At 38.0% G+C, this 72,089-nt stretch overlaps 1 long non-coding RNA gene across 1 annotated transcript; it reads left to right on the forward strand.

The window, feature by feature from the left end:
• Window positions 1-19,580: 19,580 nt before the first annotated feature.
• On the forward strand, window positions 19,581-41,550 carry LOC105739807. The gene is made up of 3 exons (XR_001115789.1): window positions 19,581-19,641; window positions 40,818-40,924; window positions 41,158-41,550. It is a non-coding gene; the product is annotated as an uncharacterized LOC105739807 (long non-coding RNA).
• Window positions 41,551-72,089: the final 30,539 nt, after the last annotated feature.

Consider the following 72,089-nt stretch of genomic DNA (forward strand, 5'->3'; position numbering starts at 1 on the left):
CCTCTTTATCATCAGTGGGGAAAGGTAAGCTGAATGAGTCACTTATCTCAGGTGAAAAATTTAAGGGGGCAATAAAAAATGTCAATAATCAAGACAAATAATATTTTAACGAAACTTTTTTAGAGTTAAGATTAATGCAAGAAAATCTGCGATGAGCAAAACTAAATTTTTTTCTTTTTAAATAGAACTAGTAACCTTGCTATGCTAAGTCATATTGGAGCTTGAGGCAAAAGGAAAAAAATCAGTAGTATTGATCCTGTCTTTATTTAAAATTTTGGTATTTTTTATCATGAATGTTTTTGCATATATTTTATCTTAAAAAGTATTGCATTAAAATATTATCTATCCTGATTATTGTATTATTTGGTGCTGATTTAATGTTGTGCCCAAGACAAGTCCTCACCAAATCACTGAAAGTTAGAGCATCAGTTTTTCCTGTGCCTTGCATACAAACACAGCTCCTTCAGGAAGGTGCCCCTTACTCTTCTCCGTACAAGAAATCTCTGCTGATTACAGATGGAGCCAGCAGGCAGGAAAGAAAGTTGATTGCATTCAATGATTTGAGAGACACTCAAAGATCACCTGACCCATTAAACTAATTTCCCTTTCCATTAGGTTATAATGGCAAAGTTGATAGTTTGGTTCAAGAAGAAACAAAACAACATACTGGTTGCAAAGGGAATACAAGGGAAAATCTTGGGTGTCATAGGTCTCTCTTACATTGGTTCATAAAGCGATTGAGCTCCTGGAGAATAAGTTCCCAAGGAAGAGAAATGTTGAAATATTAATAGAAGGTAGGAGTTCAGGAGAAGACAGGGACCACCACTTGCCCAGAGCTGATACTTATCTGCACATCATCTGTTTAGCAACTGCACACTTAGTGTATACTAAACAATCTTAGACTTGCTCACAGGCTGCTTTGTAATTAGTCTCTGGATGAATCACATGTGTACATTTATCTTCTCCAATTAGACGATGATTTTAATTTAAGAAATCATGTGTCCTCTCTTTTTTTGGATCCTATTCTTTGAAGAGGATTTTATTAAGAAGCCATTCCAGAAACTTTGTCTAGGTTACATCTGACTTCATTCATTCAGTCTTTTGTTTATTCTGTTCACACACAATACACTTGAGACCAAATAGAATGGAGTAGATATTGAATTAAGTAACTAAGCATTAAAAAGAATTAAAAGCCCAGTTGCCTTCAGTGTTTATTAATTGCTGAGAGCTACATGGAGATAATTTCTACCCTTCAGGAGTTTCTAAGGCAGAGAGTGGATGCCTCCAATACAGACATACATGAATAGCACATATAAAATAACTCAAAACTTTAAACCCATGTATCAAAGCAAATTGACAGTTAAATCACATTCTTAAGGCATAGCAATATTTACTTCATATATTTCCAAACCTAATGTTGCATGCCCCTACAGCCAAACTCATGGGTCTTTGAAGATGCAAACAGTCTGAGTACAAATTCACTTTTCATGCAAAAATTCCAAAACACAGCTCGCAAATGTGCCCTTCATAAATCATCAAATAGTTTCTTCAGTTGTAACACTATATGAATTAAAATTGTCAAGACTGTTTTCCTTTTATAGCAGTTGATTCAGTATCTTTTAAAGTTCTCAAAGCTGTCAGATTTCTACAGCTTGAACTTTAATAAATAAACTTAGGCTTTTCTTTGTATTTAGAGGTTTACAAGAGACTTTCAAGCTCTGACATGTTTAGAAAGTTACCTTAGTAGGTTGAGATTTTATTACTATGGTAACTTAACAAGACAGAGGTCTTAAGACTAATTTCCTCTGTGACTTTCAGAAGAATTTACCATTTATGACTTGGGAGCACTGTCTTACATAAAAACTTATATTTTGGGAGATTATCTTTCAACAGAACATTTATCTCTCTCTATTTTTTATATTCTAGAATGCACTTACAAGTGTATTGGACAGAGAGAGTATCTTTTGGCACATTTTTGCACTGGTGAAAAGTTGTTCGGCTTTTGTAGGGCTTTGTGCCATGAAGTCAGTGAATATGCCAGTCCACGCTGCCTGGTTCAGCAACAGGTGAGGAGGAAACTCCCACTCCGTGAAGACTTGTTTGTATGGAGCTGATGAATGGCCGTTTGAGGCGCCAACAATTGAGGGAAGAAAGTAACTCCCATGTCAACAGGAATCCCAGGGATTTACCAAAAAAGTCACCTCTATAAACATCTTCCAGAGGATAATGCCCATTTCCTAAGTTCACTGGGACTTGGGGACTCACCACTCTGTGGTATAGAGACGTCATTGCAGTTGACCTCCAAACCTGTGAGGCACAGAAGAAGAGACAGGTCTAGGAAGAACAGGATATCTGTTTTTATGTCTCTCCTGGCTACAGAAGACTCAGCAAAAGTGTACCTGGATGTCCAACACGAGGAAGGACTCATAATGGTATTATGCCTCCACCTTTCATTACTGTGAAGGCCATGACCAGATGGGACGAAGGTACCTTCTGATGACATTACTGTCCTAGAGAACATTTGAGTAGATAAGAGGAAGATGCCATGGTCTTCAGAATCGTTTTGTACCATAGTATATATAACAAATCATGAAGCAAGTTAGAGTGGTATGAAGCTAACAGGAACTTTTTATTTTGAAAGTTTTAAAATGATCACCAAGAATTATCACAGTAGCAATGGCTGATAAAAATTAATATATGTATATTAATTTTATAATCTACTATGTAATGTAATAATCTATATGTGTGTGCATGTTCGTGGGTGTTTTGCTTTGTTCTCAGCTATTTCTCTGACTGTTGTCCTTTTGGGGTTTATCTGCTCCCACAATACCTGCTGAGGATGAGTCAATCCTCTTTCAGTTGGATATAATTTGTAGCCACATTATTCTGTCTAATAGGAGCAAAAAGCAACTAGAAAGATTTCCTGAGGAATTGCTGGCACATGCAAATGGGAAACTGCTCATTTTAATTTTGGTTGTCATGACGTTTCTTCAGTTACCTCATTGACCTGAATCATCACAGTTCTTTACACTGTTTTCAGCCTTACTGTCTGGAAAATACAGACTTGTTTTCTTACTTGGATAGCCTAAGGAAAAACCATGAGCAAGTCTGGATGTTACGGTTCTCCCAAGTGTTGCATATATGCAGAAAATGTCATTCGAAGTTTTAAACTAAGAGTATAACTGAATGCTAGTCAAACATTCACTGGGTTTATTTCTTTGCCAAAGAGTCAATCCTGGCTGATATCTTCATTTTGTAAATTGAGAAAGATATACCTATAAATGACAAATGTGGAGGGTACCAAGCACATAAGGCTAAGAGAAATAAAATATAAATATATTCATGTGAAACCTTCTGGAAGGCATGGAGACAAACAAATGTATGTTCTATAAAGTAATCTGTCCTCATTTCTCCAGGTAGAGGCTTAAAAATGCTATTCATCATCTTCACTATAGCTGAGATAATTTGATTAATAATAGCTATAATTATGTATTAAAACATAAAGAAGAAAATGAATAGTCAAATATCTGCCATCACTATAGAGTCATTTGTCCTTAGGAAGGCATTCAGTATATATTCTAGCTCTTTTTTATGATAAATAGAAAATATTTTGGTAGACATTAGACTAACACATGAACCAATTACTGACACATAAATATATGAGAAACAAATTAAAAATATAAAACTTGTTCTTACAGGAAGAGACATGGTTTTTAGTAATAAAGAAAGAAAGAATTAGTCCTGATTGATAATCTACAATCTCAAATCATTTCATAAAAATTAGCCTGTGGGGTGGTACTAATAGGAAAATAAATGAAATCAATAATTACAGTAATAATTATCTGCTTACATTAAAATGCATATGAAAAAATCTTTAAATTTCTTTTCTCATCAGCTGGTCCCCATTATGCATGGGTAATGAATGGAGTTTACCAAACTCATTGCTGGTGAAAACGTGGACAAATACAAGCAGAACCTTGATTCCTTTTCACTATGTCCAACCTATAAAAAAATTCAAGGCTGGTCTTTCCCAGAAGTGATGAGGGTACATTGTGTGTTTGAGATCAGATGGTCAGTTGTGCAGCCTTTGTGAATAGGCCTGTTCTGCTACTATTTACCAAGGATCACAAGTTCCTGTAGCTAGCTAGAAGATCTAGGAGCTAGTCTATTGTTTGAACAAACTGAAGCTTTCTTTGGAAAATCTTGGCAATGGGAAGTGCATTTGCGTATTTATGCATGACAACCGTCACACATTTTTCTCTCTGAAGAAAATAAGTCTTTAATTTCCTATTGAACTTGTTCAATTGATAGAATTTTTTTTTTAATGCAACAGCTTCATGTATAAAACATGAGGCAGAAACAGACCACCAGTACTATATGGAAATCTTCTGAAAGGAAGATCTTTTTGGTTAGAGTCATTTACACTGGAAACAAAAAAATGATCTTACTGAAAGCAGTGCTATATGAAGTGGATGGCTAAAATAATTTTCAAGTTTCCTCTCTTTATAGAGTCCAGATAATGTGGTAGTAAGCTGAAACTGGCACGTGCTGATAATTTTAGAAATAGGTTTGCAACCCAATTTTGACAACAGTTTTTTCATAGCATTTCCTTGTGTGATGTTTTCCAAATATTGGAGGATACTAGATAACTCGTCATAGAGATATACAACCTACATTATCTTATTTGCATGACTTTTAGTAGCTTATACGTAGCTCCCAGGATATATAATTCCCTACTCTGTGTTGTTACTTCAACAATACCTTAGAGCATATCCTTGTTCATATGGCGATGCCATCTGAGGAAGGCACCTAGCCTATCAGAGCATTCTATCCTCAGCCTGGAATCTGGAGAGCTATGAAACCCCTTTATTTTTACAAATTTCTCTCCATTTGAGTTTACTGGCCACAGCCTGGTTTCTAGATTCCAAAATTACTCTCTCAAAGCTTTGAGACCGAGTCAAATCAGAAAGCCCACAGTAACACAGCAGGTCCTCTTAGCCTAATACATTTGTCAGAAATTCTGAATGCCACTTACTTCCCTTGCTCCTCATTCCCATAGTTGTTTTAAGCCTAGCCTGAAATCACATTCTGAGAGTGATCTGGAGATCTTCAAATAAACCTGTATCTTCCAAACGGACCTAAGTTTTCTGAGCAGGTCTTGGCTAGCAACAGTACAAGAACTCTCTGGAAGCAAAACAAAATAAACAAAATTAACCCAATACTTTGCCAGCCAATTAGCTTTCTGGTTGCCGATAGGGAATTATTCATTTCCATGCATTTGTTTTCTCTAACACACTACGCTAGTCTAGTGTTAGTTCAGTCATAGTATAGCAAAAGATATATGTGTGTTCTTAGCTTATCTGTGTATATATTTTCTTTCTGCCTGAGTCAATCAAGCATTTATTTTTAGTACCTTCTATTGCTAAGAACTCTGTAAGGTGCTATGGGTTACATAAAGAGGCAGAAGAGTCCATCCTTAGTTTCAGGTTTACAGTTCAGTTGAAAAGAACAAATTAATGGAAGCCAAAAAAGCAATGTGTTGTTAAATTATCAAGTATGGAGTTTAGCATGATAGAAGTTCACAGAATAATGAAAAGATAAGATGGAGTTGAGTAAATGAATAAAGTAATGCCAGAGCTGTTTATTGAAGGATGGATTTTTTATTTTTATTTTTATTTATTTATTTATTTTTTAGATGGAGTCTTGCTCTGTTGCTCAGGCTGGAGTGTAGCAGCATAGTCTCGGCTCACTGCAACTCTGCCTCCCGGGTTCAAGTGATTCTTCTGCCTCAGCCTCCTGAGTAGCGGGGACTACAGGTGCATGCCACCATGCCCAGCTAATTTTTGTATTTTTAGTAGAGACGGGGTTTCACCATATTGGCCAGGCTGGTCTCAATCTCCTGACCTCATGATCAGCCTGCCTCGGCCTCCCAAAGTGCTGGGAGTGCTGGGATTACAGGCATGAGCCACCATGCCCAGCCAAGAATGGTCTTGATGGACAGGCATATTTATAAATATGAAAGACAAGTCATATTTTCCCCCAGACATAATTGTCTGTCTTAACCATGTAATTTCCTTCCAATGCAACACATTATTCCAGATATAAAGTGGTCACTTGAAAGAGAATCAGTCTTTTCCTCAGTTTTTCTGGAATGTAAGTGCATTTCTTTTTCTTTAAGGCTAGAGACTTGGTATATTAAATGTACTGAACTTTCTTTTTAATGTTAAGTAGAGTGAGATTTTGAGGATGTAATCTTAACTAAACAGTATCCGATACCAAGTAACTTATTGCACCAAGCTTTAAATACCATGATGAAAAAATATATTTCTTATTAGTTATGCCAAAATAAACTGCCTTTAAAAGTATATTAAGCTTCCTGGAAATCTAAAGATGCAGGAGGATAGTTACAATATAGTTCAAATTTAGCTTGCCCCACAGGGTCCATCATGTAGGCACACTATGCCTACTTGTTAATGCATTCTAAATTTGGTAAAGCCATGGCCACCTTCCTATGGCCAGAAACCAATCTTTTGCAGAGGAATGGTCCCCAGACAAGCCCAAATGCCTGGCTTCCCAAAGCTTTTTCATGACTATACAGTCCCATAAAATGTTGCTAAGGATATTATAGTGTCACAGAGTTTTAGAGTTTGGAGGAGCCATAGAGATGATCACTCAACTCTCAAAATTACTGTGAAGAAAGCACAGCTGTGTAGAAGTGCCATCTGTTTTCTGCTTTGCTGTAGACTAATTAAACTGGACTGTCTTCTGGACCTCCTTCTCAACTGTAGACATCCTAACACGTGGACTGCTTCTGAATCCTTCCACGGTATGGCAGGACTCCTGGAATTTTGAGAGCCTTTTCTGTACCATGAAGACACTGAATAGAATGTACACCACAGGATTTCCAGATGGTCAACCAGCAAGGGAGCTGTTTAAACAAATGCATGAATGAAGGTGGCCATGGTTGGTGTGAGGCCAGGGGAAGACCCTGCTTTAGTCTCATTCTATGTGAAATTCAGTCCTTTGATGAAAATTTTAAAATCTTACTGAAGATAGATGTGGGGAAAACTATTATTTAAGAGTTGCAAGCCGTGTTCTACCTCTAGCTCAAATTTATGTAGCAAATTGGGAGAAATCCTGTAATATGCATTTTTTTGTTATGTAAAAGGTAAGGCAGAAGTTCAACCATAGTTCTTAAGGGGAAACTTAAGTATAGTGAGATAAATTAGATTCAAATGTTTTAAACTAAGAAGTAAAATTCTCTGTTTGTTCATGTAAATGTAGGTGTGTTTAGCAGTTTCTACCTAGGGGCCAGTGTTTCCTTTCTCTGCATGGAATTAGACTCTTCTGGCATGTTTATTATTCAGTGGCCTTGAAGAGTGATTTTTTGTTTGAGCTTCTCTTCCCCATCCCCGGGAAAGTTGGAGCCATTTCAGTGAGAACTTGGTGTTTACCTTACCCTGGAAGAGAAAAAAAAAATATTGTGGTATGCAACCTATACTGAAAGATTGCTGTCTATTTAAGGCTAAATAAGGCAGATTTGGGTAAATATATTAAAGTTGTAGTGCCATATATGGGTGAGGCCATAGGACCAGACCACATCTCTGAAAATGGAAGTTGTGGTTTCCCCTGAAAGTAGAGTGATCCACTGCCCATCACCCTGGGAAGAGGCGAATCTTGGGACTGCAAGTAAAAACTTGGGATTGGGGGGTTTTGATCATTAGGTTTGGGAGAGAGTGTGGGGAGTCATTTCTCCTCTCTCTGAAGCCTCATGGAAACCAAATAAAGCAGATGTGCTAGAGGGCACACCTGTTGAAGAGCGGTTGCCATCCTCTTCCAGACACCAGGCTGGGAGAAAGACAGAGAAGTATCATTTAGAGACTCTGAAGAATGTTGTCCTGAAATTGGGGCTGGGAGGACTCTCCAGAGTAACTTGAGAGGACATCCACTGTAGCTTCTAATGTATTCTGCATGTGGATAGTCCCTTCTGTTTTCTATTAACTTTCAACAAATCCTGTTTAGAAGTTACCACCTGGACTCTTCTTTGCTTGAGGGAAAGAGCAGTGTCCTCTCAGAGGCCACGGGGCTGGTGGCATTGGTAGTCATCAGGAGAGGATAGCTGTGTCTGGTCCAGAAGACACGTGACAGGGGTTCTCAGTACAAAGGCAGCAAAGTGCAGTGTGATGAGCAAATGCATGAACAAGACTGAACAAATGTGTGAGCACCATTATTTCCTCCCAGAAAATAGCTCAAAGATGCTTGGAAGTTCCCTAATTCATGGAAAACCAGTAGATGGGACTCGAGCTATTATTGTGGGAGCTTTACAAGGAAATATAACCTTATTTTATATTCATATATAGCTGATGCTTGAACATTTAATTATACATATTTGTGTAATAGGTACCAGAGGCTGTTCCCTTCTGTTTTACTGAACATAGTAAATCATCATGTCACAGATCATTTTCCAGAATCTCTTGAAGTTTTTTTTACATTACATAAGGATAGGGTGACTACTGGGCAGTCTTTACCAAGGGCAAGAGTATAATGGGAATCTTTTGTGACCTGACCAAAGCTAGCTCCTCACCATACCTCTTAATCAGCACAGCTGGTCACCAGAGAGGAGTCTGATAAACTCTGGACTTTCTGACTAAAGTCTGAAATGATGGACTTTTGTTCACCTCTTGAAATGGCCTGGTACTGGTAGACCAAAGTGGGCAAAAAGTATATCAATAGCTTCAAAAAGAAACAGAAAAAACAATGGGCTATGTGGGGGTGGTGGACCTTGGTCTATGACAGAGGAAGGCTGTTTTGGAAAACAAAAATGTGGCTGAGATTGAAAGTTGCCTTAGGATCCAGCTATTCTGGCATATTGTTGTGGTTCGAGAACAAAGCTGAGCATTTGAACATGGGACACTCGATTTGGTTTAGATATGAGGGTGTCCTTGCAGGATGGACATGTTTTCGTGGCATGGTGCAAAGCTAGTTTTAACAATGATTTCCAGTGAGTGCAAAAAACAGAGCTATAGTAAAGGATTAAACTCATTTCTCTAGGGGATTGAGTAAGCCTTGAGATTCTTAAACTGAAATTAAACTAACAAGGGTCTGTATGTGTGTGGGAGAGGAATGCTTTCCAGGGGAGGTTTCAAAAGTGAGATACTAGACTTCCCACTAATATGTCATGTGGGTGCTCACTGGAAATATAAAAGAATATGACTGCTTTGTACCCTTGCATTAATGAATCAGTATGTGCCTATCGCGTTTGTAAAATTATAGAGAAATGACAATGTTACATTGTTTAGGGTAATCCCAAATCATAATACATACTGTGTTTTTTTTCTTTATGTTTATTAATTTAAATGAGAGGTCCAAGGAACATATCCTAAAAACCACAAAGAAGATTTGGTCTCTTCTGGGAGGTCTATGACAGTGAGTCACAGCACAGAAATTCTCTTGCATAGCTGACTACAGGCTAATTCTGAAATATCCCTTTTTAGTGATGTCAGTGGAAGTCTGAATGCATATAATATAAATGCTGGGTAGTCTATCAACCTGTGGCTTCTCATTATATATGTGATTCAATATGTTAACTTGGTGCATTATATAACTTCGCAATTTACAAAGCACTTTCACATATGTTATTTGTGCCTCACAGTAACACCGATCAGTATGTAGAGCTGTGATTATTAACCACATTTAATACTTGAGGACATTGGGCCCAAAGATAATAAATTACATAACTATAAATAAGTACAAGAGCGTTTAAATTTAAAGAATAGATACTTACTAGTTGCAAAAAGAAAAGGAGTAACTTTGCAGTGATCAAAGTTAACATCACCAATAAGGACACATATCAACATCATGTACCTCCTGATCTTATGCCCTAAAAAGACTTCAAAATCACTTCTATAGGATTCTTGCCAGAAATACATAACCTGAATCATAAGAAAACATTAGACAAACCCAAACTGAGAGGCATTCTATCAAATAATTGGCCAGTACTGTCTAGGTCCATTTTGTGCTGTTATAACAGAATACTTGAGATTGGGTAATTTATAATGAACAGAAATTTATTTCTCATGGTTCTGGAGGCTGGGAAGTCCAAGATTGAAGGGACAGCATCTGGTGAGGGCCTTCTTGCTACATTACCCGGTGGCAGAAGGCAGACGGGAAAGAGAGCTTCTCAGTGAGAGAGGAAGAGGGGGCCAAATTTGCTTTTATAGTTGATCCACTCCCAGAATAAAAACACTAATCCATTCATGAGGGCAGAGTCCTTGTAATCTAATTATCTCTTATTAGTCTTCCACCTCCCAACACTGTTGCATTAGGGATTAAGTTTCCACACAGGAACTTTGGAGGACACATTCAAATCATAGCAAGTACTATGAAGAAATGTCAAAGCCGTAAGAGACAAAGAAAGAATGAAGAACAGTTGCTGATTGTAGGAGACTAAGGAACCATGATCCCTAAATGCAATTTGGGAATTTGGATCCTGGACCTGAAAAAGAACATTAGTGGCACAACTGGTAAAATTTGAATAAGAACAACAAATTAGTTGCTAATATTATTATCAAGGTTAATTTCATGATTTTCTAATTGTGCTATGGCTATGTAAGATGTTAAAACTTGAGAAAGTTAAGAGAAGGGTATACAGGAATTCTCTGTACTGTTTATGCGACTTTTTTGTAAGTCTGAAATTATTTCAAAACAAAAGTTAAAATAAATAATAAATAAACAGGCTTTCTAGTACAGCCAGGTCAATTTTTATCTCCAATGGCAATGTACATAAGCTTCAAAACTCAATGTTAATCAAAATAAATAGTCCATTAATCTAAATACTGGCCTCATGAATGTCCCTATGGGGCTCCTCTATGTTTTATCATGGAATACTATGGAATTCTGGGGAGGAATAGAACACAGTGGTAAAAACTTTAGGCCTCGGATTTGGATAGACCGGTTTTAAATACCAGTCCTGCCATTTTGTACCTATGTGAACCTCAATTTCTCTATGTGAAAAATTGGAATGCATAGCAATATCATAAGATTGTTGAGGGATTAAAGGTGTCAATGTATGCTAAGGCCTGAACACAATGCTAGGTACAGGTCCCAGCCTTTGAACTATAATTGAATTTAAATAAAAGGGTGAGAAGAGAGCGCCATGGGCCAGTTACCACTTTTTGTCAGAATGGCTACTTGGTTTGATATTTCACCAGCTTAAATGGGCATGTTTACTAAAAAGCTGCTTATGCATGCTTACTACTGATAATACAGAAGGGAAACAATGTCATTTAGACACATTTTCCAGGGATATTTTGAAAATAACTGAATTGCAGGTAAAAGCTTGCCATGGAAAAGATCTCAGCTGTCACCACTGCTGCATCTGGAGTCACTTGGGTACTGTTACCAGGAGAAAGTGGAAAAAAGGATCTCTGCTCAAAGCTTCAGTGCCCATGACAGAGAGCTAGGAAGAAACCATGATTGCTCCCAGAGTACAGCAAAGCCTGCTCTGAGTGGGTGGACAAGGCTTTATAAAACTTGGAAAGGCTCTTCAAAGAACAATTAAAAACAATCTCCTGTAGTGGGAGGTGAATCTGGCTGGGAAGCTCCTGCTTTCTTTCCCCAGGGTAGAATTCCCAGGCTTCTGGATCCTGGTGGAGTGCCCTTGGCAGTGGACAGCAAAGCATGTTCTCTTTTCACTTTCCTGGGGTTCAGAGTGGTGGTTTTGAGTACTCGGAGTGAAGAACATCTGGCTCTCCTGAAGCTGAAAGAGCTCTGAAGTCAGCAGGTGGGGGTTGGAGGTTTATGAAAATAGTAGGGTGAAGTTCATTTTGTGGACAACTCTTGGCCCCGGGTGTTATTTATTTCAAATTTTATACTGCTGAGCTCCTGTGGGCTTATTACAGATCAATTCATAAACAAACACACACTAAGTTGTGTCCTGGGGATAAATGATGAGTTTATGTGACTTTGGGGTTGCGTGTTAGAGGTAAGAGGGGAGCCACAGCTGAGGACTCAGTGTAATAAACTGGAATTCCAGGCTACACCCCTATGTGGGCAAAAGACTTGAAGAAGAAATGTCCACGAACTATGCACAAGTTTTAAGGCACTGAACTCCTATCTTTCACATTTCCAAAAGGAATTACTGTGAATTAAAGGCAAAAACGCATCCCACGGAGCAGCCAGCTCTCTTTAATGGTGCATGAATAGGTGTGATAAATATTTTTGGAGAACTGATCTGATCTATAAAATCACTTTAATATTATTTAATATTTCTAGTAATAACAATCCAAAATCATTTATGCAATCATCTCACAAATACCTATGTGTCAGAATGACATATAAGCCAAGATTTTAAATAATTTATGCTAAATATATTTTGATGATTTTATAGTTTTTCCTTCATAAGAAAGATTCTTATGATGTAATGAGCATCAAGAGACCCCTTTCCCAACTCAAAACAGATCCCTTTATGGCAGTTCTCTGTGCACATAGACTGTTAATCTTTGTGCATTTGAAGTGGTGGAAACTCAGTAAATGAAAGGATGAGTAATCACGACGGTTATGTGTGGCAGCCCTGTCTGAGCAGAGCAGTAACAAGGAAGGCTTCACAGTTCCAAATTACACATGAAACAAAAGGATGTTCATTTCTCACGATGAAGTCAATTTCTATGAGATCCTGGGAAGAAAAGTCCTCATCCAAGAGAAAGAATCTTAGCAATTCCAAGAGATCATTTAGCCTAGAAGTCCAGAGTCTTTTTGGAACACAAAATGTCACAGGTAGGCAAAGAGATAATTGAAAGAGAAGAATGAGGGAAAAATGAAGGAACAATTTTATCGGATAGGGAGAGACTCATACAGAAGAAAACAGAGATTAAAATTGAGAGAATTGCCATGGAAGGACACAGACCTCCCCCCGCCTCAGCCTTTCTCTGAATGTAACTCAGTAGTGCTCACAGCATAAGCCGTTCTCCTTGCTTCATGCCACCCTCATCCTCAACACAGGTTCCCGCACAGGCAGAATGGCTGGAAGCTCTGGAGAGAGCACAATTCCAAGTTTTCCCTATCCTAAAGTCAGGGAAAGACCACTCTGTGAAACAGACTCTAGAAGAACAGCAACTGGATGCCTTTGTTGTCTGTAAAGTAACCCATGGGCAACGGATTGTAACTGAGTTGCTGATGGGATCATCCTGTTTCTCAGTCCAGTCAATAGAACTCTTCATTGTATTGTGATCTAGTCACTATAGGATAGTTGTGATTTTGGTAACTAATAAAAATAGTAATTGGATAGTTGAGAATGTGTTTGTGTAATTTGCTAGCATTTATTCAGCCTAGTCCATGTGAAAAGAGGCACTCTATCTGAAAAAAACACAGTTATTTCAATCATTACAAGGGCGAATTTGGTACTTAGGACAAAGACTCTCTCACTCTCTCTCTCTCTATCCATCCACCCATCCATCCATCCATCCATCCATCCATCCATCCATCCATGCATCCATCATCTTCACATCCTATATATTAATTGTATTCAATTTCCTCTTGCCACTACAAATTTTGGGCTCCAACATAAACTCAGTGAAGCCTAGTAATCTTTTCCTTCCCTTTTCTTGTTCATCACAAATTATTACTCTCACCACCTGTGCTCTTATGCCAGTCATTCTTTCTGTTTAAGAACACTTCTGGGTAGACATAGTGGCTCATGCCTGTAATCCCAGCACTTTGGGATGCTGAAGCGGGAGGGTAGCTTGAGACCAGGAATTTGAGACCAGCCCATGCAACATAGTGAGACCTCATCTCTCAAAAAAAAAAAAAAAAAAAAAAAATAATCAGCAGAACATGGTTGGTTGCATGCACCTCTGGTCCCAGCTACTTGGGAGGCTGAGGGAGGAAGGACCTTAAGCCCAGGAGCCCAGGAGTTCAAGGCAGCAGTGAGCCGTGATAGTGCCACTGCACTCCAGCCTGGACAACAGAGCAAGACCCTGTCTCAGAAAAAAAAAAAACAACACAGAACAAAAAACAATAACACTCCCTCTAATTCCTTAGCTCAGAATATGAGGCCTCAGTCTTTAGTATCCATTTTGCTTGACTTCACTGGGGTGTTTAATACTACTGTTTCTGAAACTCTCTCATTATTTGGTTTCTAGAACACCACTCTCTTTTGTTCCCTTTACCTCTCTGATTTTCCAGCTTCCTGTAGTGGACTTCATCTCCCTACCTTCCTCTTCGGTGCTATTGTGCTAGAGTTCTGTCCTGGTCCTCTTTCCTCAGCACACACTCACCAAGAAATCTCATTCCTTCCCCCATTTCACCCACTTGCGTGCTCAGCCCTCTCAAATGCATACCACCAGATCAGTTTCTTTTCCGTCACTGCAGACCAAAGTAAGTGAAATTCAACATGCCTGAAAACAAACCCTTAGTTTTCCTCCCAGACACGCTTCTACCACCTTTCTTAGCTTGGTTAATAAAATGTCAATCCACCAAGTAACCCAGTGCCAAATTCGTCTTTCTTACTCATCCCTCTCTTTCATCTTCCATGTTCAAAGCTTTACCTCCTTAACATTTCCCAAACCTATCTTCTCAATTCTGTCCTCATTTCTGTGTCTCAGTTCAGACCTTATTCATCTTTTTATTTTGGAGAATTTTAATAGTTTCCTCAATGGTTTTCCTGCCTCTATTCTTGCATACCACTAACTGATTATCCACACTTCAGCCAGAGTGATTGTTTAAAAATTCAAATCTAACTAAACTACTTCTCTACTTAAAACTCATTAGTGACTTCTCATTGCTTAATGGCCCTTGGATTGCTCTTAGGTGTCTAAGGCCTGATGGAACCAGCCTCTGCCTGGCATGTTCTTCTGCCTACCACCGTAGTCTATGGTCAGCCATAGCTCAGCATAAAAGTAGTGAATGAATAGCTTGAATAAAAGATCCCCACAGGCTTTTCTCATGTCTAAAAAGATAGTCTCAAATGGCTTTAGCCTTGATATTTCCCTTGCCTTCATCAGCATACACTCTGATTGTGTTGAGTTTTGTGTTTATTGGATGTTCCCTTGATAGCCTTCTATCTTATCTCTACTGGCTGTGGAGGGCTCATGTGTTGATCTCACATCATATCTGATGTTTGCTCCCATTGAGTAAAGAAGCCTGCTTAATGTTCTAACAAAAAATGGAAAGATTTAACATCATATTGCCAGAATCTGAGGATCTCTAGCAATAGCATATGTCATTAATTTTAGCATTTGATATTTTAAAAAATATGGAAAATTCCCACTCCCTACTTTTTTGCAGGATTCACAACTCTGCCAAGTTTGTAGCTCATCAGGATATTGACAAGCTAAATTTTGAGCTGTGAGGGAAAAAAAAATCTTCACATCTTTAGTTAGACATTTTATAAAAAGCAGAGCATTCAAATAAGCTAGTGTGGCTAGGCAGGCAAAACACCAGATTCCATTTCCAGCTTTTCCAGGAACAAGCAGTATGATCAGGAGCAAATCCCTCAACCTTTCTGGGACTCAGTTTCCTCATTTGTTAATCAAAAGCCTTGGCTGATGACTAAAATTACTCACAGCACTAAAACAAAACATAACAACAAACAAAAAGCTTGACAATTTTATTTCAAATTCCTACCCAAATTGGTGACTATAGAATATTTCCTTAATGGGGAGGGGAAATAAAAATAGGCATTTATATTTTTCAAAACTAAGTGATTCTTCTTTAGAGCCATTGGCCCTTCATTTCCTACAAATCAAGTTATGACCATTTTAAAGTAGTTACTGAAAAATTACAGGAACTTTTTTTCTTCTTACCAACTGATGCTACATGTAACACTGTTTCGCTAATGCTGACCGTATAAAGTACAGCCTGGGAGAAAGTCTTCAGCTTGCTTAAAAAGGAAAAACATCTTTCCATTGGAGTAAGAAATATTCTAGAGCATTTATGACTCTGAAGTTAGTGTACAAAGATGAATGTTTTAAAAAGTGTAACCAGCTAGTGGCTGACCCTGATGAACAAGGAGTCAGGACCAGCATGAGAGAGGAAGGAGAGAGAGTTTGTGTCGAAGGTGATCTAAAGCAGTGATTTCTCTATGGAGGGCTTTATCATATCACTTCCACATTCTAGATCCTCAACACTTCCCCAGAAAAATGCAGGATTCTTCTCTTTCCTTTCAGATATATAACAGATGTATAATGTTTAAACTATAACCAAACAGAAACCATAGTCAGCATGTCAGCCTCAACCAAATGGGAAATTATGACATGATCTGGGTGACTGTATTTTCTGATTAAAACACAAATAACAAGTTGATAATGGAAATATATCTGGGAAAAAACCCATATTTGGAAATTGACACATAAAACATATATATATATATGTATATATATTTACACACACATACACACACATGTGTGTGTGTCTATTATACATACATATAATTATAAATTAGAAAATACTCAGAACTGAAAATTTGAAAATATGATATCAAGTATATGATATAAAAAATATATCAAAATATAATACCACATATGAACATTTGTGGGTAGTAAAGCAGTAATGTAAGTTTTCACTTTAAATGTTATTTTAGAATAGAAATTAATGAATTACATGGGCAACACAAGAAATCAGAAAAAATACAGCTGAAAAAAAAAGAAAAAAAGAGAAGAGACAAAAGACCTAAAATTACAGAAAAAATATTTAATGCCTTAGAGAGAAACACTCAATAGCTTATTCTTTGAAAAGCTAATAAAATCGACAAATCTTTGGTAAGATTTCTCAAGGGAAAGAAACAACAATATTAGAAATAAAATGGGAGGGCATATCTGCAGATGTGGCCTAAATAGAAAGTAATAAGAAAATACTATCAATAATTTTGTGCTACTAAATCTGCATACTTGAGGGAATGTATAATTTTCTAGAAAAAAATAACTTATCAAAACTGACTCTGGAATATAATACACCTGAATAGTAACCTCTTAACACACATTTATATACCTATAAATCCCAAGCACTGCTCAGACTATTTCACAAATTCTACCAAACATTCATGAATCAGATCATTCCAACTGCTCTGGGAACACTAAAAGAGAGAAAGCTCCCTAATCCTTTGTTATATATTCATGTAAAGCTTGATTCCTAAATCAGAAAAGTATAATATGAGACAGGAAAATTATACATCCATCTCCTTTGTCCTCATAAATGTAAACTTTCTTTTAGACAGAGTAAGCAAAACCTAACAATACATTTATTTAAATACATTTACCACATTACAGATTAAAAGAAGAAAAATCATATGATTACTCGAATGGTTTCAGAAAAAAACAGGTAAAATTCAGCAACTTCTGATTTGATAAATACTCTTAGCAAACTAGGAATAAGAGTGATTTCCTTACCTTCATAATGAATGTCTTTCAAAAAACCTATAACAAACTACATATTACAAGAGAAATTTAAAGCAATCCCTTAAAATATGAAAATACAAGAGAAGAAGAAGACGCCCACTATCCTGACTTAAACTGGAGTCTCACTCAGTACAAGACAAAAATAAAATAAAATAGAAAAATAAAAAGAGAAAAATCTGTCATTATTATTGATGATGATTATAAACAGAGAGAGTGCAAGAGAATCTGCAGAAAACTAGAACAAATAAGGGACCTCAGAGAGGTTGTGTGATAAATGATAATTATTCAAAAAGCAATAATTTGCCTCTACACTATCCAGAAAGAGAAAATGTAATTTTAAAAATGTAATATTAACTACAGCAAAAAATATAACATACTTGAGAATAAATCTAACAACAGTGCACAAGACCTTTTTAGAAAGAAATATTAAAATATTGAAAGATATTAAAGAGGCTCTAACTACATGGAAAGACATTACTGTATCCAGAGGTAAGAAGAATCAATAATAAAATGATGTCAATTCTCTCATAATGCAGGCACAACATTATGCAAAGCATGACCCGTGATATGATTCATTACATTACAGTGCACCAAACACTTACATTGTTCTATTTTATATTTAAAATAATATAAATAATAGCCAAGGTAAGTTGTGTTTGTTTTTAGTTACCAAAAAATTGAGGGCCTTTTTTTTTTGCTCACTAATTGATGCTGCTAGTGACATCATTTCACAAACATTGACAATATGATGTATGGCCTGAAGATAATATGCAATATTTTTAGGAAGTTTTCATTGGGGGATTTTTTTTTGAGGCAGGGAAGGGTAGTATTGTTCAAATAGCATTATAAAGCATTCTTTCACTCATTCTCCTACTCTGATCTGTTAGTTGAGTGCTCACTGTGCCTCTGCTCTCAGTGAGGCAGAAAAAAACATGTTTTATTTTGCTATGTTGCATAGTCACTAAAGTTTATTCACTAAAATGAATAAAGTGAATAAAGCTTATTTACTAAAGTCACTAAAGATTATTCACTCCTCTATGTCAGGCTGGATTTCTACCTGGTAAGGAGCAGAAGAGGTTCTAGCCAAGCATGGTCCATCTTAGCCTCAACTCCATCAGTCTAGAGAACCCTGTCCCATTCCCGAAGCTTCACAAATAAAGCCATGGCTGAAGGCTAAGATGACAACAAGGCATAGACAGGTTTCCTCGACTACTGGGATCGAGTTTTTCTGCTTAGCACATAGACATAGCTGAGAAGCAGTGCTCTTGCACAGAATTGGAACTTGTCTCCTTGTTAGATAGGCCCATAACTAGTGCTGTTAATTGGCTGTGGCAACAATAGACTTGGGATCTTAAAATCCAACACTAGAGAGAGTGTTGTGAGCGTTTTACTCTGTCTCATTGAAGCCTCTGTCTTCCACTTCTAAACATTTTTTGTCCTTTTTTTTCCTCCGTTAACTTCCCTTTTCCCCTCATTCTCATCTGTGTAGTATCTTTCCTATCATTTTCACTCTATTTCATTATTTTCTTTTTTTCTCACTTCTCTCTCCTTCTTATCCTTATGTACTCTTTTTCTCTAATTCCTTGCCCACCCCATATATCCCAGTTTCTGGGTATATTCCCATGCCTCCACCAATTTCCCTAGGTTCTCCCTCTCTCTGACCCTATTCCGTAGCCTTCTAACATTCATTTTTCTAAAACTTTTCTCCTGATCATCTCATGGCAACATGTAGGCCATCACTCTAACAAAAAGAAATAGCAACATTCCCAGTGCAGCAGATGCATGTTAATAGAACAGAAACATTATCCAGATGAAGAGTCTGTGCTCCATTTACCTCCAAGCCTCCTCTTCTCTTGGCAAATGTGTTTCTTTATTTTCTTTTTTTGTGTAGGCAGAAAACATTTCAGATAATACCCCAGAGATTATTTATCATGAATTAGCCCAATTCAGTTTTTACTGCTGTGTTTTTTATCGTCTTATAGTTAAACATTGGCTTAGCCATGAATCCAGTAACTCTCACTGGCACTCTATATCCAAGTTACTTTATCAATAAGACTATTACACAAATAACTGAATATTCATATGAGCTTATGAAAATTAGAATTACTTATGTAAGCCTCAAGAAATTTAAAAAATGATTAATCTATTGATTTCAGAGGGAAACAATGTCCAGGCTGATCAATTTGGAGAATCATTTTCATCTTTGTGTCCTTAGTACCTACCACAGTTCCTCGCACCTAATTGAATTTCAGTAAGTGCTTGTTAGAGTGAATATTGGTTTTCATCCAACGTATCCTCCTGGGATCCCTAAATACATAACCAAAGGGGTTTCATATGACTACATATTTTACACTCCTATAACAAAAAACAAAATTTGCATGTAAAAGATTAACATGACTGAATTATTTCTTGGTATTTGCAAGCCACTTGATAGTTTTTATGAACTGGCTATTCATCTTGAAAGCTCTACGGAAAAGGGATCTTTAGAAATTTACCGATGCAAAACCCAAGGAAGAAAAATGTGCATCGATCCTAACAAGGAACAGTTTTCCCCGGAGTTTAAAACAGATATCGGAGTTTAAAACGTAGGGAAAATCATCCATTGTGACATAGAATACAAACCTAGCTTTTCTAAGAAAGAATATGAACAAATGGTATGAGCAGGAAAAAAAAAAAGTACTGAAGTAACCTGAAGTGACCTCAAGAGGTCTTTGGGTTTCACAGTTCACTTGGCCACCCAGCTTTCTCCCAGTTTTCCTCTAGAAACCCAAAGACATAGCAACTTAATAGCGAAGCCCAGTGCTAGATTACCCGGTGGACACTCTTAACCCATGTTGGCAGCACTGGCAAATCAGAAACACAAAAATTATTTGTTAAAAAGTGATATTTCAAGAAGAATTTTAAAATAGGCACCCCAGAAATCAAAATCCTCTTGGTCAGCTTTTTCTCTTATAGTTTAGAAATTTTTTTTAATTCTGAATTATAGATAGCAGGGTTTGAGGAAGCCTCAGTAGGTGATGACATAGGGTCTCTAAAAGACCAACCCAGGCAGGATTTAGTTATAAAGTTTGGCAATTTGCTTGATTCTTGGCTAAAGTTTTTACACCTTTTGAGCAATCATACACGTAGGCAAAAATAATAACTCTATAAAGAGAGCAATCAAAACAGCCATAAGTATTCATCTAACCCATATTGAATACCACACGTAATCATTACAGTGCAGTTAAAAGTATTTCTTGCTTATAATGATGCTCAGGACCATTTCTGACCCTTAGCTCTCTCCTCCCCACCCTGCCACTATCAAGCTAAGACGAGATTTGTTAGCTAATGCTTATCTGAATTTCTCACTGGACCAGGATGGTAAGGAGGAAGAGAGCAGCACAGAGTCAGGAAGAACAGTGGACTTAGGTGTGAGACAGATCTCACTTTAAGTCCTGGCTCTCTTATTAGTTGTGTAATCCTAGAGAAGTTTCTTAAAGTCCTTGATCTTAAAATAGAGACAATAATACCAACCTCATAGAATTGGTGGGAAGATTAAAAAGATAAAATATGTGAAGACCTAGAAAATACGGGAAAGCTCCCTCAGTACAAGAAGTAGGTATTCAGTCAATGGTAGCTGCTGCCACACAGTCATTACAGCTCAGTTTCCTAGATCAGAAATTATTCATTTATTCATTTAATATCTATTGTGAACGTATCATTAGCCAAGTACTCTGTTAGGTGCTGAAATGGGTTATAGATTGTTCCTGATGTGCGGGAAAAGGTGATATGGAAACTGGAATTGAGAAAAAGATATGCAATGTAATAGGAAGTTGCTCTGAGTTCCTTGACAGAGAGGGCCAGATAGTCCTACTTCTCCAGTCTTAGCTTGTTAGCGGCAGGGTGAGAAGGAGAGAGCTAAGGGTCAGAAATGGTCATGAGCATATGAAAAAGATCAAAGGGTCTGTAAAGTTGATGAACCTATGACAAGGCAGAGTTAAAAGAGGTATTTCTATTTCATGCACAGTTTCCCTATTTTGAACTTCTCTCACAAGGAGTTTGCTCTGTTCATTTACATGCTAAAACCTGGCCTTTACTAAGGTTGTTTGGACCTCATCTCCAAACAAAATGTGTTGGGGAGAGAAATCAAAGTAGTTCTCGCCTCTCCCCACAGCAGAGGAAAGTCTACAAGTTTTATTTTTTCCCTTCTCTGTCCCCATTATGAGATAACTCTACTCAAAAGAGAACAGTCCAGTTGAAATCAAGAAGTATATGCCTACCTGTAATATAGCCAGAAATATGACCCATTGAAGTTTTTTTAACATTTGTAATCAAATGCCGCAAGAAACTATAGACTGGGCCAGCCGTTACAACCTTACTGTGAATGTGTTTATTTCTCTACTTTCTCCATAATTCTTAGCCAATAGTTGAGAGAATGAAAGTTTTTCCAGAGATGATAGGCTTTAATTCTCCCATGGGAAACCTGAAAGCTCTAGTTATCTCAGTGTGGAAGGCGGAATAATGGCCCTCAAAGATATCCACATCCTTATCCTTGGAAACTGTGAATATGTTAGCTTACATGATAAGAGTGATTTTGCAATGTGATTAAGTTAAAGATCTTGAAATGATGAGATTGTCCTGGATTATGCAGGAGGGCTCAATGTAATCACTTGAGTCTTAAAAACTAAAGAACTTTTCTCAGCTGTGATAAAAGGAAAAGATTCGACTACAGAAGGAGGGTCAAGAAGATGCTAGATTGCTGGCCTTGAACATGGAGGAAGGGAGCCATGAGCCAAGGAACAGGTGGAGCCTCTAAAAGCTGGAAAAGGTGAAGAAACAGATTCTCCCCTAGAGCCTCCAGAATGGCTGCAGCTATGTCAACACCTTGATTCTACCCCAGTAAGACCTGCATTGGAATTCTGGAACTGTGAAGTAATACATTCGTGTTGTTTTAAGCCAATAAATTTATGGTAAATTGTTAGAGTAGCAATAGAAAATTAAGGCACAGCGGGGCAAGAAAGTGAGAACTTTAGGTGAGGAGGGAGGAAAGAGAAATTCAAGGCAGACCAGTGGCAAGGTGAGTGGAGACAACCTCCATCTGTCGTCCAGAGACTGTACAGTAAAACACCATGCTGCTGCTATGGACAAAATTAGAAGCCAGGCATTAAAATATAATAAGTCATGTTCACATGCTTGCTTACTTTTAAAAAACTTGATATTGCATTCCAGGGCATTTCTTCGCTAAAGATCTCTCTTCTTAATGTATATCACTATTTCTGTTTTATTACTTTCCTAGAACTTCTCATGAGATATCACCATTTTAATTCTCTTCTGGATTATTTTTAATACTTTCTTTTATATTAGAATATAAGCTCCCTTATTCTGCATTAGACTGTAAGGTCCAAGACTCAAAGGGCTATGTGTGTCCCTTCATCACTGTGTTTCTAATATGGCAGAAGGAATGGGGAGGGGGGACTTCCCATCTGTCTTCTGAGCCTGCTGTCTGGACACTCCAGGCCACTACTGTCCTCTTAGCCCATGCAGACCACCATGGTAGTCTAAGGAAGATGGGTGTGGACAAAAAAGAAAGTTTGTCCTTAAGTATTTCATGATCAAGAAATTGATTTAGTTACAGCAGCTAAATCATTTATTAAGTTTCATTTTGTTTTATTCTTTGGGCTAACCTTAGTTTTCAGATATGTGTACCACCAAGTGTTAACTTTTAATATGACTGTGGAATAGTTTTGAGAATCAAAATAGTCACCATACAAGGGTAAGAATATATCTGGTTTTATTCAGTGAATCAACTTGATATACAAAGTTCTTGAAAATTTTAAGGAAATTGATCCTAAGGGGAACACAAAGGCCAGTAGATTGGACTAGCCAAAGGTCATGTATAAAAAGACTGGGTGGAGTTGGAAAACAATCTAGGACTCATGATTTTTAGTTCAGAAGTTTTTTTTGTTTTTTGTTTTTTCTGCCTTGTTTTCCTTAAGCATCTTCTTTCCCAGCAGGCCCATCTGAAAGTGGGCGTGACCCAGATAAATCCTATTTTTTCCAAGCCTCTCCCTTGACTCCTCCAAAAAATATGTCTATATTAATGAAATCAGGTGAAAATATTTGTGAGCCTCAGTTCTTATAATCACCACTTAGTCAAGTGGAGAGGTAGGAAGAGGTCCTCCCTCATTTGCTGCCCATCCCAGCAACCTGGAGCACGTGCCAGAAGGCACCGCCCAGTGTTGCCCAAGAGGCCCATGTTTAGTCCTTTAAAACATGCCCAAGAGTCAGACCCACCCACAGGAATTAGGTTTATTGCCCTTTCCTTCATCTCTTCTCTCCATTTCCTCCCTGTCTTCTTACTGAAATCTCATGATAGCCCTTGGACTGTGGTTGTGGTCTCACCCCTAATTCAGCTCTTGGCCTTGCTCTGTTCTAATATCCAGAAACTGATTCTGGCCTTCCTGCATTACTTCCCCTCTTGCTTCCTAGACAGGGCTTGATATTCATCTCTGGCTTCCCAGCCAAGGACGAGTTTGCTCCAAGTTTTAGTCTTATTAACTCAGCATGTGACAGGCTCCGTGTGCTAGGGACATCTCTCTGTTTTCTTATTTTTCTTTGTTTTTTCGCCTCCAGTGATAATTAATGGATGGGGTACTCATAATAGAATTCTCCTCTTTGTTTTTTTTTTCCTTTTAAAAATGTTTTCTTCTTCCTTTTAAAAATGTTTTCTTCTTAGAAACCGGAAATAGAATGGAGGTGACTGAGGGCTGCAGGGAGGGAGAAAAAGGGAGTTGTTGTTTAATGAGTATGGAGTCCAGATTTGTAAGATCTGGAGAACTACAGAACTATAGTTGACCCTTGAAAAACATGGAGGTTAGGGATGCCAACTTCCCCTCCCCACTCCGTGCAGTCAAAAATCCACATATGACTCTCCCAAAACTTAACTACTCTCCAAAAACTTAACTACTAATAGCCTACTGCTGACTAGAAGCCTTACTGATAAACTGTCGGTTAACACATATTTTGCATGCTATATGTATTAGGTACTGTATTCTTACAATAAAAAGTAGAGACAGAAAATGTTATTAAGAAAATCATAAGAAAGAGAAAATATATTTACTATTCATTAATTGGAAGTGGATCATCCTAAAGGTGTCATCCTCATCATCTTCATGTTGAGTAGGTGAAGTAGGAGGAGGAAGAGGAAGGGTTGGTCTTGTTGTCTCAAGAATGGCAGAGGCGGAAGAGGTGGACGAGGTGAAATGAGAGACAGGAGAGGTGAAAGGAGAGACAGGAGAGGTAAGCACACTTGGTGTAAACTTTTTTTTTTTTTTGAGACGGAGTCTCACTCTGTCGCCCGCGCTGGAGTGCAGTGTCACGATCTTGACTCACTGCAACCTCTGCCTCCTGGGTTCAAGCGATTCTCCTGCCTCAGCCTCCCAAGTAGCTGGGACTACAGGCACGTACCACCATGCCTAGCTAAGTTTTCTTGTATTTTTAGTAGAGACAGGGTTTCCCCGTGTTAGCCAGGATGATCTCGATCTCCTGACCTTGTGACTGCCTGCCTCAGCCTCCCAAAGTACTGGGGTTACAGGGGTGAGCCAGCGCGCTCAGCCCACTTGGTATAACTTTTATTGAAAAAAACTCGTGTATAAGTGGACCCACACAGTTCAAACCTCTGTTGTTTAAGGGTAAATTATGTATTCACAACAATGTGAATATACTTAACACTACTGAACTGTACAGTTAGAAATAGTTGAATTTTATGTTGTGTGTATTTTTTATCACAATTTTCTTTAAAAAGACATTTTTAAAGATGTTTTCTTCTGGAGCTCTGCTCTTTATGCTTTTGAGTGTTGAATTGGGCACCAAATTTAATCAAATGCACCTGGATTATTTTAGAAATAAAACCTACCAAATAGACCTATCTTTGGTATTTCTGAAATCATTATTTCTCACTTTACAAACTTGATTCCAAAAATATGGAAGTATACATTCCATGAATAATAGTTAAGCATCAACTAAACACTGCTAAACCCTGGCAGAAATTGAAAGATGAATTGCACACAAGCCATTACTTAGAGAAGTTTATACTCTTAAAAAATAATAGCAACAATAGAGCTGCCATTTATTATGATTACTCTGTGCCAGGAACTAAACTATATGCTTTGTATACATTATTTTAAAAACTCTTTTAAGAGCCAAATTAAGTAGGTAATTTTTCTCCAATTCTACAGTCTTTTAGTAGAGATGATATATACCTACTTGGAAAGCAAACACAGGATTAAGCTCTATTGAAAATGAGACTAATGTATATTAATGTCTGTGTGCCAAGTAGAATGCTGAAAAATCTTACAGATGACATTTCATCTCCATTTTACAGATAAGAAAATTGAGGCTCAGCCAGATTAAGAGAATTGCCAAAGGCCACTTAGCTAATAAGACACAGAGATGGAATATGAAACTGGCGTCTGGCTGATCCTCAAGGCTGCATGAATCTTTCTACCACACCATGCAGCCTTCCTATAGAGCGATAATACAAGTTAGAAAATGGTTAAGTGTGTTAGGAATTCTATATGAAATAAGGAGGAGATAAGAGAAGAAGCGATTTACCTCTAGCTGGAGTTGGTGAAGAAAGAAATCTAAAAAAAGAAAAAAATAGAAGCAAAGAAGCAGTATGAGGAATGTAGAGTTTGTATATGGTAAACAAGCAGTCGAGCTGGTTGGAATCTTCCAGGCAAGAAGCAGAGCAATAGGAGATCAGACTGAAAAGCCACACAGGCCAGGTGCGGTGTCTCCTGCCTGTAATCCCAGCACATTGGGAGGCCGAGGAGGGCGGATCACGAGGTCAAGAGATCGAGACCATCCTGGCCAACATGATGAAACCCATTCTCTACTAAAAATACAAAAATTAGCTGGGTGTGGCGGTGGGCACCTGCAATCTCACTTACTTGGGAGGCTGAGGCAGGAGAATCGCTTGAACCCGGGAGGTGGGGGTTGCAGTGAGCTGAGATCGTGCCACTGCACTCCAGCCTGGGTGACAGAGGGAGACTCCACCTCAAATAAAAAAAAAAAAGAAAAAGAAAAAAAAAAGCCACAAAAAAGCCTAGGCCTGTGGGACCCTGATGTTAGTCTAAGGGGTCTGGACTTCAATATCTACATGGTGGAGAACCATTAAGAGTTTGCATGCAGAGAAATTACAAGACTAAACCCTGTGCTTTAGGTATATTCATCTAGCAAAAGTGTCTAAAATGAACTGGGGAGGGGTTAAGAGAATGTGGAAAAAAAATAATGAACTGGAGAGGGGTTAAGAGAATGTGAAAAAAAAATAGCTAAACTTATTCTCTCTCCTTAATTTTATCTTGTTTTAGGTTAACATTGGCCTTACATTGAAAACATGTCCTCAACAAAATTGAGGATTGAATAGTGCATTTGCCTAAAGCCATTTGTTTTTATGTAAATTAAATATAATTTTTTTAAACCTTTCCCCCCAAAAGTCGGTAGGTTTAAAACACAATTTGAAATTCCTTTTCCAGAGAGCAATCCAATTTGGCTTTTATTGTTTATAGTCAGATATTATATGATTTTTTTTTTTATTGAAAGCCTTTAGAATGGCTCACAGATGTTGCAGCTAAAATAGATCCTCCTGGAACAATTTGGTTTGAGAAAATCTCGTTGCCATGGATTAAATTAACAGGAGATCTCTTGTTTAAAATTTAAGGATATTTTCATATGTAGGAAATAATATTCCCTTAAATTTATAAAAGGCAGTCATGGGGGCAAGTTACATTTGGAATGCTAACCAGGAGTCTACATCATTGCACTTAAAGTTGAGCTATGGCTGTGTTCGTATTAGAGACCATCTCGTCTAAGGGAAAAGAGATCAACCAGGCTAATTTTTTTTTTTTTTTTTTTTTAGATAGAGTCTTGCTCTGTCGCCCAGGCTGGAGTGCAGTGGCATGATCTCGGCTCACTGCACCCTCCACCTCCCGGGTTCAAGCAATTCTCCTGCGTCAGCCTCCTGAGTAGCTGGGATTACAGGCACCTGCCACCATGCCCAGCTAATTTTTGTATTTTTAGTAGAGACGGGGTTTCGTCATGTTGGTCAGGCTGGTCTCGAACTCCTGACCTCAGGTTATCCACACGCCTCGGCCTCCCAAAGTGCTGGGATTACAGGTGTGAGCCACTGCGCCTGGCCTAATATTTTAATAAATTAAGAAATTTGTGTTCCTACTTGGTCAATTATCCTGGAGAAATACGGTTATTAAAAAAATCTATGGCTTGAATTATACATGTGGATATGCTGAAACTTAACAGACAATTCGCCATTAGAAATAACTGAACAAAATGTTATCAATTTTAAATATCAATTAAACATCAGCCAAGCCCTGCCCAAACTGACTTTGAAAGTAGGCAACACCCAAAATGAACTCCTTGGTCTTCCCTTTCTCTCTTCCCCTTAGTGAGCTAAGCTCGAGTCTTCATTGTCACCCCCCTATGCGGGAGTTACACATCTACCTCTCCAATTCTGGTGCATTCTTAAGACCCAAATCGACAATATTCTATTATGAATCTTCCCATGAGGCACTTGACACTCAAGATATCCAAACCAAATTTACCATTTTATCCACAACACTGTTGCTCTATATCTTGTGCCCAAAGCAGGATCTCCACATCAACAGTTTCTGGATTGTATTCCAGAACACTATCCCCTAAAAGATTAAATTATAAAAGAGATTTATGGTCAAATAAGTCTTGGAAATTCTACATATTATGTAACACTTGTTTGGAGGTTTTCAATGAAAATTAAACTTCTAAAAGCTCTTAGATCTCCAGCAGTAGAAAGCATGTTTATTTTGTTTATCCCAGTATTTTATTTGATGTTTATCCCCTTTCTTGCATCACATCAATTAACATTCTGAAAAACTAGTGTTTGCAAAAGATACTTTTAGACAGCCACTGTAGATCATTTTCACTCCTTCTATCCCCTAGCCACTAATAAAATTCATCTTCTTGTGTAATTGGACCTAAGAGCATGTCTAGAGTCAGGCTGCCTGAATTCATTTCCTGACTTCACCACTTACTAGTCATGAGATGTGAGCAAGTTACACAATCTCTCCACTCAGTTTTTAGATCTTTGAAATGGTTCCTTCTTCTTAAAGGATAGTAAGGATGACATGAAATAATGCATGGAATGCACTTAAAACAGTGCCGGAAGCATAGCACCCACTTAATAAATGTTCACTGTTATTACTATTATTGTTACCTCTAAAACGTCTCTCAAACATTTGCTATTTCCTAATGCCTTTGACACTTCCATAGTTTAGGTACTTATCATTTCTTTCCTGGACCATAAATAATAGAAATTTACACTTAGCTTGGTTCTTTATAAATTTATCAAATGTTTTCTTGTATATTATCCAATTAACCTGATAAGTATTTAATATATTCTAATCACAGACTCTCTACTTTGCAATTCATTCACCACACTACCATTTAATCCTTTTAAAACACAAATCTAATGATGCCATTCCTATGCTCAAAAACCCTTAAAGATCCTCCATTATGTATGCAATAAAGGAAAGTAACAACTCCACCTCATGGTAGACACGCCCCTGACTTTGCACTTCACCACATAGTTTTATAATCTGGCCACACTGCACCAGTCCTTGAGTTTAGAATAAACAATGAACTTTCAGATTACCTGCCTTGACTGTTTTGTTTTGCCTTGAATACACTTCTTTCCTTCTTCTACTTGTTAGAAGTCCTATTTGTTCTTTAAGTTTTGCTTAAAATTTCATCTACTCTATGACATGTTTCTCCATTCTATATTGCTCATTCTTTTCTTGATTCTAATATATATGTATACATACTGCATATATATAACTCATATATTTATGCTGCATCTCACAGAACTAATTATCCAGAGACTCTTATCTATGTTAAAATGTGAGCTCAATGAGAGGAAATGTCTTATTTGTTCTTTTATACTTTACAAACCAAACACAGTATCCTTACAAATATTAGGTGCCCATATAAACATTTATTGACTAAATTTTCCTATGTAGAAGGCTTCTTACCATTCATTAGTGTATTTCACATCTTAAGCAAATATTACACCTAAAGGAGTCATATGGTTGATAATTCTCTTGCCAAAATTTTTTTCTCTTTACAAAAGAAATAAAAATGGGATGCCTTTAATAGGGATGTGAGCCAGTATCTTTAAGTAAAAACAGTCACATGAAACTTTTGCAAAACACGCCTACAACACACACCTGTGTCCACCAACCTACCCGGGATTCTGACTTCTTGAGATATTGCCATGTTTTCCTTGGGATTCTCTTGGAATAAATATAAAGGCCAATTAATATACTGGCGCTATAAGCATATTATATCTTCATTTTTCCGATGAAGACTACCTGGTTGGCTCTCGGAGAGGTGATCTAATCTATAGTCTCACTCCCTAATCTAAGTTCACTTTCAGGTCAGATGTCCCCAGTTTGTTTCTGATTCAATGATCTCATCTCCTTCAAGGGAGCTACTCATCCTTCAAAGGACTGTTATTAAAAAATCATGCTGGCGACTTACCTACTCCAGAGGAAATTTTCCAGCTCCGAAGTACAGTATTCCCTCTGTGTATTATTCTCCACAACTTCTTCCCTGGCTCTTGATTGGTCTTGGAAATACTGGCTAGGAGTAGCAGGAATAACTCTTTCCTAAACCTTCCGTTTTCCTACAAGTGCATTTAATTAATCTGTTTCCCAAAGAAGTTTAAATGCTTATGCTTGAAAGCATATTTTCAATGTTTTTCTTACTTTATGACTGCCACGGGACTTATGTATCAGATTTAATTAGGAGACATCTATGGGGCATAAAAAGCTCAGGGCCAGTGTTGTCCATCACACTCTTTGTTTATCCTAACCTTTACCAACTCACATTTATTATGCACAATCTAATGCACTGGACTTCTTAGCCATTACTGCTTCCCATGATTTGGATAGTTGGAGTCCATCTTGTCGGTTAATAATAAACTATTGTCTATCCCTGTTATACCTCTGCCAAAAGCTTTTCTCCAGAAATTACTTTATAGTTATTATCTAATCTTTATAAAACCATGGAGGAAGTTTTCCCATCTAACAGATGGTAAATGATTAAGGAGCAGACAGTTACAGAGCAGGGTGACATGGCAATTAAGTGATGGAATAATACTGAGTGTTCCCAATGTTAATTTTCCGTGGTTTAATCTGCAAACCTCAAAATATTATCTGAGTTTAAGTTTGTGTAGAATGGCCTCACTTTCCATACAAATCATTAACTGGCATTAAAAAAATGAAAAGATGCATAGGAATGTATGGAAGAGAGTTATAAAGTAGTCTTTAGAGGGTTATGTGCTGATTTCATTATTGTTGTTCACCAAGTCTGGCTGGGATTCACATATTTATTGAAACAATCACTTGATTACAAAAGCAGTTACAACCACAGGAATAATTACGTACATAAAGTTATTATGACACTATTTAGAAATTTTGTAAATTACCAAAATAATTTTGAAGGACCTATTTTACCTTTTCTAAGTTAAGAAATGTTTTAACAATATTTTCCTACAATGTTTGTATTCATTTCAGTAGTATACTCTATCTCTTATTAATAAGAATAATTTGTTATTGAGTAGCAATTAGATGGAAGAGCGAGAAAAATGCCTGATCTCAGGATATTTTCATATTTCTGATGGCTAGTAATCATATTAATACTTTTTGCATAAGTAATAAGTGCATAGATAGTAAGCACTCAAATTTTTTACTTTTTAAATAATTTTTTTCAGATTCAACATGCTGTTTTTTTTTCTAAAAGCATAAAGAGCCTAAAATTACCTTGTATCTTAGAGTTTATAATAATTTTATCCCTTCACATTCTACAAGTATTTTTGAACTTTGAATACTTCATTAGATATTGGAGCATATGCCCACCAGAATGTAAGTTCCACAATAGAATGTAGCCCCTATGAACAAAGGGATTCGGTCATTGGTGATGGATACCCAGTATCTAAAAATGTGCCTGGATGATAGTAGCTGCTCAACAAATATTTGCTCTCTGGAGGGAGACAGGGTTATAAAGGTGAATATAATTATTTCTCTAGCTTCTAGGGTGCCTGAGGACTTTAGAGATGGATCTACTATTGCTGTTCAAGAGCAAACCAATTTTCAAAATAAATATTTCAATTCTTTCAAACCAACAAAATTTTGGTGTATGCAGTCATCTGATAATCATGCATATGATTTTATTATGTAAACATACATGATGAAGATAGGAACAGGTTCTGTCTTCTCAGATGCGTTTTCACTCCCTGTCAATCTTGCGGCTCTGGAGCTTTCCACTCAGCGTGGCAAACAGCCACAGTACAATAAGTCATTCATTGCTCATCTCTGACTGTCCAAATAGATTTTTTTTTTTTTAAGAAAACTCACTGTGAGGAAAATAGATTTGAAAGTCAGTCATTGCCAAGAAAGATAAACTTTTCTAAACTTTCTTAGTTCCTGCATATCATAACAACGGCTAGCCTGGCTGACCTGACTACAGAGTGTGCTGTGACTTCTGCTCACCAAGAACTCTGTTGTCTTCTTTTTTCTAGATCCACAGAAAAGCTCCATTCTCAGCCTCCCTTGAGGTCAGGTGTGACCCTGTAGCTGAGTTCTAGTCAATCGACTGTAAGTTGAAGTGCTATGTGCCACTTTCAGGCCATGTTCAAAAATGTGCTGCATATGTTCCCTCCTTCTTCCACATGCCTGGGATGAAGGAAACCCCTGGGATGACCTTAGAAGTTACAGGTTGAGTCCCTGAATGACTACATGGAGCTCAATAAAAAATATGGCAACTTATTTTCCAAGATGGCTGCCATCAGTTCCTTTCTCACCTATGGGCACATGCCATTCCCCATCAGAATATGGAGTCTACTCCTCCCCTCCCTTTAAATTTAAGCTGACCTCATTGACCTGACTGTTCAATAAATAAAGTACCATTGTGATGCTACCTTAAAACTCCCATCTAGGCTTCCTGGAACCTAGGCACTCTATTGTTAGGCAGTCTAAGGAGCCCTGTTAAGAGGTTCCCGAAAACCAATATCAGCTTGCCCACCCCCGTGGGTAAGTTGTCCTGGAAGGACATCCTCCAGTCCCAGTTGAGCTTCCCCATCTGAGATCATTCAGAGCAGAGAAGAACTGTGCAATAGAGCCTTTTCTGAATACTAAATCCCACAATTCTGAAATATAATAAAAATAAGTATTATTTTGAGCTGCTAAGTTTGGGGTAATTTATTATGTATTGGTAGAAAACTGAAACACTACCTTACCTCCATCCTAAGACCACTCTGGAATGCATATGTGTTTAAGAAATAATCTATTATTTTGAGCCTAGATGTTTAGGTGTAATTGCCATTACAGAAAGAGGGAGAGGTATGCATTTCTTTTCTAGTACAAGTATTGTGAGAAGAGAAAAATGGAGAGAGCGAGAAGAAACAGAATGAGATGCAAACTATCCCAGCCTTTCCTCTCTGGACTGGAAGTTCAAGAAGTGATGAAAAGCACTTGAAATACACTAAGGGAAACAAGAGGGCAGGAGAGCTTCTGCCAAGCTTCCCATTAGGATCTGAGAGGATATCCCCTGGTAGACTATCTATTGCAATCTTGGGGTGCAGCATAATATTGCCTGTAAGAAGAGGGTTTGCACACACACACCACAGCATTGAGTCATAAGTGGAATTTACAGAGCCCTGGAGTTCTCCTCTGTCCTTGGAGTAGGGTGGCACACAGTTGGCTGAGAGTTGGAATGAAGAACTTTGGCTGGAGTGGCCCTGGTGGGGCAAAGAGTTGCTAATGTCATGAGCTGGAGAGTTGACAGGGACAAATTTGGAGTCATAACCATATCCATAAAGCAAGTAAGAGGAGCCACGTCTTGATAGAGTGTGGCTAGGCCCTGTCAAGCTGAGGAACCAGCCCACAAGTTACACAAGCATCAGACCCCAAAAGCAGACACCAAGACTCTGCAGGGACACGAGGCCAGGACTAGTTAGGCAACATTTGTCTCCACTCCAGACATAGCCCAAGGCAATTGGGGACCCAGGCTCCCCTCCGCCACCATGAGGTTGCTGGAGCCACACTTTCCTCTGTGTCCCAACACTGTCCTTAAGAGGAGAAGAAGAGAGGTCAGAAAAAAAAAAGTCAATGCTTTCATCCAAATGAGACTGAGAATTTGTCTAAAGAGACTTTAAGTTATTTGATCTGAAAACACTGAATTGGGCTGTGCATTGTGGGGACTCAGGAAGGAAATCAGATCCGTTAAAGGAAAAAATAAAGAGAGCCCATTTTTTTTCCTACACATTGGAGTGTAGTTCGAGTGTATTTGTGACCCCACTGAAAATATTAGGTCGGTGCAAAAGTAATTGTGATTTTTGCCATTAAGAAATCACAATTACTTTTGCACCAACCTAATATATAGTCATTTTTACTTTTAAATAAGTAAATCAAACCTGAACATCAGAATTATATCCATGACACAGCAGACATTAAACCTTTTTTCAAGCTCAGGTCAGTGAGTTTTCTGTAGACTCTTCTGCCGCCTATTCCATATTCTATATTTATTATCATGCTTGTGACTTAGACCTCAGATATAAACCTTGAACTTAGTTTTGGGATCTAGCTATAACTGTAATAGGGGAGGGAGATAAAGAGTAAATGGTGCTTTCAAAGGATTTACCACACACACACACACACACACACAGTCACATAAATCTGAACAGCAAATGTTTTCTATGTATTTACACACACAGAGGCAAACCCTGCAGAGTACACGTGTGCGGGTGCATTAGATGTATCATTAGATGTAAAGAATTTATTTTGCATACCTGTCATGTGGAATGATGGGTACCTGGAGATTTTTGTTAGGCCTAGGATATTTGTTGTTCCTGTGCTCTGTGGAGGAATGTCTGAAGAGGATTGTGATTTGTTTGCCAAATACTCACCTGGCGTCCACCACTTCTAGGAGGAAGTGAAGGGCTCTACACTGCCTTGCCCTTGCTGGGACACCTTTGGGGAATCTGAAAGCTCACCCTGAGCTAAAAGAACATTTAGAGGATCTATGATTTGCCTATGAGACTAACAAATGAGTGTTAAATAGCTGTTAAAAGTGTGATATCTTGGAGTATCATGTAGATTAGTTTCCCCATCTAACTTTATAGGACTTGTTGACGTTCTGTCTAAAAATTATATGGTGCTGGTGGGCTCAATGGAGTACAAGTGATTCTGTTTATGTGGGGCTGAAACAAAGAGGGTTCCAGCAGTTCTTGGCTGTATGAGGAAGTGAGAACAGTAGCAACCCTCAGAAGATTTGGCTATAGGGAAGCACTATTACCAACCATTACTTGAAGGAGCCCACACAGAGGGGAGCCGTGATCACAGGTGCTGTAAGGGGGCACCAGTGAAGTGACTAAAGAGAATCACAGAAAGGTGACCCCTACAGAGGATTCTTCCCTACAGTTCTCTTTCAGAGTGAGTTCTTCTTAATAAAAAGAAAGTCGGGCCAGGCATGGTGGCTTACACCTGTAATCCCAACACTTTGAGAGGCCAAGGCAGGTGGATCACCTGAGGTCAGGAGTTCTAGACAAGCCTAGCCAACATGGTAAAACCATGTCTCTACTAAAAATACAAACATTACCCGGGCATGGTGGTGGACGCCTGTAATCCCAGCTACTCAGGTGGCTGAGGCAGGAGAATTGCTTGAACCTGGGAGGTGGAGGTTGCAATGAGCCAAGATAGTGCCACAGCACTCCAGCCTGGACGACAGAGCGAGACTCCATCTAAAAAAGAAAGAAAAAATCAATCCACTTTTTCTACTTAACATAAGTATGGGGGAAAATGGGAAGTTTCTTATAAAAAAAATAGTGGACATAGACGCTTAGAAACTACAAATTGAAGTTTCTGTCAACACAGAGACTCTGCCCACAGCTTCACAGCCTTGGGAGTGAAATTAAGGAAAGTGTTACAGAAATATAAGGGGATGAGCAGTAAATGACTGCTCTCACAACCTTATATTAAAATCAGCAGAACTTCAGTTGATAGTCCTTTTCTTCTCCAGTTGAGGTACAGACTGGAAAACTGTTGAGATTGAAGGCCTTATTTTGAACAAATTGCTTGCATCCGTGAAAAGATTTTGTAACATTATCACTCCTGGGAGAAGCAGGCACCCAATCTTTTAAGAAGCCCCAACAATCATGAAAAAAGAGACCAGGATATAAGAGAGGCATGTTTAGGTGATAAGTTGGGTCTTGCTATATTTCTTAGGTTTAAAAAGGTATGAAATTCATCTGCTAGAAGTCCTCTCTGTGTCTCTGATCTTTGTTCTTAGGTATAACCATAACTCTTCAATTACACTGAATTGCTGCTCTCTAATTTATTCATTTTGCTATTCTTTCCTATAAACACTTTAAATGTTACGTCAGTCAGGCCCCCAAATTTGTCTTGTCAGATACATGTTTTTCCAATGCTAATTCACTTACATCTCTCTAAGAAGATGGCGTCTCCATACGAAGCACAAATGTACTTCTGTTACTTGATATAGGCAGACAAACCACTTGGCAAATCTGTCTCGATTTTTCTTCGTATTTAATATTTTTGATCCAGTAGATCAGTTTTAGAATGACAGCTTGACTTAAGAAGGGATCTAGGGACAAAAGCAAAGTTACTTTTGGAGTGTTTTAATCTCACAGTAAGCAAAGAATCAAAATCAGATCTGGAAGATTTCTTTATTTCTATTTCAGCAGCTCTTTTATCAAACAAATCCCTATCCATATTTTTTACGAAGAATAAAGAAACTGGAAGCAGCAGCTCTTTTGGAGTATGATGCTGGGATTTGTTGAGTGGCTGGATGCTATGATTATATTGGTTCTTAAGCTCCAGAGGACAGTGACATTCAGAGTCTGTTGCCGAAGGCAAATGTTCTCTAGAAGGGTCCTTTAAAAAAAGAGCAAGTAAGTAGATTCAGTCATTTTTTATGCAACTTCCTTTTGACCTTGCCCTTGGCAAACACATCAGCAAATTACATGTAGAATGGAAATGTGCTTGATCTGGTCAAATGACTTCTATTGATTTTACTCCTCAATGTTTAGGGGAGAAATTGAGAGCGTTGCTTATTTATTCTGATTACCTATGGTAAAAAGACTATATAATATGGTTGTACTATAGAGAAGGACAGGTTTGATAACTAACTAAAAAGTCACTTTCAGGATCCACCGAAAACAAAAAGGGGCTTTCTGGCCCAGACAGGGAAGTAGATGGAAAAATAGAGGGCAAAAATACAGACAGTGATTGCAAAAAACCTGTTTTCTTGCACTCTGGGAACTTTACAGACTTTGGTCTTTCATGGGACGTAGACTATGTAGGCAAGAGCAATTTATCCCTTCCTAAAAGATAAAAAATGAAGCTACCACTGGATTAAACTGACAAGACGGGAGAAAGGACCAGACCAGTGAAGAAAAGAGAGCTGACAAAACAGGAGCTTAAAGGAGATTCCCAGTCACTTCTAAGACTTAGTAAATGCAGTTTGATCTTAGGAAACTAAGGTCATGTACTTATTTGAAAAAACAAATTAAATATCTTCAAGAAGAGTGAATACATTTTACAGACAGATTTCTCAGGAATTCCCATTGTCTGTATGTAAACCTGTCCATGAGTGTGGATGTCTCAAAAAGAGAGGGATGACTAATGAGAGTCCGTCCATCAAAAAAGAGATTAATGACAGAAATAGTCAACAAAGCAAAATTTTAAATAAATTTATTTGCTACAAAATTTATTGATTCCCTATTATTTGCTCATTAAAACACTTGGGACTCAAAACAAATTTGCTCTTTCAGGTAGTTTACATTCTTATGGGGAAAGACAGACAATTGACCACAGTAAATAAAATACGTAATATGTAAGTTGATGAGAAGTGCTATGGAGAAAAGCAAAGAAGTTAGAAAAGTTCTCACTGATAAAATTATATTTGAGCTCAGACTGGAAGGAAGTAAGGGAACAAAGCCTGGGGATAAAAGGAGGTAAAATATTCGAGGCAGACAAAAGAAACAGCATAAAGGCCCTGAGGTAGGGAAAGGCTTGGCACATTCAAACATGTTCAGAGTAAAATAGATGAGATAAGATGTAGAAGAAGTGAGATTTTCAAAAGGTATCTAGGGGTCGTATTATGCAGGATCTTGTAGGTTATGTATGTCAGTTACCTATTTCTTCATCACAAACTACCCCCAAGCCTAGTGGCAATAACAACCATTTATTTTGCTTACAAAATCTGCAATTTAAGCAGGGATTGGTGGAAAGAGCTTATCTTTGCTCCACATGGCATCACATGGAGCAGCTTGACTAGGGGCTGGAACATCTGCTTAAATGACAGCTTAGTCACATCCTGGCAAGGTAGTGCTGGCTGTAATCTGTGATCTCAGCCAAAACTATGGGTTATAGACCTCATTTCTACTCCTTATTATCTCTTTCTGGGTATCTTGGGCTTCATCACAGATTGGTGGCTAGTTTCCAAGTGTGAGCTTCCCAAGAGAGCAAGGAGGAAATGCACGGCACCTGTAACCTAGCCTTGGAAATCACAGAGCATCACTTGCGATATACTCTACTGATCAAGTCTGCCTAAAGGTCTGTGCAGGTTCAATGGGAAGATACATAGACCCCATTTCTTGATGAGTAAATGACAAGGCTCTAGAAAAGTATGTGAGGCAAAAGATATTATGTGGCTATCTTTGGAAAATACAACCTGTAACACCACAATAACAGCTTTGAAATTTACTCTGAGTGAAATGGGTGCCCATTGTAGTGTTGTCAGTCACATTAAGTGTGACTTAAATTTTCAATAGATTGTTCAATCTTTTTGTTGAAAATAGATTGTAGAGAGCAAGGATTGAAACAGGTTCAACAGTAAAGAGGCTATTGTTATAATGAGGTGAGATGTGAAAGTGACTTGGACCAGAGTTGTAACAGTGGGGATCGTGAGAAGTGGGGAGACTTTGAATATATTTTGAAGGTAGAGCCAACAAGATTTGCTGAGAGATTAGGAGTGGGGTGTGTGAGAAAGAGAGGAGTCACATATAACTCCTTGACTCCCCTTCAGAGAGGATATCCCCACCTTGCTATAAATGACTAGTTTTTATTAGATGCTGTCACCATAAAAACAATTCAAAAATGAATAAAATACCAAAATAAAACCTGTTTGAATGCAGCAGAAAGTTCTCAATGCAGCCAGGATTTGGGGATCCAACACATCAAAGGGAAGGGAAGCATGTGAAAGCGAGCCCAACATCTCATGCTACTTTTTCCTTTGAGTCATTTGCCAGTTTATGAATAGGGCATGTCTGAGAGCTCAGAAGCTGAAAAGAAACATGAGGCTAACTGGCAGAGAAGCTGGTCAAAGTTGTCAGGAATCTCAAGGGGCTAAAGAGACAAAAACTGGAGTTCAAGCCTGTCAACGTAGTCAAGAGAAGAGGGAACAAGATCCCAGACAGCAGAAAAGTGCAAAAAAAGGTACACCAAAAAAGTGAGCTAAACATTTGGTGATGCTTTTCCTTTTAGGAAGACAGTTTCCAAAAGGCCTAGAGGCTGAGAAGAAAAAAACAAAAGTGACTGAGAGGCTAAGAAGTTAAGGAGAGCTTTTAAAAGTCTCATAATATTCATGAAGTCCAAAGCTTGCTAAGGATGAGAGACCTTGATAAACATCCTAGACTTGCAGTAAATACCTGGTAGGGCTACACCTAGGAGTAAGAGAAACAGATTAGCATTCCCAAAAATTACAACTCAGCATAGAATCACCTTGATACCAGACTAAATTAGGATGATCTGCTTCTATTCTAACTGCCTGCCAGAAGCAGAAATACATTCTCCACATATCATGCAGAGCCTCTACAATTTTTCATAAACAATAGTTATAATGTAATCAATAGTTGTCAGGTCCAGCTAAACTAAAGGACAGGAGTAAGAAAAAAACAGACAATATAAATAGACCTACAGGCGATTGAGATTAAATTGATCAAAATAGACTTAAAAACACCTGGGTTTAGTGCATTCAAGATAATTGATGATAAAGTAAAAATTTCAACAGAGGACTGAAAGCCATGAAAAAAAGTAGAAAATCTTGAATTAAAATACAACAAATTTAACAAAGAACTTCAAAGATATATTTAATCAAATACTAAAAAGAGATAAACAAGAATTAGTAAACTAAAAGACAAATCAGAGAAAAATGACCAGAGAGAGAGAGAGAGAAAGAGAGAGAGAGAGAATATAGCAAAGAATGTAAGAGACATAGTACACATGGTCAAAGGGTCTAAACTGTATGTCATTAGATTCCTAATGAGAAGAATGAGAAAAGAGAGATTATAGCAAAAATAATGGTGTTAAGTTTTCTAAAACTGATGAAAACCCTCAAGTCGCTGATTCAAGAAATACTATGAAGTCAAAAGGAACATAAAGAAAACTGCAGAGTCACAACATAGTAAAACTACTGAAACAAAACAAAACAACAGTAAGAAAATATTGAAAAAATAGCCAGAGATGGCCGGGTGTGGTGGCTCACGCCTATAATCCTAGCACTTTGGAAGGCCAAGGCAGGCGGATCACCTGAGGCCAGGAGTTCCAGACCAGCCTGACCAACATGGTGAAACCCCATCTCTACCAAAAATACAAAAAAATTAGCCAGACATGGTGGTGTGTACCTGTAGTCCCAGCTACTCAGGAGGCTGAGGCAGAAGAATTGCTTGAACTCAAGAGGCAGAAGTTGCAGTGAGCCAAGATTGTGTCCTGCACTCCAGCCTGGGCAACAGAGTGAGTCTCCATCTCAAAAGAGAAAGAAAGAAAGAAGGAAGGAAGGAAGGAAGGAAGGAAGGAAGGAAGGAAGGAAGGAAGGAAGGAAAGAAAGAAAGAAAGAAGAAAGAGAGAGAGAGAGAGAGAGAGAGAAAGAAAAAGAAAGAAAGAAAGAAAGAGAGAAAGAGAAGGAAGGAAGGAAGGAAAGAAGGAAGGAAGGAAAGAAAGAAAGAAAGACAAAGCCAGAGATAAAGAAAACAATAGCTATAAATAAGTTACCTTAGACAATAAAACTATACCTGATTTTTCAATAGACACAATGTAAGCCAGAAGACAATGGAATCATATCTTTGCTAAAACAAAATAACTGCATACCTAGAATTCTATACGTAGGGAAACTATTTTTGAAAAATAACAAAGGTGAAATAAACACAGTTACAGACAAACTAAAGTGATGTCATATTAGCTATTAAATCCATATTTCCCCAAATCAAAATTCCTCAGTGCTATAATAGTAATTGTAAACACTGTACAATATTAATGGGACATTGAAAAGTAGATTACTTGTGTTGCGAATATGTCTATTTTCATTCTTTTGTTTCATAAGGTCCTGTGCCATGGAAGCCTTGAATTCCAGTGTCCATTACTGCTTCTGCTGCCAGTGGCTCCCATTTGTGTCCTCTCCTGTGGCATCAGATTTGATGCAGAAATGGAGTAAATGGCCATGTCCAAATATTCGTTCTTTACTTTGTCACCTGAACCTTTAAGTAGTAGTGCTAGTGTCCAGACTTGTAAGAGGTTTTACAAAAATAGCTCCCTCAAAATCTAACTCTATTCTTCCTTCCAGTGGATCTTAGGGATAGTCTAAAAGAGCTAGGATAAGTCAAATGCCACTACTTCTATTCATTTTACTCTCTTGCTTACAGATTTTACTCTCCTGCCTACAGATACCTGTGTACTCATCAGCTCCTATTCCTCCAGCTCAACCAAAGTTCTTTTAACAGTAAAAACCAATATGCAAAGAAGACGAGGGAAAGATGGAGCCATCAAGCCCTCCTGGGCTCAGAATATGTGTGTGTGTGCGGGCACATACACAGGTGCATGTAGCTTTGCAATATAAGATTAAACTGTACAGTGTTCTATAATCTCCATTTTTCCATTCACTCTATCATGAACATCTTCCAAATCACCATATGGTTTTGTATAACACACATTTTGATGACTGAATAGTAATGTATTCTCCACAATTTGTATTACCAAGTCTTTACTGATGGACACAAGTTATTTAGAGTTTTGATCATTAGAAACATAGCTTTAATAAACATTCGTATATCTTTGCACCCTTTTCCAGTTATTCCTTAGGACAGGTTTCTAGAAGGCTATTTCTGTGTCACAAATATGTTCATTTTATAGATTTTAAAATAAATTTCAGAAATACAAGGACATGAACAGACTTTCTCAAAAGAATAAAAACAAGTGGCCAAGAAATACATGAAAAAATGCTCAACATTACTAGTCATCAGATAAGTGCAAATTTAAACCATAGTGAGACACCATGTTACACCAGTCAGAATAACTATTATTGAAAAAAAGAAAAGACAACAAATGTTGGCGAGGATGCAGAGAAAAGGGAACACTTATACACTGTTGGTGGGAATGTAAATTAGTTCAACCTCTGTGGAAAACAGCATGGAGATTTCTCAAAGAAATAAAAATAGAACTGCCATTCAACCCAGCAATACCATTACTGGTTATCTACCCAAATAAAAAGAAATCAAATTTAAAAAGATACCTGCATTTCTATGTTCATTGCAGCACTATTCACAACAGCAGTTATGGAACCAACCTAAGTGTCCATCATCAGTTGACTGGATAAAGAAAATGTGGTGTATATACACCATAGAATACTACAAAGCTATAAAAAGAATGAAATCATGTCTTTTGCAGCAAGATGGACGTAGCTTGAGGCCATTATCCTAATTGAATCAACACAGAAACAGAAAACCAAATACCGTACATTCTCACTTATAAGTAGGAGCTGAACAATGGGTACAAAAAGCCATAAAGATGAAAATAATAAACGCTAGGGACTCCAAAAGGGGGAAGGGTGGGAGGAGGGTGGGGATTGAAAATTTCCGTATTGGTACAATGTTCACTATTTGGGTGATGGGTACACTAGAAACCCAGTCCCCAGCAGTATACATAGCAAACATGCACATGTACCCCCTGAATCTAAAATAAAATAAAACTTAAATATATATATTGATGAAAAAAGAAATATCCACAAGTAAAATTATATTTATTTACATTTCTGTAAATGATGTATGAGAGTGCTTTGTTTTGTTCTATTCACCAGCACAGGTTATTATCATATTCCGATCTTTGCTAATTTAGATATAAAATACTATTTAATTGCCATCTCAATTTATATCTCTTTGATTACTAATATAGCCATTCTTTTCGTACTATATTTGGCTATCTTACTCAAGTTTCCCTATAACTAGAAAATCTTAGATGATCCCAAAGTTTCGTGGATTACCCACTGATTATTACTGGCGCAAAAGGAAGCCCTTCATCGGACGCGGTGGCTCAGGCCTGTAATCCCAGCATTTTGGAAGTCCGAGGTGGGTGGATCACGAGGTCAGGAGATCCAGACCATCTTGACTAATATGGTGAAACCCCGTCTCTACTAAAAATACAAAAAATTAGCCGGGCATGGTGGCGGGCGCCTGTAGTCCCAGCTACTTGAGAGGCTGAGGCAGGGGAATAGCTTGAACCCGGGAGGCGGAGGTTGCAGTGAGCCGAGATCGCGCCGCTGCACTCCAGCCTGGGCGGCAGAGTGAGACTCGTCTTAAAAAAAAAAAAAAAAAAAAAAAAAGGAAGCTCTTCATTGTGTCATTGTCTTTATTTCCTATCTGACCTCTTTTCTGAGCTCAGTTATTAGATCTAGTTATTTTCGGTTGACTCTCTTGGGTTTTCCAGGTAGTGAATTTTACCCTCTGCAAATAATGGTAGGTTTAGTACCACTAAGAGATATACCTTTTATTTCTTTTGCTTACTTTTTTTCATTGGGTGTTCCTCCAGAAAAACATTGAAAAATCATAAGCAGGATTATATTGCAAGTTTCTTTATTTTTTAACATTCACATAATAATGTTAGCTTTGATTTGTGATAAGAATGCTTTGTCAGATAATATAAACATCTTTCTATCTCTAGTTTACTGAGAAATTTATAATAAAGTGTTTAATTTTTATCAAAGGCACTTCTAACATTTATTATAATAAAATATGTTTTATTATTTTGTTTCTTTTGTTCTATCAATGTGGTAAATTACATACTAGATTTCCTAGTGTTAAGCTATCACTGCATTTCTAAACTAAATGGTGTTTTTCCAAAACCTAATATTCTTTTCAATGTTTTGGTGTGCTTGCTAATTTTTCTTATGATTTTGTATCCTAGAATCTTATTTCTTCTTGTTACCTTTGTCAAGTTTTAGTAACGGGTTATGCTAGCCACAAGTAATAAATATACTTTAATGTCCAGAGTTTTATATGCTATGTAATAGCTTCATTAGCATAAACATAGTTTATTATAAAAAGATTTTCTAAAAAATTATCGTAAGACCTATGAGAGGATGCACAAAAAGGGAGTAATACTTTGACAACTTTGTTTATTTCTTTTGTGACTATTTGTTGCTTCATTGTTGTTTTAACTTCTTCCTTTTTCTCTATTTTTAAAATGTATATATTTCCTAGAAAAATTATATATTTCATCAAGTTTTTCCAAGTAGATTGGCAAAGAATTATGAATAATATTCTCTGATAATTTTTAATTTCTTATTGGCCTATAGTTATAACATTTAAATTTTTACTATGTTTTTCTTGACTAAAACAGCCAGATTTTTTCTGTACTTTTCACTGAAACTGATCTTAGATTATTTATAAATCCTATTTATTTCTATTTTTTAATTTATTATTTTCTACTTTGACATTTATGAATTCTCCCTGCTTTCTTTGGGTTTATTTTGTTGCTACTTTTCTAGCTTCTTGAGTTAAAATTTTTATTTACTTGATTTCATTCTTTCTTGTTTATCCAATAAGGTCTTTAAATTTCTGAATGTGTATGTCTTGGCTGTGCACTCTAAGCATCCATCTTTTATACAGGAATTTATAGACACACAAGCACAAGTTCTAGTTTCAGTTTTTGGGAAATGTATCTAAAAGCCCTTATTCAAAAGAGATAAATGTGCAAGTGTGAGAAATTTGAGAAGCATGGTGAAATGTCCATTAGCTATAACTAACTGGAATCATTTGGTTGGATTTGTGTGCTATTTTTTCCCTTTTAAAAGCAAATTGTATGGGAAAGAAACCCTCAGGTAGCTTATGCATTACAATCTTGGAATCTTCAAGGGGATTACTTGGGTCAATGCATATTGATTCTAAACTTCCATGCCTTTTTCAATTTTTTATAATGATCAATCATGTTCAGAAGGATATTCTGAGGCACTGCAAGATTATCTTCAGAAGTTACATTACTATACTAGTGTTAGGAAATATTACTAGCGTTAAGAAATATTATACTATTTACTATACTAGTGTTAGGAAATATTATAAATATATTCATATAAGGATTGGAGGAATATCTACAAGGATTTTGACAAAGAGAAGTTTCTATTCAATTCTTGACAAAATACTTCATTCTCTGACATTTAAATTAAACCTAGTTATATAGTGATTATTATATATCACTAATAATAATGCTTACATTTACTGCATACTTACAATGAGTCAGTTAGTATTCTACCACTTTTTGTGTATTTTCTTATTCTTTAAGACAACCTCATGAAAAAGGCAGTGATGAAGAGATGAGGCACAGTGGTTAGGTCACACGGCCACTCGGGGACTCACACCCAAACTGCCCCAAGAGCCCATGTTCTTAATTGTTTTTTTCTTTCTTTTTTTTTTAGATGGAGTCTCGCCCTGTCGCCCAAGCTGGAGTGCGGTGGCGTGATCTCGGCTCACTGCAACCTCCACCTCCTGGTTCAAGCAATTCTCCTGCCTCAGCCTCCTGAGTAGCTGGGACTACAGGCATGCGCCACCAGGCCCAGCTAATTTTTCTAATTTTTTTTTGTATTTTTAGTAGAGATGGGGTTTCACCATGTTGGTCAGGCTGGTCTCAAACTCCTGACCTCAAATGATCTGCCCGCCTTGGCCTCCCAAAATACTGATATTATAGGCATGAGCCACTGTGCCCGGCCTCTTAAATCTTTATGACACTACCTAGTAATGGGTTGAAAAATGTGAGGCCACAAAACCACAAGAGAAATGCCCTGTGTGAATTTACCTTTGGCAGGGATGAGGCAGGATAATGTGACCCAGCATTGTGGCAACATAACTCTTTGTAAAGCTAACCCACCAATGTGGGTGACACAATGACTCCCGAGCTCAGAGACACAATCCCTTAAAGAAGATCTGTGACAGCCCCTGCCATCGCAGGAAGGGATGATGTCCATTCTAGCATTCACACGAACACCTGGACTGTTTCTAGATTATCTTCCAAATCATGTATTAATTTTCCGTCAATGGAATCTAATTTAAAGGAGGTACAATGCCCCAGTATGATGCCACACCCAAAAGGAGTATGTGGTTTTGTCTGTGACATCAGTGTTGGGAACCAGGTGCAACGTCCCTCGCAGATCACAAGATGTGCCCTCAAAATAGGCCACCCTGAAAGTATGTTTTCATTTACTTCCATACATTCTTTCCGATTTGGCATGGGATGGGAAATTCGGGTTTGCTTCTGGGGCGTCCTTTGTTTTTAAAAAAGCTAATATTCATTTCCTCATTTTCCTTGGCAAAAAATAAAACAACAATAATAGTAACAACACTTGGCACTAACAATGAGAACCCTAGGAAAGATTAAAAGTGGCAGCTACAGTAATGAAGCTACTCCACTGGGTAGCTTCATTCAAGGGAACACTCAGAAGATTCACTTAAAAACACCAGTATGTATATGTATCACATTTTCTTTATTCATTCATCTTTTGGGGGAGATGGGCAGGTGGGAATGGCTAATAGGTAAAAAAAAAATAGAAAGAATGAACAAGAACTCATATTTGATAGCATAACAGAGTAACTATAGTCAATATCTTAATTGTACATTTTAAAACAACTAGCAAAGAATAAATGCTTGAGGAGGTGGATACCCCATTCTCCATGATGTGATTATTAATACCTAGTATTTGATAACATAACAGGGTGACTACAGTCAAATTAATTTAATTGTACATTTAAAAATAACTAAAAGAGTGTAATCAGATTGTAACACAAAGGTTAAATACTTGAGGGGATGGATACCCCCCATTTCCCATGCTGTGATTGTTACGCATTGCATGCCTGCTTCAAAACATGTCATGTACCCCATAAATATACACACCTACTATATGCCCAAAAAATGTTTAAAAATTAACCAAAACCAAACACCAATATGTATATAACCTCAAACTTTTCTATTGTCATTCATTTATTAAGAGTTTGCCATACCTTGGTAAAAATTAGACAAAAGATGATAACCTTATTTTGACTCTTATTCTGGATGAACTGTTAGGTATTTCACAGCACAGGCCTTTCTTTGCAGGAACTAATGTCTGTCACTTTTAACGCCCTTTGAACCTTCTCTGCCAAGGGCTTATGAGTTTCTCTTAGTTCTTGTACTTGCACAGTCACGCAATGTCTTCTTTAAAAAGGAAAAATAAAAGACCTTGAATAAAACAAACAATTGATATTGATCTAAGCTAACTACAAAGGAAAGTAATTAAAGGACGGATCATTATTTCTCTGATGCAATTTTTAATCGCCCCCGCAATATATTCCCCACCCTGATTAAACCGCTACATTCAGAGATTTCAACTATTGTGTTTGAGGTTTCATGCAGTATAGTCCACTTGAATCACCTCATGACAGTGATCAAGGCAGGCTTATTGGGTTGTCATGAGCCTTTTTGTTTTTTTTAAGTCCCTGGCAAATAACTTCAATAACAAGAAAGAGTTTACAGACATGTAGTTGTATCAACAAGAAATGAGTTTCCATTGACTGTTTGTCCAATTGTGTCTTACATTTACTTCATTGAATTCAAATGATAGGAAACAAAATCTTCAAATTTAAACTGTATCTTTATAGAAGCTTTCCTACATTCTCTCTCTCTATGAAACACCGGGTATATCGAACATGCTATATATGAATAAAGCAGAATAGTTTGAGTTCTTGTGGAAAGGAAATTAATTTTGTTCCATTATGGTCAGTCTTCAGAACATATTCCTCATTTAAGAAAAGCAGAATAAAATATATATAAACTACTGTTTTTATTACATTAATTTGCTATTTATTGCCTTTTCCTCTAAATATTGAGCTACTCATAATTTTATAACAACACTAGATGTTGTAACAGAGCATCTTGTCTTTAGCATGATTTCACCTCTCCTTCATGTGAAAGTCTTTTCTATTTTTATTACTAAATTATTTCATTCCGATTCTATTCTCTGTACTACTTGTTTTTTTTTTAAGTGAGAAAATATTTAATGTGATACATGTAAAATAGTAGTAAAACCAAGAGGATCAATAATATTTATGAAGCCTGTATACCACCCACTATACATACTTCACATAATATAACCCTTGAGGTAGTTATTTATTATTTCCACTTTTCAAATATGGAAATGAAGACTCAGTGAGGTGAGGTTCAGGAACTTGGCTAGTGCCAAACAGTTTAAGAGCTTCAGAGCCACGTGTTAGGTCTGGCTGACTCTAAAGCATGACCTCCCTCCATTATGTTGTAATGCCTTTCGTGAAAACATTAAAACACCACCTTTAATTAAAAACAGATCTTGGCTGGGCACAGTGGCTCACACCACTGTAGGAGGCCAAGGCACTTTGGGAGGCCAAGGCAGGAGGATAGTTTAAGCCCAGGAGTTTGAGACCAGTCTTGGCAACATAGTGAGACCCCGTCTCTACAAAAAATAAAAAAAAATTAGCCAAGTGTGGTGGTGTGCACCTGTAGTCCCAACTACTTGGGAGGCTAAGGTGGAAGGGTCGCTTGAGCCTGGGAGGTCAAGGCTGCAGTGAGCCGTGATTACACCACTGCATTCCAGCCTGGATGACCGAGCAAGACCCTGTCTCAAAAACAAACAACAACAACAAAAACAGATCTTACATTCGGTCTGTAAGAACCAAATGTTGCTTGCTGCCAAAGGTGGTGATTTCTTCTCTTCTTCCATTGATGATCACAGGGGAAAGGAACCCATCACCATATTGTGCAAAGTTAAGTGTATAAAATGGACTGTTAAAGAATAGATTTTAAAACTTGAGAGAAAATAAACGTCTGAACCCAAATCAGAGAATGTAAATGAGCAACAACTCAATGAAGAGAGGAAATTCCCAGCAAAGAGATTGTGACAGCATGAGAAAAAAAAGATGAGGGTATGTAAAGGAAGCGATAGGATGTCACTATGTGGGTAAAAAGGTAGGGAGAGGAGAAAAGATATATGTGGATATGCATAAAATATTTCTGGAAGCATCCATAAGAAATATTGGTTGCTTCCAAATAGTGACATTGAGTTAAGGGAGATTGAGAAATAGGAAGAAGATTTTTCGCTACATACTCTTTTTTATGTGTTGAATTTTATAAAATCTAAGTTAAAAATAAAAATAAAATGCTGGGCCAGCTATGGTTGCTCACAACTGTAATCCCAGCACTTTGTGAGGCTGAGATGGGAGGATTGCTTGAGGCCAGGAATTCAAGACCAGTCTGGTCAACCAAGTGAGACCCAATCTCAAAAAAAATAAAAAAAAATTAAATGCAAATGAAGAGACTAATGTGGCTCTATAAGTATCTCTTGAACACAGAACTAAAAGATATGTTATAACAGTAATAGTAATAACAAAGTTTTGTATATACCTGAAATACATAATTTATAAGGTGTTCTTGCATGTATTATGTAATTTAATCATAATTTCATAATGGTGTTCCTTATAAGATGTGATATGATTTAGCTTTATGTGACAAAGAAACTTAGATTAAGCAACTTGACCCAGGTCGCATGGGTAATAGATGGCACTCGAATGCTTTGACTCCAACCAAGTTCAATACTTCCATCATACAAAAGAGGGCAGGAGAGAGAAATCATCCAGAAACACACGAAGAGCACTCTTAACCTGTTAGAATAGGGTAGGCAGATTAAGATAAAGCTAACAAAAATGCAAAAGACTGCAAATTTAAATATAGTCAGAACAAGAACAAGAATTTCCCAAAGCCCACTTCCTGTGAAAGACGACAGAAAGAAGATGAACTTGGCCACATTCTAATTTGCTTTTATCATCTCTGTCGACATGATTGGCTGGAAAGAAGGAAGACACTTGAGAAAAACAACTGAAGCCTGAGATTAGTTAAGGGATAAAAAGAGAGTACATAATTACTCTAATGAGCTTGAATCTCATTACCCATTGAGATTACATTCTGGATACAAAATGAGCTTGTGTTAGTGATCTGTGGAGGACAAGAGAGGTACTGAAAGGCTGAATATATGTACATCTCCAATTTTTAAAGGGATGAAGAAAACAGATCTTGCAAACCACATGCCATAAACTGGGTTTACTATTGACTCTAGACACAATTCTAGACAGGATTAACAAAGAAATCACTTAGAAACCCTTTAAAATGCCCTAGTCACAGAATGGAATCAATGTTTTAATTAGATTATATATTAGTTTGCTTGAGCTGCCAAAATAAAATACCACAGATTTGGTGATTTAAGCCACAAAAACTTATTTTGTTGTAATTCTGGAGTCTAGAAGTCTGAAACCAAGGTGTTAGCAGGGTTGGCTTTTTCTGAGGCCTCTCTCTTGGCCTACAGATGGCTGTCTTTTCCCCATGTTTTCACATGGCCTTCCCTTTGTACCTGTATTTAAATTTCCTCTTCTTGTTAGGACACCCATTATATTGGATTAACCTACCTTGATGACCTCATTTTAACTTAATTACCTCTTTAAACACTATCTCCAAGGTCAGTTACATTCTGAGGCACTGGGGAGCTAGGACTTTAATACAGGAATTTTGGGAGGCTACAATTCAGCCCATAACAGATTTCTTTTTATTTTTAATGATGGTATAGCTGAAAAGAGAAAAACAAAATACCATTTATTTTAACTAAGATGGATGGTTGGTGTGTTAGAATCAAATGGAGTATTCTTCCAAATTATATTCCCTGTTCCTACCCCACACATAGAGATTCTGATTATTCAGTATTCTCCCCCAAAATTCTTGGCACATACATGTGTGATCACCTTTGAAAACAGCTAGTAAAGGAGAGGTGAGGATATGATTTCTTGATCCTCAAACTTCAGGGCAGGGATAGTGGTGGCAGAGACCAAATGTCTGAGATGTACCTGCAGGCAAGAAAGGAAGGTCCCTGAACCATCTAGGGCTGGGAAGAGGCCACAGGACATCATAGCAGAATGTCCTGATAGGGCCTCTAATGACTGGAGCTGTACAGTAAATGGACAGGAGTCTTCTTAAGGTAATGAGTTCACTACAGAGGATGGATAGAGTTGTAGGGGGGATTTGTGTTGAGGATAAAGTGTTGGTTTAGATTCTACTACCAATCTATTGATTCTATCATTTATGATTCTTTTATCATTGAGATAAGAAAATTAAATATAGAGAGATTAGTTATCTTAAAGGATAGGTCCAAGTTCAGAGGCTACACCTGAGATTGTACATTGATAGAAGCCTATTTTATACAGTCACATACTGAAGAAGGATGTTTTAGTTAGCAATGGACTGCACATATTAATACAATGGTGATCCCATAAGATTATAATAGAGCTGAAAAATTCCTATTGCCTAGTGGCATCGTAGCAGTTAAATCATTGCACAATTATTTTTTATAAATTTAGTGTAGCCTAAGTGTACGGTGTTTATAAAGTCTACAGTAGTGGACAGTAATGTCCTAAGCCTTCACATTGACTCACCACTTACTCACTGACTCACCCAGAGCAACTCCCAGTCTCACAAGCTCCATTCATGGTAAGGACCCTGTATAGGTGTACCGCTTTTTATCTTTAATACTATTTTTTTGCTATACCTTTTCTATGTTTACATACAAAAACACTCCATATTGCACCATAGTTTTCTACAGTATTCAGTATAGTTAAATGCTATGCAAGTTTGTAGCCTAGGGGCCATAGGTTATATCACATAACCTAGGTATGTAGTAGGCTATATCATCTAGGTTTTTGTAAGTACGCGCTCCAGTGTTTGCACAATGACAAAATCTCCTGATGACACATTTCTCAGAAGGTATCCCCATCGTTGATTAACTCATGACTGTATTTGCATAACTCTTTACTGTATCCAAAGTGCTTCACAAACCGTATATCCAATATTAACATTATCTCCTTTAGTTATTCACTGGTCAAATCATTCCAATCTAGTTTCCCTTTCCACTACTCTATTGAACTGTTTTTAATAAGTAACCCTCTATTTTCTACATAAAATAATGATTTTCATTTTTATCTCACCAGATTCAAACTCTTTCCATTCCTGTCTTCCACAACGGCACACATTTCTAATGATATTCCCATTTCTCTGACCATTCCTTTTGATTTCCTATTGTCATTGTAGGATCTTGAGTCTTAAAAAGTTGGGGCTTCTTGGGGTTTTGTCCTTTTTCCTGTTTAATTCTTAAGCTCCATATTCTCTTTGAACAATCACATCTAAATCCACAGCCTCAACAAACAACTGCTTACCAACATTTCCCAAATATCTCCAGCCAAGTCATTGCTTTTGACCTCCAAGCCAGTTTTTCCAACTGTATATGGAATATCTTTCACTTGGACATCCCAGAGGATTTTTGCATCTGCATGGACAAAATGGAGTAAATCTAGCCTCCTAGTTTCCCTTTTGCTCCTCTCGGCGTTCATAGAGTTGTTGGATTACAACATTGTTTTCAAACTTCCAAGCCATTCACATGGAGATTATTCCGGATTTTCTCTCTTTCACACTCATAATCAGTCACCAAGTCCTGTCATTTCCTAATCATCTCTTGAACTGTTCCCTTTTGCTGCTTCCTCTGTTATTGCCCTATCTCCAGTATTTATAATCTCTTGTTGGACTAGCGCAATAACCCAATGCAGTCATAGATTTCATCAGTCCAACCTCCACATCACAGCCCAAGGTGTCTTTCAGAAACACAAACCTTATGGCGCCACTGCCCTGCCACTACTGCTCATCATCATCTTTGGGATTAACAAAGAAGCTTTACACCAGCATGGAGTATATTCTGGCACATTTCTACCTTGCTAGCCTTATCACTCACTCCTCCTACCTCGACACCACATTTTATCTAGCAAGTCAGCCTATGCTCTGGATAGCTCTGGTCTTACATCATACTCTACCACATCTCTGGGCACTTACTGCCCCTTCTCTTGACCATTTTTCTCATTTTCTCTTCTACTCAGCTCTGACAACACTTCTTTTCTGACATCTTTACTAGCTGTTTTTCCCACCTGAAAAATTAGGAATTTCTTCCATACTTCATGAAGCTCCCACAGATTTCTGTATTTGTCCTTTCATTCTGTATTTTAATAGTCCCTGTATTTATCCCTGTCAAAGATATAGGCTCCTTAGGGAGGTACCACATACCAATCCTCTTTATAACTCAGAAACTTACACAATGCCTGAATTATGAATTATGGTGGATTGCAAATATTTGTTGAATGATTAAAATATGTTCTGCATAGAAAAACGTACTATCCACCATTTTTTTTTTTTTTTAAATTGAGATGGAGTCTCACTCTTGTTGCACAGGCTGGTGTGCAATGGCACAATCTCGGCTCACCGCAACCTTGGCCTCCCGGGTTCAAGCAATTCTTCCACTTCAGCCTCTCGAGTAGCTGGGATTACAGGCATGCGCCACCACGACTGGCTAACTTTTTGTATTTTTAGTAGAGATGGGGTTTCTCCATGTTGGTCAGGCTGGTCTTGAACTCTCGACCTCAGGTGATCTGCCCTCCTCGGCCTCCCAAAGCTGGCCCACAATTTTTTTTTTTTAAATGTACTCTCACTCTGTCGCACAGACTGGAGTGCAGTGGCTCAATTTCTGCTCACCGCAACCTTTGCCTTCCGAGTTAAGGCAATTTTCCTGCCTCAGCCTCCTGAGTAGCTGGGATCATAGGCACATGCCACCACACCCACCTAATTTTTGTATTGTTAGTAGAGATGGGGTTTCACCATGTCAGCCAGGCTGGTCTCGAACTCCTGACCTCAAGTGATTCACCCATCTCAGCCTCCCAAAGTGCTGGGATGTATAAAAACTGATTGATTCCCATTGCAGAGTGTGAATGCAGCTCATATATCTTTGACAGGCATGCCTGGATTTCCTGAGGTGAGTGGCCTCTTAACATTCTGGTATTGCTGTTGCCCGCTACTGCTGCCACGGCTTTAGTAGCAAAAAAAACAGGCGAGGCTTGGGGAGGCACCCTGACCTTTAGTCATCACCTGAGTTATACTCAATGCCTGACTACATAGATACCCCAACCTCAACTCTCACTGGCTTTCACAAGAGATAATGAAGAGGATTTTTTTTAAAGGGGTATGGTGGGTGGGGAACAAATTTATAAAAGGAGGTAGAGAGGGCTCTGTGGAGAGGTTCAAGATTAGCAAACAGGCAGCAGAAGTTCAGCTCTCTAAAGAAGGGAAGCATCACACACCACGCCTCCCAGCTGCAAGGGGAGCTCAAAAAATATCTCACAAAACGCCTGTCACAAATCCAGAAAGGTACCAGAAGGGAGACACTGCACCTCAACCTAGCTGGGCAAGAAATTCAGAGACAGAATGTGGCATATCTCACCCAAAAGTGGGTTATTTGTACATGAAAGGAAATTGCCAAACAGGTAACCCAAGGCAGGCTGAATGCCTGCAGGAAAGCAGCAGGAACGAGTTCATGCTACAGCAGAGTCGGGTGCATGGGCACTCTGAACACCGCGACGGTTGGCAGTCCAAAATCATGGCTGGCAAACTAAGGCCTGTGGGACAAATATAGCCCAAGGCCTATTGCTGAATAGCCTGGGAGTGAAAATGATTTTTGTTTTAAAAATATTATATGTATTTAAACGATGAGCATGGAATAGAGACCACATGACTGCAAAGCCACATTTGCTGTCTGGCCTTTTACAGAAAATCTTTGCCAACCCCTGTACAGACTCTCTCTGTACAGCTATGTCTTATATCATACCCAGATCCAGAATAGTTTACAGAAATGCACTCACTGGGTGAGATTGTTTTTTAAGATGTTGAAATTATTATGGCCAACTTGGATTTCTCCATGTGAAAGATTAAAGAGTAGACTTTATTATCTTGCTTCTAAGGATACTCTTGCTCTGAAGTGAGTAGTGCGGAGAATGCATAGGACAAGAAGTCAGGAGATCTGGCTTCCAGTGACAACATCAAGATTGGTTGAGGAACTTAGGCAGCTCACTTAACATCACTGTATTCTAATTTCCTAATCTACCAAACAGGGATAATGGCTACCTTACTCTCCTCACATGGTGGTTGTGAGGATACCATGAGATGACAGATACAGTATGCTCTGCAAAGTTGAAAGGGAAATACAAATAGACGTATTATGAATAATGACATCATCAACCCTTAATTATGGCTACTTTGGGGGAAGATGAAAGATGGATAAATTAAGTCATTAGTTATTAGTAGAGCTTTCTACTTATTTTTTATCTCTTTCCTCATTAAATCTTTAATAACACAAGTGTCAGGATGGATTGAGTTTAAAGTTTTCATCCTTTAATTTGATAAGTGTATGTTTTGTTGATTGTGTATGTTGTGCTCAGTACCTGTGAGAGGAATGAAAATTAACAATGAATAGCTCCAATACAGTAATTAAACTTAGAGGAGGGAGGAAGTGAGAAGCCTAGAAAATTTAAAAGAAAAAACTAAACAAAACCTGAAAAAGCCCACTTTATTAGGAATCTCACTATCAAAACCAAAACCTATTTCTTTAAAGCGGTTAAAATAGTGTCTATGTAGAATCGAAATCAAAGTTAACCTCCTTAGCAGCACCACAAACTCAGATATGCTTACTCTTTTCTATATTAGAGGCAACACTGTTTTTCTGTTTCTTTCCCTTTCCTTTTTCTGAGCATACAGAAAGACTGCATTTCCCAGTGTTCCTTACAGTTAGGTAGGGACATGTGACTAGGCCTGGATAATGAGCTTAATCCTGAGGGACCTGAGTCACTTCCAGGCCAGAGGATAAAAGAAAGATGTAAGTTTTTTTCTTTCACCCTGCTCTGCTTATCATAGAAGCTCCATATCAAGGTGGCAGAGTTCAGACTGGTACTGGTACAAAACAGACTCATAGACCAATGAAGCAGAATAGAGAACCCAGAAATAAGGCTACACACCTACAAGTATCTGATCTTCAATGAGTCTGACAAAAACAGGTGATGGGGAAAATACTCCGTTTTCAATAAATGGTGCTGGGAGAACAGGCTAGCTATATGCAGAAGATTGAAACTGGACCCCTTCCTTACACCATATATAAAAATTAACTCAAGATGGATTAAAGACTTAGTAAAATTCAAAACTATGAAAACCCTGGAAGACAATCTAGGCAATACTATTCAAGACATAGGCACTGGCAAAGATTTCATGACAAAGACACCAAAAGCAACCGCAACAAAAGTAAAAATTGACAAATGGGATCTAATTAAACTACAGAACTTCTGCACAGCAAAAGAAACTATCAACAGAGTAAAAAGACAACTTACAGAATGGGAGAAAATATTTGCAAACTACACATCCAGCAAAGGTCTAATATCCAGAATCTATAAGGAACTTAAACAAACTTACAAGAATGAAGCAAGAAAAAACTCATAAAAAAGTGGGCAAAGGACATGAACAGACACTTTTCAAAAGAAGACATACATGCAGCCAAAAATCATATTAAAAAAAGCTCTACATCACTAATTATTAGAGAAATGCAAATCAAAACCATAATGAGATACCATCTAACATCAGTCAGAATGACTATTACTAAAAAGTCAAAAAACAAACAAACAAAAACACATGCTGGTGAGGTTATGGAGAAAACGGACACTTATACAGTGTTGTTGGGAATGTATATTAGTTCAGCCATTGTGGAAGACAAGTGTGGTGATTTCTCAAAAACCTAAAAACAGAAATACCATTTGACCCAGCAATCCCATTACTAGGTATATACCCAAAGGAATATACACTACTCTGTTATAAAGACACATGGACATATAGGTTCATTGCAGCACTATTCACAATAGCAAATATGGAACCAACTTAAATGCCCATCAGTAATAGACTGGAACAGAAAATGTGTTACATAAAGACCATGGAACACTATGCAGCCACTAAAAACAATGAGATCATGTCCTTTCCAGGGACATGGATGGAGCTGGAGGCCACTATCCTTAGCAAACTAACACAGGAATAGAAAACCACACACATACTGCATGTTCTCACTTATAAGTGAGAGCTAAATGATGAGAGCACATGGACACATAGAAAGGAACAACACACACTGGGGTCTATTGGAGGCTGGAGAGTGGGAGGAGGGAGAAGATCAGGGAAAATAACTAATTAATACCTTGGTGATGAAATAATCTACACAACAAATCCCCATGGCACAAGTTCACCCATGTAACAAACCTGCATTTGTACCCCTGAACTTAAGATAAATGTTTTTAAAAAAAAAAGGTGGCAGAGCTATGAGATGGAAGCAGCCTGGATCCCTGAGCCATTATTTGAAGGGAGCCATCTTGAAGAGATGGAAGCGTCTCCTTTGTATGAAGAACTTTTTTTTTTTTTTTTTGCGATAAGCCACTGAGATTTCAATGTTTCTTTGTTGTGCAGCCTTATCTATCCTATTCTGACTAGGACATTTTTCCCTCCAAGCTGGATATAATCATCAATAGTATTCTTCATTGAAATACCCAACTCTACATTTTAAACAATTCTTATTGTTATTACTGAGATATAGGAAGTTCAAATATCCCACAATTGTATTTCTGTATACTTTGGATTTCTGTCTACACTGTTATCCTTAACACTAGACCCAATAAATCAAAATTATTTGTAGGTTATGACATATTCATTGACTATATAGAGTCCTCAGTCTCTTCTGATGTGTGTGCGTATATAGTCATCGAATATGCTGTAACCCACAAATAATTTACACACACACACACACACACACGGTACAGACATGTGTATCATATCTTAGAGCCTTAATTATTCTCTTTGCCTGAAATGTTTTCTTCCTAGATTCCTGCTTGGCCAGCTCCCTTACTTTCTTTAACTCTTTGCTTAAGTCTCACCTTCTTAGTGAGGCCTATCCTGATAATCCTACCACAACTTACACACACACACACACACCTACACACACTACATATTCCTTGTAACTCTGTTTTTACCTTCTAAAAATTTTACTTTTCCTGTAGCAAATCTTATCTTTTTTTCTAAATTTTACGTGTTATATAATTAAAAAAATTTGTTTCCATTCAATATATTGTTCAGCTAGAAAGAGTTACTAAATATATGATATTATTAATACTAATTTTATAAATGATTCCAGCATGGAAAAGTCCCAGTTCCTATTACAGCAAGAGTTATAAACATAGACACCACAGTTCAAAGGCACCAAGAATATGTAACTTCTTTATGCCCTATAGTTAGAGTATAATTTTCCACAGGCTGCTGTACAGCAAGGGGAAGCTTAAATTCGAGGAGTGCCTCAGTCTCTTCTGATATAGACAGCCAGTTGTGGGTAACTCAGCTTAACCTTCCAGAGGCCTACTGACCCCTTGGCTCCTTCTCAAGCCAATGCTGGCTGAACAGGGAGACATGCCTGGCAGCAGAGGATGAATGCCTGGGATCTCTACATGTAAGTGTTGGGTCATCCTCTGGGTTCTCTGGCCTGGGTGGCATGTGTTGCATTTTCCTGACTACTGGGTGCCCTGCTGGCATCACTGTTGAAGTCTTCAGAAGAGAAACTTGGAGTCTGTTCACTTGTCTTGATCAGGGCCTGCTCCCTTTGTCATATGGCCCCCACTTTGGCCCTACATGAGTGGACCCATCTCTATGAATCACACTCATACTCTCCGTAGATCGTCTAGATTGTCTGTACCATGGCCTCAGAGAAACAGGGGTCGCTTTTATCCATGTCATGGAGGTCTTTTGGCAGGGTTGCTAGCAAGGGAGGAATTCCAGGTCTGTGCCACCCCATCCAGCAGCAGAGGGAGGCTCTGAAGTGCTGGTCCCAGTCCTCTCTCTGTCTAACTATGCCATATTAAGTTTTTTTGCTCTCACGTGGCCACTCCACATAGATGGATGCATTGGGGTTCCCCTCTGAAACTAGTTCCTTCAAGAATTCCAACTGGGAAGCAAGGTGAAAACCTCATTGCTTTTGGCATTCTCATTCTAACACAAACCCCTAGGTGTCAAGCAGCCTATGAGATGGCACCCAGCACCCAGTGATCTCTACCTCCCAATAAGCATACTCTTGTGTAATTCTCTCCTCTTGAATATAGGCTGGACCTAGTGACTTGCTTCTAATGAATAGAATATACTAAAAGTGATAAAATGTCACTTCTGAGATTAGGTTTACAAAAAGATTGTAGCTTCTATCTTGCTTGCTTTCTCTGGTTCTCTCACTAGCTTGCTCCAACGGAAGCCAGTTTCCATGTTGTGAACTGCTGTATAGAAAGGCCTAGATGTGAAGAAACAGGGCAGCTTCTGGTCAACCACCTGCAAGGAGCAGAGGCCCTCAGCCTAACTGCCCATGAGGGCCCGAATCCTGCTGATCACTGTGTAAGTCAACTTGGAAGTGGATCCCCCTCCATCAAGCCTTCAGATGAGCCTTCAGCCTTGACCAACACCTTGATGGCGGCCTGTGAGAGACCCTGAGCAGAGGGCTCGGCTAGCGAATGCTCAGATTCCCAACCTGTGGAAGCAAAAGTCACTAAGCCTAGATAACTAATTCACATACAAGATTTTGTCCCTGAGTGGGAGGCATTGGTATCTGACTACTGATTTCTCTATCTCATCCTACTTTTTCTCACTCACTCATGGGAGAGAGAGTGTGGAGTTTCCACTTCCTCTTCCTGAGTGCCCAGAACTCCTTTCATGTTAAAACCTCCACATGTAGGAAGAAAAGCCTCTCCACATCATGGCAGAGACTGTATGGTTCTTGTTATATGGGAAAAACACTAGGAACTGGGGAATGCTGGTGGGCGGGGACAGGAGAAGAGTATTGTTTGAGAGCCCTAAGATATTATCTTTATTATACCACAAAAGAGGAAAAGATTGCTTAGAGTAAATACAAATCTGCTCATGACTATATTCTAGAGTGGTAATGCAGTTCTGCTCATAGAGGAACTATGAGCCAAATTTTCTGACACGGAAAAGTATTTACGCAATTATTTGCTGTTATTAATTATTTATGTAATTATTTGTTGATACTTTCAATGTGTCAAGCAATAAGGTACTGTGGATTAAATAACAAGACCCCATTCATTCCATCAAAGAGTTTATAATCTAGTGGTAGAAAAGGACAAACAGCTAGGCAGTTACATTGTAGTGTAATATATAAAAGCTCTAATATGACCAGGGATGAGTAGCACACAGAGGCATAGCTAATTCAGTCCTGGAGCCCAGAAGGACTTCCTGGAGGAGGTGATGTCTGAGACCAGCCCTGAAGGACTAGTGGGAATTGGCTCCATAAGGCTATAGGGAGAGTGTGCCAGGCCACAGAGGAACCCATGCAAAGTCCAGAAGGTTATAGAATGTGTGACAAGTGAAAAGCAAGAGATTCAGCAAATGAAGATGTGCAGAGATATAAAGTGTTGAAAGATAAGCTAGAAAATTCAGCCAGAAAATTCTTAGGAAAAGCTCTATACACTATGATAAGCAGTTGAAGCTCTACTTTGAACAATATAAAAGTCTATGAAGAATTTTCAGTAATTTACATCAAGTGTAAATATAAATATGTAAATGTAAATGTAAAATTCAAGTCTAAAAAACTTAATGTATAAGCATATTATCCTGATCTGGGGGGAGGTGGCATGGAAGATAGGGGATGGAGAGGATGTTCTGAAAGAAAATCTCCAAAAATCAAACCAAAAGGAGAATTGGTGGGTTTGATTACATCAAAATTAAAGATTTGTGATTAATAAAGAATCCTACAGGCAAAGTTAATAAGGAGCCAGAGATATCTTTAAAAAATAAAGAAAGATTATATCTAGAACATATAAAGAACCCCTGAAAACTAGCAGGAAATACACAGGGAATCCAATTCTTAAAAGGGAAAAAAATAAAAATGGGCGATTCAGAGAAAAGAACACTGAATGGCTTAACCTCACTAGTGACTGGAGAATTCGACTTTAAAACAACTCTGAGATACTCCTCTTCACAGTCAGATGGGCATAATTTGGAAGGTTGAATAATATATCAGGTTGTAAGTATGCAGGGAAATGGAAATTTTCAGCTACTGCTGGTGAGACTGTGGGTTGGTGCTGCTATACTGCAGAGCAGAATGCCGGAATTCAGTGAGATTACATACGCTAACACCCTGTGATACAGCTGTGGGATTTGACTTCTGGTATATGTCCCAGAGAATCCTGCATAAGTTCATGAAAGATGCAGGTAAGAATGTTGATTGCAATATATGGTGTTTGTGGTAGCAAAAAGTTGGAAGTAACCTCGATGTCTGTCACTAGGACATGCATGCATATAATGTCATATTTGCTGCTGGTGGAATATGTAGTGGTGAGAAGAAACTAAATGGACAACTATCAACATGAAAGACCACAAAAATAAAACACTGATTGAAATAATTGTGAAACAGAATAAAATTTACAGCCCAGCTCCATTTATTTTCATTTTGAATCATCATTTACACAAACACAACACCACAGCATTCTCAAGGAGGCATATTTATCTAAACAAAAGATAAGCAAAGTGGAATGAAAGGACATATGTTTAAATATAATCAAAAGTTGCTATCAATAGAGAGGGAAAATAAAGGGAGAGGGATGAAGGGAGAAAATAATAATAAATAATAAAATGATAAAATAAAATAAAACTGCAGAGCTTTTATGCCCCTACAAAATGCATGTCCTTCCTGGAACCTCAGAATATGACATCATCGTCATACCTCAGTATCCAAGGGGGATTGGTTCCAGGACTCCCTTGGATACCAAAATCCATGGATGCTCAAGTCCCTTATCTAAAATAATGCATCATTTGCATATAACCTGCACACATCCTCCCATATACTTTAAATCAACTCTAGATTACTTATAATACAAAATACAATGTAAATGCTATGTAAATAGTTGTTATACTACATTTTTACTTTTTTAATTATATTGTTGTATTTTTTATTATATTGTTATTTTTTGCTGATTTTGTTTTTTTCAAATACAGTATTTCAGTCTGCAGTTGGTTGAACCTGCAGATGCAGAACCCCCAGATGTGGAGCCTGACTGGATTTGGACATAGTGTTATTGTAGATGTAGTTAGTTAAGATGAGGCCATCCTGGAGTAGGGAGGGCCCTTAACCCAGTATGCCCAGTGTTCTTATAAGAAAAAGAGAGGGGATGTAGAGACAGCCACACACAGGGAGGATGATAAAGATGCAGGGAGAATAACACGTGACAACATGGAATGGTCTTGTAGAGTGACCACTCCATTTGTGTCAAGCAATGAGTTAGGTACTATGGATCAAATAACAACATCCTATTCATTCCCTCAAAGAGTTTATAATATAGTGGTGGAAAAGGACAAACAGCTAGGCAGTTACATTGTAGTGTGATATATAAAAGCTCTAGTATAATAATCCTGGACCAGACAAGGAATGCCCAGGATTGCTAGCAACTGCCAGAAACTAGGAGGAGGCAGAGAAGAAAGTTCACCTAGAGTCTTCAGAGAGAGTTTTGCCCTGCTGACACCTTGCTATCCGGTTTCCAGCCTCTAGAATATATTCATTATGTATATTTTCATTATTTAAGCCACTCAATTTGTGGCATTTGTTATGGCAGCCCTGGAAGACTCATCCTAAACCAAAAAGATCTTGTTTAAATTCATGGTCATGAGCTGATGAATATGCGCCTTAGTTCCTAGAATAAATGAAGAAAGGGTAATGGAATTCTTTTTTATTTTCAAAATGGGAGATGTCTTAGTTCAGGCTGCTCTAAAAAAGTACCATTGACTGGGTGGCTTAAACCACAACCATTTATTTCTCACAGTTCTGGAGGCTGGGAGTTGAAGATCAGGATACCAGCTGGGTACGATTCATGCCCAGTTTTCCATGCAGACTGCTGACTTTCTTATGTATCCTCGCATTGTGAAAAGAAGGTGAGCTAGCTCTTTGGCCTTTTCTTATGAGGGCACTAATCCCATTCGGGAGGGCTCCATTCTCATGACCTAATTACCCTCCAAAAACCCCTCCTTCAAATACCATCACACTGAGCATTAGATTTCAATATATGAATTCGGGGGGACTAACACAGTCATTCTATAACAACACTTCAGGTGGGAAGCTTCAGGTGGGAACACTTCAGGTGGGAAGCTTCAGTCACAGCACATCAGATGGGAAGCTTTTAAAATCCAGGTGCCCCCGTGGCACCGCAGACCAGCTGATTCAGAAACCATGGGAGTGGCACCCAGCATCAGTATGTGTGTAAACCTCCAAAAGTGACTCTAATCCATAGCTCAGCACGAGGCCTCCAGCGCCAGTGGCCACTTTCAGGTGGTAATGGTAGCTTCTAACTCACGGACTCCCTCTAGGCACAGATAAGCAGTAACTAATATCTCAAAAGAAGAGATGACTGACTTCAAAGAAGTGAAATTTAAGGAAAATAAAGCCTTGGTATGACTACGATATTTTCAATTTAACAAAATCATTGTTGCAATTGTTTACTTTTGTCTGCCTCCAAGGACGCTTAAATTACCCTTAAATGTATTATTTCCCACTAATTAAAAACTATTGTGGATAGGCCTTATTATGTTTTTGTCGTTGTGAATCAGAATTTATTCTGATATATTTTTCCTTTGAGTCTGGATTTACTCCCGGTTTCTACACTGCTGGGTAGTGGTTCAGTGACATAGCTGGACAGTCCTCTGTGTCCTGTAGGTTAATGATGATTGGAGTGTGAAGAACATCCACCTGGACACTCACATATGCAGCACAATTACCCTCCAATTTCCTTCAAATTTCTCCAACCGAGGGCTGCTGTATGGTCAGGAACGACCTCACATATTCTGAGTGTTTGTTCTGCCCCAACCTGAAATCCAGGTTCCAAATATTTTTGTTCCTTTTACCAAATGCTTGATTAACAAGGAAATAATTTATGTTATTAAATTCTGATTTCTATAGCCCTCACCTGCTTTTGTGGCAGCTTCAAAGAAGGATTCTTCTGAGACATTTGCTTACAGGAACCAAACTTCTTTTCTTCTATTCCTGATTATTAAAGGGGATAAAACATATGAACAGTACTTTGGAAATTGTATTGTGCTTGGTTCTCTTACTGTTGACAGCAGCAGGATTTAGGAGAAGTCTGAGATAATCAGGAGTAGCATTTGGTCAGATAATCAAAACACTTAACTGAAACAAGGAATCATTTAAAAATGATGAAAACTATCAAAATGTTATACTTTAATGTAAAATAATTGTAGGCAGAGCTGACATTTGGCCAGCATGCACTGACATGGCTATATAATTGCTTAAATTTGAGCAACTTTTCTGATGGGGCAGACATTTGTTCTGCTTGGTCAATGTCAAAACCTTACCAGTTAATAGAGTATTTGGATATAATCCCACTATATTCATCAATCTTTTGACATGGGATCAAGGTCCTTTTTTTCAGAATGTATCTTCTGATAGCAATTCTGAATCTTTCTTCCATAAACCACAGCCGTAATATATTATCCTTAATTTCCAGTTTCAGTTTTTTTATTGCTCAGTGAGAATTAAAAATAACTTACTATACATAATGAAGACTTCCACACGTTTATGATTCCCCCATATATATATATATATATATAATTTTTTGTTCTTTTGAGACAAAGTCTCACTCCGTCACCCAGGCTGGAGTACACTGGCGCCATCTCAGCTCACTGCAACCTCTGCCTCCTTGATTCAAGCAATTCTTGGGCCTCAGCCTCCTGAGCAGCTGAGATTACAGGCGCCCGCCACCACATCCGGCTAATTTTTTGTGTTTTTAGTAGAGACGGGGTTTCGCCATGTTGGCCAGGCTGGTCTCGAACCCCGACCTCAGGTGATCCATCCACTTCAGCCTCCCAAAGTGCTAAGACTACAGGCGTGAGTCACCGTGCCCAGACCCACTTAATCTTTTAGAATATTTCACCTACACCTCATTTAATGGCAATTTTTAAATCTCACCAAAATCAGTCTTGATAAGCATTCAATCTAATTGTGATAGGATCAACAACAGCATACTCATATTTATATTCTATGGGCTTACATAATATCTAATTGAATTATGTAATTATAAGAACTAGCACAACTGTCATGAAATATATGGAAACAAACACAACTGATCCTGATAAGCATAATTCAAGTGGTGGGAGCAGAAGTTTGCTGGCATTTAGACTAGAATTTAACCTGCTAGCCCTAAGGGCTTAATCTACCTGGGGCACTTTTTTATGAAGTAGAAATACATGAAAATGCCGGTTATTCTAGCATTTCTTGACCCACAAAACCAGCAATTTAATATGATTCAACCAGTATGTTTTACAGGGTGATGACAAGCTGGTCTGGTGAGTTAGTTCAGTGCAGGTCAGCTAAGGCTGCTCCTATTATAATATTCAAAGAACAGAGCTGTTTTTCAACATTGGGCTTCCTCTTTAAGTGTATTGAACTGCACTTATTAATGGTGCTTATTCTGCCAAGCATTTCACAAAAAATTTTCCTGTAACCTCAAAAGAAAAGTCCCCTCAACCCCACCAAAAATGCTATGGTTGAATAAGTCTGGGAAACACTATATACCATAGCCATCTAGGAGATTCATAATGATCATTAGCATATTAAAGGCTCTGAGAAGTCCTGTAGCAAAGGCCTTTGTTTAACTTTGTTTACCTTAGGGTTTCATAATTTATTTCACAAAAGTAGGCCGTTTCATGTAACATCTAATCCTGAAGAGCTAATGTTTAATGAAACAACCACACTTTGGTAAACACTACTCAACCAGCATTAAGGAAAGTATTATTCGGACTTTGTAGTAGATTAAACAAATATCATCTTAATATCTGTTAGAACAGCACAATTTGTGCAGGTGTCCCAAAGCACTATACAAACTTCATTTAGTGGTAATTTTCCCCCCTTGTACAAATAGAAAAACAAAGGTATAAAGAGGCATTAGGTTGCTTGCCAGAATACACACAAGATTGAGACAAACTGGAACCAAGGCCCACATGTCCTAACAATGATTTCTAATCTGTTTACAAACAGAACCAAATTGCAAATTGTAGCCACTGGCCGCTTCTAACTATTGAAGAGCTAAGGTAAAAAGTATACTCCTTGAGCCAGAAACAGCGAATAAGACTGGGGAACTCTAGGAGAAGGTAACATTGACCTATCTATTTGATTGCTGGTGACTTTCATCAGTTATTGAGAGCAGGGACTCTGTAAAATTTCCAACAGCTACAAGGATTCAAGGATCAACTGTCTTAGCTCAAAAGCTTCTTGCAAAAAAACATGACATGAATATATGGCTCTTTGTTAGAGAGATTCCGACCTTGAGGGAATGAATCTCAGTCATTTATAAGGTTAAATGGATTTATGTGTTCTGAAACTTGTTAGAGTAATGGGTGTTTCCCAGCATTTTAGAATTGCATGCTACGTGACATGCTAATAACTTTTAGAGCATGCCTGCCCATTCTCTCTGCCAGGGTAGGGGGTGTGGAGCGGTGATGTGAGACTTAAGAATCAGATTCATAGACATCTTTGCTTCATAAGTGTTATCTTTGAATACACTCCCACACCACAGGGCCTCATTGCCTGTGTCACAAACAATATCTGTTATTTCAGAACACTGCAATGCTTACCTCAAGGCCAAGAGAGAGTTGTCAAATAAAGATGAAGAGCCTTTTGGCAAAAAAAAAAAAAAAGTCCTCTTAAAATGTTTACCTTCTCATACCTAATGGTTTTAGATCATATCTTATTAGCCTAGGAGACCATTACATAAAGTACAATTAAGATCTCCTTGACATTTTCTAGGAGTTCCAATTCAGCTTTGCTAATAGCTATAACTTCATTACTTTCTTTTTTAAAAATTTAATGCCACACATTGTTGGAAATGTAGTTTACAATAATGTGGACTACCCAGGGTGCACTTGCAGTAATTACACAGAATGTCAACAGCCTCTCAAGCTGGGTCCTGCGTTGATTGCTTTTTGTGACATTCTCATTTGGGCAACTTGCTGGAATTACTCTTCTACCTGCAGGCTCCTTCTTCTCCAAGGCTGTGCAGAAAGTGTTCTCGAAACTTTTGGTTTGATCCCTTCTATTGAGTTTTAGAGTACCCAGATTATAGGAAGAAATTTGAGCTAGGCATAAGAATAGAATAATTGTTCCCATAGCTAGTATCCCACCCCAGACAGTCAGCAACTTTTGTTTTTTGTTTTGGTTTGTTTTTTTTTTTGAGACAGAGTCTCACTCCATCACCCAGGCTGGAGTGCAGCTTCGTGATCCTGGTTCACTACAATCTCCGCCTTCCCAGTTCAAACTATTCTCGTGCCTCAGTCTCCCAAGTAGCTGGAATTACAAGCATGTGCCACCATGACTGGCTAATTTTTTGTATTTTTAGTAGAAATGGGGTTTCACCATGTTGACCAGGCTGGTCTCGAACTCCTGACCTCAAGTGATCCACCTGCCTTGGCCTCCCAAAGTGCTGGGATTACAGGCAGCAACTTTTGTTCAAGAAACATCTATTGAGAGTCTGTTATATTCAGCCCTGTTCCAGGCACTAAAGACACCAAGCTGAATAAGGCTCTCTCTTGCTGTCGTTTGCATGTGTTGAAGTAGGAGGGTTCAGAAACATCTTTCCACACATGGAAGGATTTCTGCATAGAAAAGACGTCCCATAAGAGTTAAAACTTGAACCATAAGGTTCTATGCCACACCCTTTTTCCTTTACATCTTTTCCTCTGTGGCCTCATGCTATCCAGACCTCCCATTGTCAATAGGCTTAATGTGGTTCACTATTTGGCAAATAAGCAATAGCTAATATTTATGGACTTTCCACTCTCTACCAGCTCTGTTACAGCATTTTATATGCCAATTCATTTGATCCTCATGATAAATCTATATGGCAGATATTATTGCTATCTCCATTTTTAGATGTAAGGAAACTGAGGCACAGAGAGATTAAGTGTCACGCACCTAATGAGTGGAGAATCTGAAGTCTGAACCTTGATTATTTGCAGTCAAAGACCCTGCCACTGCTCTGCCATTAGGAGGGAAGTCCTGATAAGGAATCGTGATGGTAAACTAAACAACATAGTCCCCAGAATACGATTAATGCGTGTCATAAAACCAGGATAGCTGAAAATAAACAGGGTCTGGACAAAAATAGAACAAAGACTTTTCTCTTAGCTACGCCTGCTTAAGTACTTACAGCACCAGTTCCTCTGAACTGACGAATAGGGGCTAAAACAACAACAGCCCTGTTTGTGATCTGCAAATTGTTTTGAACATACTAACGCTTAGGTTAGCTGCTTAGTGTAGCTATGTTGATACCATAGGAATGGGGCATTCAGTTGAACTAATTGATTTTGTTCTATTTATAAAGTCCTGAAATAAAGGGATGTTTTTCCAGTATTATGAAAGTAGAAGCCTGAGCAGGTAAGGTGTGCCCCACCTAACATCTGCTGCCAGGGCTCTGCTGTGTGAAGTGGGCAGATGAGGAAAGTCACACCTCTTACAGAATCCAATTAAATGAGACTCCTCCATTTTAGATGTATGACATATTATTTTGATAATAAATTAAAAGCAGGAAGCCAAAAGAGGGTTCAAATTACGTTATGCTCCCAGCATACTAAGGGAGGATCCACCTTTGGGAATGCCTCAAGCAGTTATTTCTGAGACACTCATTATACTTCCGGCAATTTGGAATCTGGAAAGAAGGAGTCAATAAGCAGACAGGTTAACTGCTAGATCTAGGTTAGCACTAGATCTCAAAAAGTGCTAAACCAGACATGGGGAAGTGTTATACCATTGATCACAGAGATGCCCTTCCTGTTACTCAAGAAGCACAGTCATTCTCAAAGCCAGGATTGCTGGGGTGAGGTTTTCCCTTTACAGTATAGATCATATTTTTCACTTGCTTGACTGGTTAAAGAACAGGCTTGGTCCTGTCACTAGATGTCTTCAGGGTTAAATGGGAAAGAATTGTAAAACGGTTGTGCTTATTTGAATGGGTTTCTATTTCATTTGCATTGTCTGTGAATAAAATTTATTGTATGCCATTTATGTTCCTTTCAAGCTACTTAATTATCTTCTTTTTTTTTTTTCTGACTGTAAGTCCATTTGAGACTGGCTGAAATAAACTCCGACTTTTATTTCTGATTTTCTTGACCACTGAATTAGTTTTGGTCCTGCTTTCAATATTGTCATGCTGCAAGTTACTGGTTATAAAACTTTTGTATATTGCTATAATTGTGTTGACTAAAAAACGTAAGAATGCTCTATTCATATATTTGAAAGAGTATAGTATACAGAGAGCAGATGAAATATGTTTGAGATGTTTATTTTTTGCCATATATTTATATAAGAGGCTTTTTTCTGTTTCATTATACTACCTATAGCTGGCTCTACAATCTTAAAGCTATGTTGAACACTGAGCTTATAAGGTTTTAGTGCAACCTCCTAAACTTTCTGTAAATTAATAGTATGTGGATATATTTGTGGTATTAGAAAGAATGAAAATGTGGGGTCTTATGGATGAAAAAAATACTGTCCTCAAGTATTCATTCAGATGAGAGGGATTAACTGAGACTAAGTTGTTACCTTTTACTCTTGAGTAAACTATAGAGTATGAAAGACAAATAGACAAAGTAATGATAAGAAAATATGTCACAGCATAAATAAGATGTACTATAATAGTGTTCATGGTGAGAGTATGACAATAAATAGGTACGAGTTTCTCAAAAGAAACAGACTGTATGCCAAAAGTTACACATTTGTTGTTTGTCAAAACTTGTTGACCTACACAATTAAGAGCTGTGCATTTTACTATATGCCAATTATTTTTCAAAAAAGGTATGCATGATTTAGAAACTTGTGAAATGCTGGCTAGAAGCACATTGGTGAGCATTTTACGGACACTTTAAACTTCTTATTTATTTAAAGTAGTATCTAGTGAAATGGACTATTGGATGCACAGTTGTTTGACTCTTAACACATGGTCAGATATATCACTCCCCTAAAACTTCCTCATGCTATCCACCCCTTGTCACACTTCCCCCATACCTTTAATCCTTGTAAATCATAAATCTCTTCTCTGTTTACATAGTTTTGTTTTTTGGAAAATATTATGTAAATGAAATCACACCATATGTAACCTTTTGAGACTCATTTCTTTCACTCACCATAAGATTAATGCATGCTTCTCTGTGTTTCTATAATTTATTCCTTTTCTAAACTTTTAAGTTCAGGGGTACAAGTGTACTTTTGTTACATGGGTAAACTTGTGTTATGGGGGTTTGTTGTACAGATTATTTCATCACCCAAGTATTGACTCTAGTACCTATTAGTAGTTTTTCTTTATCCTCTCCCTTTTCCCACCCTCTACCCATCTAAAGGCCCTCCCAGTGTGTTTTATTCCCCTCTATGTGTCCATGTGTTCTCATTGTTTAGCTCCCACTTATAAGTAAGAACATGCAATATTTGGTTTTCTGTTCCTGTGTTAGTTTGCTAAGGATAATGGCCTCCAGCTCCATCTATGTCCCTGCAAAGGACATGATCTCATTCTCTTTTATGGCTGCATGGTGTTCCATGGTATATATGTACCACATTTTCTGTATCCAGTCTATCAGTGATGGGCATTTAGGTTGATTCCATGTCTCTGCTATTGTGAATAGTGCATATTCCTTTATATTGCCATGTAGTAGACCATTGTATAGATGTACAATTCATTTATCTATTCAGTCATTTAAGGACATTTCAATTTTTTATAGTTTGGGGCAAGTGTGAATAGAGAAACTACACTCATTAGTTTACAGATATTTGTGTGACCATGAGATCTTTATTTCTTTAGGTTAAATACCTGGGAGTGAGATTGCTGTGTCATATGTAAGTGCATGTTTAACTTTATAAGAAACTTCAAACTGTTTTCCAGAGTGGCTGTGCCATTTTGCATTCCCACTAGTTCAGTTGCTCTTTATCCTTGCCAGCATTTGATATTATCAGGGTTTTTAAAAAAGTTATTTTAGTCATTCTAATCGATATGTAGAGGTAGCTCATGATGCTTCAATTAGTGTTTCTCTAATGATAATGATGTTGAACATTATAAAGGATTCTGAAGGTTAGCATTCTTACATGGTAACAAGTTAGCCTAGCACAGTTTCACAAATGCTGACAAAAGATATGAGACTCCTGGGTCAGAGATGAAGGAGGGTGATTATGCACAATAGTACCAGTAGCTAGAATTGCTGCATTTGTCTCGGTTCTCTAAGCCTCATTTCTACAGGGTGCCGTGAAGAGGGCCAGGTGACACCTGTGTATGCAGTTGATTGAATTATAAAAGAGGAACCCTGAACTTAGAGAACTCAAATATTTATAATGAGCAATAAGCCTGCTTACTGCTATTGTGAAGGGGGACACCCTATCTGTCTTCCAAGGCTGTTTGCTACACAAACATCCTGAAAAAAATGGAAACAAAGGCCACCACTGCCTCTGGTTCAATGCTGGGGGATAGCAGAGAACAAGATTCTTTTTTTTTTTTTTTTTTTTTTTTTTTTGAGACAGAGTCTCGCTCTGTCACCCAGGCTGGAGTTCAGTGGTGCCATCTCAGCTCACTGCAAGCTCCGCCTCCCGGGTTCATGCCATTCTCCTGCCTCAGCCTCCAGAGTAGCTGTAGCTACAGGCACCCGCCACCAGGCCTGGCTAATTTTTTTGTATGTTTAGTAGAGACAGGATTTCACCACGTTAGCCAGGATGGTCTAGATCTCCTGACCTCATGATTCGCCCGCCTTGGCCTCCCAAAGTACTGGGATTACAGGCACAAGCCACTGCGCCCGGCCAAGATTCTTGTTATCATGGGAAAAGATTACAATATAAAAGAAGAACTGGGGAGGAGAGGTCCTGGAGACAGTTTGCCAATAGGATGTTGTTAAAACAACCAAGTGTGAAGTGATGCAGAGTGGCCAGGGCTAGGGCAGTCAAGACGGCAAAGACCAGGTGTGTGTGACATGGAGGCATTGAGACAGAGAAACAGGATTCACGACATTAACTAAAGAGGAGAGAAAAGAAAGCACCATTCCCAAGCTGCAAGTTTGTTTTAAATACAGTTTTATTTATAAAGCTATTTTAAATTTTATTTTTTAATTAAGTTTTTTTCATACGATTTTTTTTTTTTTTTGAGACTGAGTTTCACTTTTGTTGCCCAGGCTGGAGTGGAGTGGCATGATCTCTGCTCACTGTAAACTCTGCCTCCCAAGTTCAAGTGATTCTCCTGCCTCAGCCTCCCGAGCAGCTGGGATTATAGGCGTGAGCCACTATATCCAACTAATTTTTGTATTTTAGTAGAGATGGGGTTTCACC

This window comes from Nomascus leucogenys, chromosome 5 (genome assembly GCF_006542625.1).
Source record: "Nomascus leucogenys isolate Asia chromosome 5, Asia_NLE_v1, whole genome shotgun sequence".
Taxonomy (NCBI): Eukaryota; Metazoa; Chordata; class Mammalia; order Primates; family Hylobatidae; genus Nomascus; species Nomascus leucogenys.